This window comes from Somniosus microcephalus, chromosome 7, assembly GCF_052327205.1.
Source record: "Somniosus microcephalus isolate GS21.2 chromosome 7, FLI_Smic_1.0, whole genome shotgun sequence".
Classification (NCBI taxonomy): domain Eukaryota; kingdom Metazoa; phylum Chordata; class Chondrichthyes; order Squaliformes; family Somniosidae; genus Somniosus; species Somniosus microcephalus.
Window position 1 is genome coordinate 260,648,373 of NC_140993.1, and position 67,003 is coordinate 260,715,375.

Consider the following 67,003-nt stretch of genomic DNA (forward strand, 5'->3'; position numbering starts at 1 on the left):
AAGGTCATCGACCTGAAATGTTAACTCTGTTTCTCTCTTCACAGATGCTGCCTGACCTGCTGAGTATTTCCAGCATTTTCTGTTTTTATAACAAAAAATCTATCTATATCAGTTTTGACATGTTCAGTTGACCCCCCCCGCCTCAACAGCTTTTTAGGGGAGAGAGTTCGAGATTTTCACTCCCCTTTGTGTGAAGAAGTGCTTCCTGACATCACCCCTGAACGGCCTAGTTCTAATTTTAAGGTTACGCCCCCTTGTTCTGGACTCCCCCCACCCACACCAGAGGAAATTGTTTCACTTAACTAACAACTCCTTTAATCATCTTAAACACCACAATTAGATCACCCCTTAATCTTCTATCCTCAAGGGAATACAAAGCCAAGTCTATGCAACCAGTCTTCATAATTTAACCATTTTTAGCCCCGGTATCTTTCTGATGAAAACTAATTTTGACTGGGGGCCCTTTTTTTAAAAAAAAAGACTTATTCAAACAACTTCTGTCATGACAGTTGCCAAAGAAGCCCATTCTGACAGATCTGATATTTTAACCAGCAGTGTGAAATTAACCAGGTTTTAAAACAAGTCTGTCTATTGAATAAAACACAACGGCCCGGATTTTGCGGTAAGACTAATGGCGAGGCTATCGGCGCTCACCGGTATTAAAGTGTAAATCGGACAGCAACTTCCGGCGTCCGCACATGCGCAGTTAAAGGCGGAAATCAGGAAGTCGCTGTCCGAGCTGCCCTGCTCCTCCACTAGCTTTGCTCCACCAGTACCTCGCCCAGAGACTCGGCCTTCACACACATGGGAAGGGCGTGAAGTTGCGGTACGTACCCGCTAGTTACCCACTAAACACGCCAGAAAAGGCTCGGGCTTGTCCATTCAAGTGTAAGTGAATTTTTAACGACATACTAAGTCTTAATTGTAAACAAGTGTGGAGTCTCATTCCTGCAGATTTTAACTACTGTTGGAGATTTTTTTTTAATTAAAAAATTATCTTTTTTTTAAAAAAAATGTTTTTAATTTCTCTCTCTTAATCCCATCTTTCTTTTCCTCTCCTTATTTTGCTTTCTGCACATGATTTTACATTGAATTAAATATTCTAACTGACACTTCCTGGTTTAGACTCTGCGTGGCTTATTAACAATTTTTCAATCTGATTGGTTAAGCAGACACACAGTTGCTTGTCCTGTTCACACAGGTCTCAGCTCCCCTGTAGAGGGCGCCGCGCTGTTTCGGTTTTCTAATTATCACAAATCGCCGTGTAAAATCCCACAGGAAGCCTGTGAGCAAGTGTAAATGTAATGAACAGTGAGCGCCATTCGTTCGCCGCCCACTGCAAAAGTGTAGATGAGCAGAGAGCCCTTGGTGTTCATATGCACAAACCCTTAAAGGTGGCAGGGCAAGTTGATAAGGTGGTTTATTTTTTTTTTTTATTCGTTCATGGGATGTGGCCGTCGTTGGCAAGGCCAGCATTTATTGCCCATCCCTAATTGCCCCTTGAGAAGGTGGTGGTGAGCCGTCTTCTTGAACCGCTGCAGTCCGTGTGGTGAAGGTACTCCCACAGTGCTGTTAGGGAGTGCCAGGATTTTGACCCAGAAATAGAGGAATAGAATATAAAAGCAAAGAGATCGTGCTAGAACTTTATAAATCACTGGTTAGGCCTCAGCTGGAGTATTGTGGGCAATTCCGGACACCATACTTCAGGAAAGATGTAAAGGCCTTAGAAAGGGGACAGAGGAGGTTTACCAGGATGTTACCAGGGATGAGGGACTTCAGTTATGAGCAGAGGTTGGAAAGTTTAGGACTGTTCTCCCTGGAACAGAGAAGGTTAAGAGGTGACCTAATGGAGGTTTTCAAGGTGATGAGAGGTTCTGATAGAGTAGAGGTTGGAAAAACTAATCCCTCCGGCGAGTAGGTCAATAACCAGAGGTCACAGATTTAAAATCATTGGCAAAAGATCTAGAGGGGAGATGAGGAGAATTCTTTTCACTCAGAGAGTTGTCGGGATCGGGAACGCTCGACCTGAAAAGGTGGTGGAAGCGGATTCCATCAATAATTTTAAAAGGGAGTTGGACAGGTATTGGAGGAGGAGGAACTCACAGGGTTACGGACAAAAAGCGGGGATGTGGGACTGAGCACGACGGCTCTTTCAAAGAGCCAGCACAGGCACGACGGGCCAAATGGCCTCCTTCTGTGCTGTAAGTTTTCTATGATTCGATAATTCTATGAAAATCCAGGCCATTCTCTTAGCAAAATGATCCTGTTATAACATTACAAGTACAGTGACGAGGCAAGTCGCACTGTATCTAACCATGGAGTACAAGGGGCAAGCTTTTCCTCTGCTCTTATGCCACTCAAATTAAAGAGAGGCACGCTCATCGCGGGTACACGCAGAGTTTAATAGAAAACATAGAAACTTAGAAAAATAGGAGCAGGAGTCGGCCATTCAGCCCTTCGAGCCTGCTCCGCCATTCAATATGATCATGGTTGATCCTCTATCTCAATACCATATTCCCGCTCTCTCCCCATACCCCTTGATGCCTTTTGTGTCTAGAAATCTATCTATCTCCTTCTTAAATATATTCAGTGACTTGGCCCCCGCAGCCTTCTGTGGTAGAGAATTCCACAGGTTCACCACCCTCTGAGTGAAGAAATTTCTCTCATCTCAGTCCTAAATGTCCTACCCCATATCCTGAGACTGTGACCCCTCGTTCTAGACCCCCCAGCCAGGGGAAACATCCTCCCTGCATCCAGTCCGTCTAGCCCTGTCAGAATTTTATACGTTTCAATAAAATGATCACCCCCTTAGCATTTTTTCTTCAATCAGGTCTATTTTTTCAGCAGCTTTACAAAATTAAAGTTTCTGTAGCGGTACATTAAATAAAGGCATGTTGGTAATCACTCTGTTTGGAGAACTGATCTCAAAATGGCCGGCTTAGAAAAGTTAGAGAGAGACCAGATCCACATGATCTACATTTATTAAAGGAACGTCTTCACCCAGAGAGTGGTGAGAATGGGGAACTCACTCCCACAGGGAGTGGTTGAGGCGAATAGCATTTAAGGGGAAGCTAGATAAACACATGAGGGAGAACGGAATAGAAAGATATGTTGATAGGGTGAGATGAAGAGGGGTGGGAGGAGGTTCGTGTGGAACATGAACACCAGTATGCACCAGTTGGGCCGAATGGCCTGTTTCTGTGCTGCACGTTCGATGCAATTCTATGTAACTACTTACAGTAAGTACAAGAAAATGCTTCGTTTTGGGGCAGGTTCCAGGCACAAGGTGAGTAAAGTTTTGGTAATTTCATTGATGGCATACGGCTCCTTTAACAGAAATTTGTGTTGTAGACATGAATAGGAAAATATTTATTAAAGGCTCCAACTTCTGTTTATAAGTAGAATTTGCCCGTGGCGTTGTGGGTTCCAAGGTGAACTAGGCTGTATCTACATCTCATTGTTAAGTCTTAAAGGCCAGAGGGAATTGTGTCATCTGGAGAGGTGAGGAGCGAAGAATTATGGACTTACTCTACTTTTCTGGCACTCGTAACACTTTAGATAATAATGCTGCATAAGTGTGCATTAGATTCTAATCTCTGAAGTGACTGCACAATTTTCACAGGGACTACATATTGATTCTGCTATCTGTAGTGCCTTAAATATAATAATCACGGCAGTGAAGGGAGCATTAGGGTTAACATGAGCATCAGTGGTCTGAGTGAAGCGTGGGATGGAAATTACTGGATCGGAGCCACATGACTGCAAGGTCCAAATAAAATAAGAGAGAATCGTTATTCATTACTTGAAAATCCAAAGATTCATAACAATGTTCTTCGACCACATTTTTGCTGCATGAGTAGCAGCCATTTTGTTTCTTTAACTGGACAAACAATATCAGCTCACCGAGCACTGATCATCTCTAGCACCAGTAACAAGTAGCAGATCACAAACATCAGAATTGCTTCAAAAAAAAAATCAAATCTGTCATGTATTGATTAAACCTCAACCAGCATAAATTGTGAATTCACTTGACAAACTAACAAAACACGATGGCTCCTCTCTAGGTCTCCTGCCAGCTTCTCTCCTTATTAGCTATTATTTAAGTAGCTGCAACTCCCTGGGTTCTGGCCCACTGCACCTCCACCTCCTCCTCCTCCTCCTTTTCCTCCTCCACATCCTCTACCTACACCTCCACCTCCTCTTCCTCCATTGTCTTCCTCCTCCAACATCTCCTCCTTCTCCTCCTCCACCTCCTCTTCCACCTCATCCTTTTCCTTCTCTACCTCCTCTTTTTTCTCCTCCTTTTCCTCCTCCACGTCCTCCTTTTTCTCCTCCACCTCCTCCTTTTCCTCCTCCTCCTTTTCTCTGCCTCCTCCTTTTCCTGCTGCACTTTTCTCCTCCTCCACCTCCTCATTTTCCACCACCTCCTCCTCCTCCACCTCCTCCTCTTCCTCCTCCACCTCCTCCTCCTCCTCCTCCTCCACCTCCTCCTCCTCCTCCTCCTCTTCCTCCTCCTCTTCTTCCTCCTCCACTTCCTCCTCCTCTTCCTCCTCCTCCTCCTCTTCCTCCTCCTCCACCTCCTCCAACACCTCCTCCTCCTCCTCCTCCACCTCCTCATTTTCCACCACCTCCTCCTCCTCCACCTCCTCCTCTTCCTCCTCCACCTCCTCCTCCTCCTCCACCTCCACCTCCTCCTCCTCCTCTTCCTCCTCCACCTCCTCCTCTTCCTCCTCCTCCACCTCCACTTCCTCCTCCTCTTCCTCCTCCACCTCCTCCTCTTCCTCCTCCTCCACCTCCACTTCCTCCTCCTCTTCCTCCTCCTCCTCCTCCTCCTCCACCTCATCCTCCACCTCCTCCTCCTCCTCTTCCTGCTCCTTCTCCTCTTCCTCCTCCTCCAACCACAATGGCAGTAGAAGCCCCAAGCCCTTTGAAACCAATCAGGAATTTGCCGACTCACCAAATTACTTTCACAAACGATTGCTGTCAGTTACAGCAGCCAAAACTCCACCCAAAAGCTCAAAAGCTGCGCTCTTTCTGAGTCGTCGTGTTTGTCCTCAGCTATTTAATTGAGCCGTGTGGTTGGTCTGTGGGGTCAGCTACTGGCTGTGGCGAGAACGAGGTCTCTGATTGGTCATTGATCTTGCTGCGCTGTAGTCTGATTGATTTTCCAGCAAAGGTTAAGGTAAGCACAGTGCGGTATGAATGGAGGAGGCAAATACCCGATTAATGGGGTGTATCACGTATCACGCCATTCCAGCAATGGCAGCCTCCACCTACTGCAGCAGTCTGTTTTGGGTTTGGTTTTGGACTCATAACTCAGTATAGATATTCTTACCTAATTACAACGTCGAGCTATATCGAACATTTAGACCAATTGGTTTTAGACTGTTACACGAAGCATAGGGTGCTCCTTTATTACTATTTAGCTGCTTGTCTAAGAAATGGGTGACCTTGTCCATTGGAGTTGGCCAAGTTCAACTGATGTCGGGTTCCATCTGTACGCTGACGACACCCATCTCTACCTCACCACCTCCGCTTTTTTTGTTGTTACACTGCATGTCCCATATCCAATACTGGATGAACAGCAATTTCCTCCAATTAAACATTGGGAAGGCTCAAGCCATTGTCTTTGCCCCCGCCCCCCCCCACCACACACCCAGTTCCCTCACCACCGATTCCATCCCCCTCCCTAGCCACTGTCTCAGGCTGAATCAGGCTGTTCCCAGTCTTGATGTCCTATTTGACCCTGAGCTGAGCTTCTGACCCCATATCCTCTCCATCACCAAAACCGCCTACTTCCAACTCCGTAACATCACCTGTCTCCACCCCTGCCTCAGATTATCTGCTGCTGAAACCTTCATCCATGCTTTTGTTACCTCCACTCCCGACTATTCCAATGCTCTCTGGCCGGCCTCTCACCTTACACCCGCCGTAAACTTGAGCTCATCCAAAACTCTGCTGCCCATTTCCTAACCCGCACCAAGTTCCATTCACCCATCACACCTGTGCTTGCTGCCCTGCCAACCCACCAATGTCTCGATTTTAAAATTCTCATCCTCATATTCAAATCCCTCCATGGCCTCGCCCCCCTCCCTATCTCTGCAACCTCCTCCAGCCCTACAACCCTCCAAGATCTCTGCGTTCCTCCAATTCTGGCCTCTTGCCCATCCCTGATAGTCCTTCACTCCTCTATTGGTGGCCGTGCCTTCAGCTGCCGAGGCCCTAAGCTCTGGAATCCCCTCCCCTGAACCTATCCACCTCTCTACCCCTCCCTCCTCCTTTAAGACGCCTCTTAAAACCTACATCCCTGACCCTGTCTTCCATTCTACCAGCGCAATTTACACTTCATCTAGAGCCATCCTTTGTTTCTTAACCTGTCCCATTACCATCTCCTCTCGTCTTGAATTATCTCTTAATGTCTCTTAACCTCTTCCACCTTCTATCCTATCACAGACCTTCCCTTTTGTTCTTTCATCCCCTCCCCCCTTTCCCAGCCTTTTCACTTGCGTCAAAATCTGTTCCATTTCCTGCTTTTTTTTCCAGTTCTGACGAAGGGTCATCGACCTGAAACGCTGACCCTGTTTCTCTCTTCACAGATGCCGCCTGCCTGACCTGCTGAGTTTCTCCAGCATTTTCTGTTTTTACCCCTGACCTAATATCTCTTGATGTGGTTCGGTATCAAATGTTGTCTGATGACGCTCCTGTGAAGCGCCTTCAGATGTTGCACTTCCTTAAAGGCGCTATATAAATGCAGGTTGTTGCTGCATTGTTGGGTCTCAATAGGAGGCCAGGATGTGGGGAGCTCTGCTTGGTGTGTAACATATTTAACATTGGACCACAACTGAACTGCCAGCAGCACTGCACTTGGTCTTTGATGTTATGCCTGGCACAACTTAGCCTGCATGTGCGATCCATATCTCTATTGTTTACCTCTGTACTGTTCTCGCTGTTGCTGTGGAAACCAGATTACAATCAATCCTTCTTAAAGGTCATTCTCAGAAGGAAAGCAATTAAGATAAAAGCTTTATTAAAAAAAAACAAATTTCAGCAGTGACAACCAATGTTCCCGTCAGCGGTCTGGAGGCCGCTCACGGGCCTTTCTATGCAAACAACAACGCAGGCGCGGAAAATTGAATGGGCCGCACAGCCAGTTAAAGGGCCCGTGCACCAAAAAAAAATTACAGGGAACACTGTAGACAAGGCAATCCAGTGGATAGCTTTAAGTCTGCTATAGCGTGATTCAACAATGATATTTTTGAAGAATGCGATCTTACATTCAAATTAGGAGCAGGAGTATGGCCACTCTGCCCCTCGAGCCTGCTCCGCCATTCAATAAGATCATGGCTGATCTGATAACTCCACATTCCCACCTACCCCCGATAACCTTTCACCCCCTTGCTTATCAAGAATCTATCTACCTCTGCCTTAAAAATATTCAAAGACTCTGCTTCTACCGCCCTCTGAGGAAGAGAGTTCCAAAGACTCACGACCCCCTGTGAGAAAACATTTCTCCTCATCTCTGTCTTAAATGGGCGACCCCTTATTTTTAAACAGAGACCCCTAGTTCTAGATCCTCCCACAAGAGGAAACATCCTCTCCACATCCACCCTGTCCAGACCCCTCAGGATCTTATATGTTTCAATCAAGTCGCCTCTTACTCTTCTAAACTCCAGCGGATACAAGCCTAGCCTGTCCAACCTTTCCTCATAAGACAACCCGCCCATTCCAGGTATTAGTCTAGTAAACCTTCTCTGAACTGCTTCCATCTTTGCACGTATCTACTAATATATTAAAAATTGTACATCTGCACGCACTTCATGTGTCACGTTTCTTTTCTACAGGAAACTTTCGGTTAAAAGTCCGGAAAGCTCTATCTACCGGCAAAATTCAGGAGCCGTTTCCTATAAGTTTTTTTACTTCTCGTTGCTTTTTTTTTCCCAGCCAGGCTCTGCAAGGTCTGTAGCTAAGCAACAGCTTCAGCTAGAGACGCTTGCAGCTGCAGCCGACTGTTTTGAAGCTGTTGCTAAGCAACAGGGTTTGTTGATTCACACGGAGCTGAAAAGCTCTGTATGTTTTAACATTAGCGCTGGTTTATACGGCAGTTTTGATGGGACGGCACCAACTCGGTCCGTCAGTGCCGGATACCAGAAAGTTTCCTGTATTATAAAATCCAATGACCGTGTAAAATTGTCACGGTGAAATTACACCGTCCCCCCAGCAGTGGTGCTATAGCACCTCAGTTTTGTGTCTCCCAGCACTTCAGCCTGTACTTGGGTTGCCAACTCCGGTTGGACATAGTCCTGGAGGTTTCATCACATGACCTCCTGCCTCCGCTGCCGTCCCCGGACTCCTGACCTGCTCCCCTCCCCCTGCGGAGTGCCGGCTGCACTCCATGAGCCCAGTACTTCCCTTGAGTGCCGGGCTCGTTTGCCGGCACTCCCGATCCCCGGGGGCCCAGCTGGGCCCTGGGTTGCGCTGCGCAAGGCCCCTCCCCTTTAAGAAGGAGAGGAAGCCCTGCAATACCGTGGCGCGACGTGCTGCAGAGCGTGGCACTGCGGCACGTAGCGTTGCGATATTCCCTCACAGCGCCCCAAGAGGGAGGCAGGGCGCTTCCAGTAGCACCCTGCTTCCCTCTTGGGGCGCTACCACTCAATTTCCATCGCGGGGGTGCTAATTTTTCCGGGGTGCTAAAAGTATCGCCCCGGTGAAGTTAGCGCCCCAAAGGGGGCGCGACTCAATTTTTCGCCCTGTATGTGTTAACTTGTCATGCTGTAATTACACCCTCCTGCAAGTGTCTATTTAGGCACCTAATCTTCCTTTCAGTATACCAATGGCTTGTTCATTTTCAATGTGAGTTTCACATATGCGCATCACTGTAGCATTCCTCCACTTCACTGGTGGTCCTTCTCAATGGTGTTAGAAGATGTCGTTTTATTATCCATTGTCCCTTGTCACCAAGAGGCCAGCAAACGCCTTGCCCTTGATTCTGAAAGACTGCATGGACGTGTGGACTGACCATAGGGACACATAAGTCAATATGTACAATCTACAGGATGCACTGCAGCAGCTCACCAAGGCTACTTCAACAGTACCTTCCAGCCCCACAACCCCGACCACCAAGAAGGACAAGAACAGCAATGACATGGGAAAATCCATCACCTCCAAGTTCCCCTTCCAAGTCACACACCATCCTAACTCAGACATACACCAATGTTTCTTCATTGTCACAATATCCTGGAATGCTCCGCCTTAAGCCATTGTGAAAACACCATCACCTCAATGGCCGCAAGCAGTTCAAGGAGAAGGCCCACCACCACCTTCTCAGGGCAAGTAGGGCTGGGCAATAAATGTAGCCACTGCCATCGAACAAATGCAAAAAAACACCTCCAACCCTTTGCGCCCCCAAACTCTCTGGCCGCGATTTTTTCATTGGAGGCGGGTCGGGTGAGGGTCAGGTAGTTTCCGGCTTCCAATCCCGCTCCCAACTGCATCCGGCCCACAGACGTGATTTTACGTTGATTGACCTTGTTAAACCCACCTTGCGGGCTTGATGGCCAATTAAGAGGAAGCCAGTCATTTGATGACGCGCCATCTGCCAGTTTTCTTAAAGGGACCACGCACAATTTTTTTTTGACAGCTGATTTTTCAACAGCGTTGAGGTGCTGCAAACACTGACAAAGGTGAGCTCTTGCACCCAGGCTCTCCAGTGACTCTCTCCATAGGCTGGAATAGATGGCAGCTGCAGGTAAGGCGACAGAGCGATCTGTCACGGGTGAGAAAGGTTCTCCCAATGAGGTGGCACTGGACATGGATTTCAAAACTTGTTACCTAAAGAAATGTGTAAATGCATTAAAAATGATTTCCCCAATATTTCCTTACCTCTGACACTCACCAGTGCACCATTGGATCCTTCACATCACTTCTGCAGCTGTCATCAATCCAGAAACATTCCAGCAGACTCACAACACGCCACACTTACCTGGCGTGGTGACCGGACGTCGGGAAGCCCGGGCCAGAAGCGGCAAAATTTTAAAACTAGCCTGTCAACTACTATCAACTACCTGTTAACAGGCAGGTAATTGGCTTAAATCCTCTTCCCGCCACTAGGTGTCGGGTCCATGTGCAAATCGGGGACCTGACACTTGGAAAAGCTGTTTGGAGGCAGGTTGACGGCGGGATCGGAACCCGCCGTCAATCAAAACGATTTAAACCTTTGACCCGCCTCCAAACCCGCCCTCTCAGTGCCGATAAAATCGCGGCCTCTGTTTCTCTCACTTTAGCCACTTGTCCATCCCCCCTCACTTTGCCTCGCCACTAATGACCGTGCCTAAGCTACCTAAGGACCATTTTCTAGAATCTCCTCACTAAACCCCTCCTCCTCCTTTAAGACTCTGCTTAAAACCCAAACTTTCTGACCAAGCTGTTGGTCACCACTCCTAATCTCTACTTCTTTGGCTATGTTTTTGCTCACACCTCTGAAAAACGCCTTGGGATGTTTCTTCCACGTTAAAGGTGCTATCTAGACGCGAGTTGTTGTTGATAGGTAGCATGAATCTGCTTTGCGCCAATCTAGGAATGGCAGTGTAACGGTACACTAAAAGAATCCCAAAGTCAGAACAGCCAGCGGCTAGTTCATCAATCTACAGGTTAGAGGGCAGAGGGAACTGAGATCAGTGTACTTCCAGTCACCTGATTTTTTTGGGTGCGAGGAATCCCTGGAATCTTAAGAGAACATGTCAAACAAACGTCCATGTTATGTCCGCCAAACTGTCTTTTAAAATCTTGCGTTCTTCTTTTTATTTGTTCTTCAGATGTGGGTGACACTGGCTAGGCCGCATTTATTGTCGCCCCTGGTTGCTCCGCGAAGGTGACGATGAACTGTTGCTGCCTTTGTGGTGTTAGGGAGGGAAGTTCAGGATATTGACCCACTGACGATGAAGGAACAGCAGGACATGTCCAAATCAGGTTGGAGTGTGCCTTTGTGAGAACTTGGAGGTGATGCTGTTGCCCATTATTTTGCTGCTTTTTTTGTCCTTCTTTATGGTAGAGGTCACAGGGGCTGGGAGATGCTATTGAAGGTAAGCTTGGTGAACATAAGAACATCAGAAATAGGAGCAGGAGTAATCTATTCGGTCCTTTGAGCCTGCTCCGCCATTCAATAAGATCATGGCTGATCTTCTACCTCAACTCCACTTTCCCGCCCTATCCCCAAAATCCCTTGATTCCCTTAATATCCAAAAATCTATCGATCTCTGTCTTAAATATACTCAACAACTGAGCCTCCACAGCCCTCTGGGGCAGAGAATTCCAAAGCTTCACCACCCTTTGAGCGAAGAAATTTCTCATCTCAGTCCTAAATGGCCGACCCCTTATCCTGAGACTGTGACCCCTGGTTCTAGACTCCCCAGCCAGGGGAAACATCCTCCCAGCATCCATCCTGTCAAGCCCTGGTGAGTTGCTGCGGTGCCTCCCGTTGATAGTACATAATCGCACCAACAGCGCGCTGGTGGTGGAGGGAATGGCTATCAAATGCATTTTATACAATAATGCTGAGGTAGGTAACAAAATGTTTTTAAAATGTATTTATTTATTAGACCCTATCATAAATCATTTGGCTTCTGTTTTAAATAGCATCTAGGTAGCAGGTGCAGTAGGGAAAGTTCTAACGAAGTGAGTCACAGGATGGGACCGTGTGTTTGTCTTGTGATAGTCTGTAGTAATTTGACCTCAAGGAGACGGATCAATGAGGCCAAATCAACGGCAGGAATCACAGCAGGAAAGGGCCTGATTTCTGGAAGAACGAGGAGGGGGCAATTCCATGTATTTTCCTCTCTCTCTCTCTCTGTCGCTTTCTTTCTCTCTTTATTTTTAGACGGCAAGCGATAATGTTTCACACCATGTGCAGGCCGTGTGATTGGAGATTGTTTTTTTTTTCTCTTTCGGCTGACAGTTTGCACAAGTAGTTTTTCTGAACGTACAGATCACGCAAAGCAATGATGAAATAAGTGAGATCTACAACAGCAGGTGGCAGTGCCAGAAAAGCTCGGGTGTTTTTACAGCTACCCTTTGCAACGAATTGCCTCACCTAGAAACGAAATCCCCCCCCCCCCAAAATATTTCCGTGGTTTTCATACCAAGTTCCAATAACAAGCTGATTTGCTGGTCTAATTAGAAAACAACTGAATCAACATTCCTTCTACTGATTGCAGTTAAGAAACAAAAAGTAGAACAGTAATGTTGGTCTATTACAAGAGCTGATAATTGCTTGCCCTTTATAAATATATATATTTTTAATTCATCCTGGCATCCTAGGCCTCTGCGGCAGTGGTTGATGCATCCATGATAGAGGATAAGACTGGCCTCAGGACCTCTGTGGACCTTGATCTACAGATTTCCCTGGAGCTGCCATGTGTGGGTAGTGTACTCTTCCAACTGACTCCTCGACCCCAAGTGTCCCCGGTGCAAAAACATTTGATGCTCTTCAAAGTGTCCTTCTTGTACAGGTAGAACAACATCTTGCATTTATAGCGCATCGTTAACATAGTAAAAACATCCCAAAGCGCTTCACAAGAGTGTTATAAATCAAAATTTGACACCGAGCCACATAAGGAGATATTAGGGTAGGTGACCCAACGCTTGGTCAAAAGAGGAAGGTTTTGAGGAGCAACTTAAAGGAGGGGAGAGAGGCAGAGAGGCGGAGAGAATTAGGGAGGGAATTTCTGAGCTTAGGGCCCAGGTAGCTGAAGGCACGGCCGCTTATGGTGGAGCGATTAAAATCGAGGATGCTCAAGAGGCCAGAATTGGAGGAGTGCAGAGGTCTCTGAGGGCAGTAGGATAGTTATAGAGATAGGGAGAGCGGGGTGTGAGCCATGGAAGGATTTGAACACAAGGACCTCTGAGATCTGTTTCCTGAGGCTCCTCATCAAAGGGCAGACCGTCTGGACAAAAATATCTGCTTCCTCATCTCCCACTCCCAGATCCCCTTGCCCACTTGTGTTCTGTGTATCATCCTGTACACTCTGCCTCTGGCTTGCTGTCTGGTGCATCCCAAGTGGACATCTCTGGGTTAGTGCTTGGTAGGGAAAGGGCAAGTGCCAGCAAACTCTTGGCAAAGCCAGAAGCAGAGGGGCCAGGATGCTGTTATCCTTTTCCCTCTGTTCATGTTGGATTGGTACATATACATGAGGGAGAAAGGAATAGAAGATTATGCTGATAGGGTTAGATGAGGAGCGGTTGGGTGAAGCTTGTGTGAAGCATAAACACCAGCATGAACCAGTTGGGCAAAATAGCCTGTTTCTGTGCTGCAAGTTTGATGTACAATCTATGTAATGCAAGAGGACAAGAAGAGGGATCAGAATGAGTAGCTAAGGAGACATGTGACTTCATAGATTAGTACAGCATCAAAGGAGGCCATTCAGCCCATCAAGTCTGCAGCAGAAATAACCTTACCAGAACTGAATCTCAGATCTTCCCACAATACTTATTGTTTTTTGTGCAACTTTCGTGCATTAATTGTACCATGCGTTTCTAACTCTGGAGTGGGACTTGAACCCACAACCTTTTGATTCAGAAGCGAGAGTGCTGCCAACTGAGCCAGCACTGACACTTCAAATTGGTAGATGGAATGAAATCAGGGTTTCATCCTCAGGTCCTCAGGTTCACTGTTACATTATGTATGGTGCAGCATGAAAAGGAAGATGAGTTGAACATCATGACAAAGCTGCTCTTGGTACCTGCCACCCAATTACCCCATCTTCCACATGGAGAGAATACAGCATCTAGATCACCAGGGTAATACCAGAGATGAGAAACTGCAGCTACGAGGAGAGACTTGAAATAATGGCAACCCTGCCGCTAAAGGAAAGACTTGTGTTTGTATAGCGCCTTTCACATCCTCAGGACATCCAAAGCATTTTACAGCCAATTAAGTACTTTATGAAGTGTAGTCACTGTTGTAATGTAAGACACGCAGCAGCCAATCTGCGCACAGCAAGCTCCCACCAACAACAACGTGATAATGACCAGATAATCTGTTTTAGTGATGTTGATTGAGGGATAAATATTGGCCCAGGACACTGGGGATAACTCCCCTGCTCTTCTTCGAAATAGCACCATGGGATCTTTTACATCCACCTGAGAGAGCAGACAGGGCCTCTGTTTAACTCCTCATCCGACAGACAGCACTCCTTCAGTACTCCACTGGGAGTGTTGGCCTAGATTTTGTGCTCAAGTCTGTGGAGTGGGATTTAAACCCACAACCTTCTGACTCAGAGGCGAGAGAGTGATGCCCACTGAGCTATGGCTAACGCCGTCCAGTAGAGTGGAGAAGGCGGAGGAGATTAGGAGAGGTTTTAAAATGATAAAGGGTGAATAGTGGAAGACTATTTCCTCTGGTTGGGAAGTTGGTGACAAGGGGCCATCAGTTTAAAATAGTCCCCAAGAGAATGAGGAGTGAGGCTAGGAGAAATGTCTTTATGTCGATTGGGCTTGTATTCACTGGAGTTTAGAAGAATGAGAGGGGAGGTTTGAGTACAGGAACAAGGATGTCTTGCTGCAGTTGTACAGGGCCTTGGGGAGACCACATCTTGAGTACTGTGTGCAGTTTTGGTCGCCTTATCTGAGGAAGGATGTTCTTGCCATGGAAGGAGTTCAGCGAAGATTCACCAGGCTGATACCTGGGATGGCAGGAATGATGTATGAGGAGAGATTGGGTCGATTGGGCTTATACTCGCTGGAGTTTAGAAGAATGAGAGGGGATCTCATTGAATCTTATAAAATTCTAACAGGACTGGACAGACTAGATGCAGGAAGGATGTTCCCGATGGTCGGGGAGTCCAGAACCAGGGGTCACAGTCTAAGGATAAGGGGTAGGCCATTTAGGACTGAGATGAGGAGGAATTTCTTCACCCAGAGAGTGATGAACCTGTGGAATTCTCTACCACAGAAGGCAGTAGAGACCAATACATTAAATATATTCAAGAAGGAGTTGGATATATTTCTTAAGGCTAAGGGGATCAAGGGATATGGGGAGAAAGCAGGGACCGGGTACTGAATTTGGATGATCAGCCATGATCGCATTGAATGGCGGAGCAGGCTCGAGGGGCCGAATGGCCTACTCCTGCTCCTATCTTCTATGTTTCTATGTTTAAAGAATGCATGGAGAGACCACCGCATATTATAAGAGTAGATATACAGTTGAAACAACAACTTGCATTTATATAGTGCTTTTAATTTAGTAAAACATTCCAAAGGTGCATCACAGGAGCGTTATCAGACAAAATTTGACACCGAGCCACACAAGGATAGTGACCAAAAGCTCGGTCAAAGAGGTAAGTTTTAAGCAGCATCTTAAAGGAGGAGAGAGAGGTAGAGAGGCGCAGAGGTTCAGGGAGGGAATTTCAGAGCGTGGGGCCTCGGCAGCTGAAGGCACAGCCGCCAACGGAGGAGTGATGGAAATCAGAGGCCAGAATTGGAGGAACGCAGTGATCTCGGAGGGTTGTTGGGCTGGAGGAGGTTACGGAAATATAGGGAGGGGGCGAGGCCATGGAAGGGTTTGAAAACAAGGATGAGAATTTTTAAATCGAGGAAGGTAGAGGGATATGGAAGAGTGCAGTGTTGTGAGATTAGTTTTGGATTGTTCTAGTAAAGAGCTGGCATAGATACAATGGCACAAATGCCATCCTTCTGTGCTGTAAGCTTCTAAAATCAATCAATAAATAAACACTTTGAAAAAGATAAGACACAATGTTGCCAGCCCATCTCTATCCATGGTCTAGGAGTTCCTCGGAGCTGCTCTCACTTTAGCATCATAACTTTGGCGTCCGTACAATGGCGACCCTAGAGTTTCCGACCCACTTACAGCGAAGTTACGGCGGTGAAGAGCAACTCCAAGGAAATCCTGCACCTAAAGGATTGGAAAGCTCTCCAGTTTGAAATATTCAGCTCCTTTGGCTTGATCACCAGATCTGATCGATGCCGGCGGGCAAATAAATGGTGAAGGAGGTTCTAAAAGCTGAGGTGGAACAGTTAAAATCCTCACGTAAACTCAGCCTCATTTGTCACCATTGAGCACAAAAAATCTAGGCTGACGCTCCCAGTGCAGTGCTGAGGGAGTGCTGCACTGTCGGAGGTGCCGTCTTTCAGATGAGGCGTTAAACCGAGGCCCCATCTGCTCTCTCAGGTGGACGTAAAAGATCCCATGGCACTATTTTGAAGAAGAGCAGGGGAGTTCTCCCCAGTGGCCTGGCCCATATTTATCCTTCAATCAACATCAGTAAAATAGATTATCTGGTCATTATTACATTGCTGTTTGTGGGAGCTTGCTTTGCGCAAATTGGCTGCCGCGTTTCCTACAACAGTGACTACACTTTAAAAAGAACTTAATTGGCTGTAAAGCGCTTTGGGATGCCGTGAAGTTGTGAAAGGTGCTATATAAATGTATGTAAGAAATCACACAACACCAGGTTATAGTCCAACAGCTTTATTTGAAATCACAAGCTTTCGGAGCGCTGCTCCTTCGTCACCTGACGAAGGAGCAGCGCTCCGAAAGCTTGTGATTTCAAATAAAGCTGTTGGACTATAACCTGGTGTTGTGTGATTTCTTACATTTGTCCACCCCAGTCCAACACCGGCATCTCCACACCATGACTATATAAATGTAAGTCTTTCTTTCAAAAAAAGTTTTTTTTAATAATTACAACTCGCTGTTATGTCATACCCTCATACACTTCAGATAAATGTGTGTCTTGCACTCTTTCTCAGCCAAGCACAGAATTACAAGGCACCAAATCATTTCCATTAATTCATAAAATCATACAGCACAGAAGGTGGCCATTCGGCCCATCGTGCCTGTGCCGGCTCTTTGAAAGAGCTCTCCAATTAGTCCCACTCCCCCCCTGCTCTTTCCCCCATAGCCCTGCAAACTTCTCCTTTTTCAAGTATTTATCCAATTCCCTTTTGAAAGTTACTGTTCAAACTGCTTCCACCGCCCTTTCGGGCAGTGCATTCCAGATCATAACAACTCGCTGCGTAAAGAAAAATGTCTCCTCATCTCCCCCTCTGGTTCATCTTAACTGCTCTGGTTGGTTTTGGGGCTGCAAAGCTGCATTTGTTCAACTGCATGCGATTATTCGGCCACAAGCGGCGTTTGTTTGTTTATTCAATTGTTCAGTACACTCTTAAAACTTCTTGCGCAGATTATACTTTGCATCATTAAAAAAAAAACTCCTGTAAATTTAGATGCGGCTTCGACTGTTTGCGAGTCGAATGCACACGCTGATCTATGAATCGCAAGCACAAGAAGTCCTGGGTTTAAAAAAAAACAAGTAAAACTCAGCCACTCGCATAATGTCACAGCACATCGCAGCTGCGAGAGCTGAACGGTGCAAAATGTTGCTAACCCTCTCTCCCCTCCCCTTGTTGTGCAAGCGGCACCGGGGTCACGCTGTTCCAGCAGCCCGCAGAAAAACAATGTGCCACGTGAACAGGCTGCCTGACTTGGGATCGCACTGTGCAGCCCCGGGGAGAGAGGGGGCGGGGCCACGCGCTCCGGGCTCACTTCCGGCAACAAAGAGGCTTCGGACCGCGCAGGGGATAAATAGGAGCCTGCAGCAACATTGGAGCCCCAAAAAAACCAACCAGTGGAAGAGTGAACCAAACCACACACTGCACCAAACAACAAAAAACCTCCAGCCAAGACAACGAGAAGAATCCAAACAAGAGAACAAGGAGGATCGGGGGAAGAGCAAAATCTTCTCATTTTTAAAAAACTCAGACCTGCATAAAAGGATGCAATTTTAGCACAAGAGCAATCTCGCAACTTTTAAAATTAAACACTCCTCCTCCTCTCCACAGCAATCCGTACCGGGGAGAAAAGTTCTGTCAAAAAGCGACAGCCTTTTACAACAGGAAGACTAAGTTTCTCCTTTCTTGAAGATGCCGTTTTTGGGTCAGGACTGGAGATCGCCCGGGCAGAGCTGGATCAAAACTGACAACGGCTGGAAACGATCCAACGATGAGACAAATAACAATGTATCGCCGTTGAATAGGTCAGTTGCCGCTGTGTGCGCAGTTTAGAAAACTTCTAGCGATCAGCAAGAACTCCCTTAACTTGTTTGTGAATCCTTGTATGCGACTTACATGTAGTTCTGCATTAATGATGTGATCGGGGCTAGATTTATTCTTTTAATTGAATTTTTATGCTAAATTAATCCCACGGTTGGCGGAGAAGGAACAGGTTGGGAGTTGCTCTGAGAAAGAAAAAGATCTAAAATACTAAAAAAAACAGAGGAAGTAGTTTTGAGGAGAACGTGTAAGAGCCAGCGGAAGGAAATCGGGCGAAATAATATCATTAAGTTGCATCTTTAGTAAGGGACATGAAATTGAACACGTCAAAATTGCAAATTGAACAATAATTGCATCTCAAAGTAAACACCCAGAGTCTGCAATCTTGTGATGAAAAATAATAAACAATGTCTCTATTTTTGAAAGCTGGGTCTTGTAATCCCGGATTCAACAAAGTACACATTCTTATGTGAAATTGTGACTGTACATAGTGTCTCCTCAAGGGGACTGATAGAATGTCCCAACAGATGGGAATAAAGTCTTTATTCACACTGGAGAGATGACGTTTAAAATCCAGATTTCTGTTGTGCGTTTAGGAGATTGTGATTTGGATATGAAAGGACGCCCAGAGCGTCACTCATGTAAACGTTCAGCTGGGCAGCTGAGTGAAGCTAAACAGATCCCACTGACAGCATTACTTATCTGTACATATAGTAAATCTGGATACTTTTAAAGACCAAACGGTAATACATCTAACGGTGGAAAACTTTTAAAATTGCCTTTCCTGTTAAAACTCAGAGCCTTTTCCATTTATTTACGTGGAGTTTCTGGGTTTAAAATAAATAATTATACTGCATCTTAAATTCACTCTTGTTTAAGTTGGCTAGGAAGCATTCTTAACGTCTTGATAAATGGAAGTGTACTTTCTGTTTACCACACTCTATTGTATAGTAGCTTTATTATATTGTCCAGATCCAACCAAGCACCTCTTGGCTTACGTCACGCAAACTGTTGTCTTCCCTCAACTTGCCTTGTGGCCTAACAGTTCCTGCCATCTCTGGAAGACCACGTTGATGAGCTGTCGGAATAGTCGTGTTAGTCGCAGAGAATGTATCTTTTCCGCCATTCCAGGTTTATGGGAGAAAGTTGGATTAGTGGCGGAGCGAGGTTCTTGGTGAAGAGGAAAGGGGGGCTGTCAAACAGGAGCCGTTGGCCGTTCTTCGTGGGTGAGCCCAGATGGTGAGTGTCAGCAGGTTTCTCAGTGTGGGTGGCATTTCAGTCAAGCCCGATCCATGTCCAGACACGTTCTCATTCCAGCAGTAGTCACGGGGTAGTGATTGGACAGGGACCAAAGATTAGGCCTGGGATCTTCTTAATTTGCATAGCTCAACAACAACAACTTATATTTATGTAGCACCTTTAACATAGTAAAACATCCCAAGGTGCTTCGCAGGAGCAATTATCAGACAAAATTTGACACCGAGCCACATAAGGAGATACTAGGGCAGATGATTGGTCAAAGAGGTAAGTTTTAAGGAATGTCTTATAGGAGGAGAGGGAAGTACAGAGGTGGAGAGGACTACCCAGAGCCTAGGGCGGAGCGATGGAAATCGGGGATGGGCAAAAGACCAGAATTGGAGGAGCGCAGAGATCTCGGAGGAGTGTGGAACCACAGCTGGCGGTGCATTTACCCAGTAAGCCACACAAAGGAGCAAAAGCATGATGTCAAATTGTCTCAATACAGTTTATCTCCATGTGATGCCCTTTAAGGTTCATTTAGATGAGTTTATAAAACTCCCTAGCTCTGTAATCTCCTACAGCCCTCCGAGATCTCCGCGTTCCTACAATCCCAGCCTCTTGCCCATCCCCGATTTTCATCGCTCCACCATTGGCGGCCGTAACTTCAGCTGCCAAGGCCCTAACCTCTGGAATTCCCTCGCTAAACCTCTCCGCCTCTCTACCTCTCTCTCCTTTAAGACGCTCCTTAAAACCTTCCTCTTTGACCAAGCTTTTGGTCACCTGTTCCTAATATCTCCTTATGTGGCTCGGTGTCAAATTTTGTCTGATAATCGCTCCTGCGAAGCGCCATGGGACATTTTACTACGTTATTGGCGCTATATAAATGCAAGTTATTATTGTTGCTACATTTGAAACAGGACCACTTTTATGACTTTTCCAAACATTTCTGAATTATAAAATGTTATATTTGTTATGATAAAAATCTTCAGATACAGGCACTGTTTACAGAATGTGCGGGTGTCCATTCTTTTTCCTGCCTCAGTGATTAACAAGGACTACAGGAATGGGGGGGCTAAACAGGCTGGGGTTGTTTTCATTGGAGCAAAGAAGGCTGAGGGGGGACCTGATTGAGGTGTACAAAATGATGAGGGGCATAGATAGGGTAGATAAAGAGGAACTTTTCCCCTTAGTAGGGGGGTCAATAACAAGGGGGCATAGATTCAGGGTAAGGGGCAGGAGATTTAGAGGGGATTTGAGGAGGAACTTTTTCACCCAGAGGGTGGTTGGAATCTGGAACTCTCTGCCTGAAAGGGTGGTAGAGGCAGGAACCCTCACAACATTCAAGAAGCATTTGGATGAGCACTTGAAATGCCATTGCATACAAGGCTATGGACCAAAATGCTGGAAAATGGGATTAGACTGGACAGGGATTGATGGACGGCGCAGACACGATGGGCCGAAGGGCCTCTTTCTGTGCTGTAAAACTCTATGACCTGTGCACTCTGTGGATACTGCATCACAGAATCACAGAAACCCCACTGCAGATAGAGGCCATTTCGGCCCATCGAGCCTGCACCGACACATATCCCACCCGATCCCCGTAACCCCTACACCAACACATATCCCACCCTATCCCTGTAACCCCACGTATTTAATCCCCCTAACACTAAGGGTCAATTTATCATAGCCAATCAACCTAACCCGCACATCTTTGGAGTGTGGGAGGAAACCGGAGCACCCGGAGCATCGGGTCAAAACAAATGAAAATATTTTCTCAAGATGATTACTTATTTCCAAAATTGTTTGGGGCAAATATATCATAAACCTGCGAAGCTAACCTGTTTTATTTTGAGGCATTGCATACTGGGGAAAGGATACTGCAAATTTAAACATGCTTGGGGGGGGGGGGGGAAGTCCAGAACAAAGGGGAATAACCTTAAAATTAGAGCCAGGCCGTTCAGGGGTGATGTCAGGAAGCACTTCTGCACACAAAGGGAAGTGGAAATCTGGATCTCTCACCCCCAAAAAGCTGTTGAGGCCGGGGGTCAATTGAAAATTTCAAATCTGAGATTGATATTTTTGTTGGATAAGGGTATTAAGGGTTACAGAACCAAGGCGGGTAGATGGAGTTAAGATACAGATCAGCCATGATCTAATTGAATGGCGGAACAGGCTCGAGGGGCTGAATGGCCTCCTCTTGTTCCTGTGCTTGTCGGAAAGAGCCTTGGAGTTTTTCGGTGAGTTTATTCAGTGGGTAGCTGAGCTACTAAGACTAAGAAGATCCCAAGTTCAGTCCTGGGCCATCTGATCTCAGCAGTAGTAGAGGCACTGCAGTTGACCTCAGCATCCCTTGGCTAGGGAGGGGTGGGGAGGTGCAATCAGCCGGGGGTTCTTGCTCTCGATAGCTATCCAATGATACTTGCCAGAGGTGTGTTTGTGGATATCGGGTAAGGGCAGGATCAGGCTTGGGTTGCTGTGCCCCCAGTTGACTAGTCTGCTCGTGATCACTGATACAACTCACTAATTACTCACCGGCAAAAATCACACGACTGAAGATGTAGTGGCAGCAGGCACCAACATGCTGTGGCTGCGGTGTGTACCATCTACAGGAGGCGCTGCAACAACTCGCCAAGGCTTCTTCGACAGCACCTCCCAAACCCGCAACCTCCACCACCTAGAAAGACAAGGGCAGCAGGCGCATGGGAACACCACCACCTCCCAATTTCCCCTTCAAGTCACACACCATCCTGACCTGGACATATATCGGCCGTTCCTTCATCGTCGCTGGGTCAAAGTCCTGGAACTCACTCCCCAACAGCACTGTGGGAGTACCTTCACCACACGGACTGCAGCGGTCCAAGAAGGCGGCTCAAGGGCAACTAGGACAATGTTCCCTGTAAGCTGCGTGGCCACACAGCATTCCAAGGAACCTGCGCAGCCAGCTTGCCGGCTTTTCAATACAAAAACCACGCATGCGCGGTATTCTGAATGGCCCGCGCAGCCCCTTAAAGGGCCAAACAAAATTAGAGGGAACATTGAGCTAGGGCTGGGCAATGAATGCTGGCCTTGCCAGCGACACCCACATCCCAAGAATGAATTTAAAAAAGACAGCTGGCACCTGTGCAACCATACTCCAGCGAGGAGTCAACTTTCAGCAGAAAGGAAGGAAGAAAATTGGCAAACAAGTAACCTGGTATTATACTGTTACTAAATCTCATCTCCTCTTTCTGCCCCACCCGCCCCCCAACCTGTACTTAGCGTGAGCACTTCACCATCGGTACTTTGCCCTCTCCTTAATCCGTAACAAAGTGCAGTCTTCTAAAGACAGCAGGAATTGTTAGGTCATGAGGTAAGGTGACCTAACTAGGCTTGAATTCCCTCAAGTTTCCAAGATTAAGGGGTGATCTAATCGTGGTGATTAAAGGGAGTTGATAGAGTAGATAGAGAGAAACTATTTCCTCTGGTGGGGGGAGTCCAGAACAAGGGGGCATAACCGTAAAATTAGAGCCAGGCCGTTCGGGGGTGATGTCAGGAAGCACTTCTTCACACAAAGGGGTGTGGAAATCTGGAACTCTCTGCCCCCAAAAAGCTGCCAAGGCTGGGGGTCAATTGAAAACTTCAAAACTGAGATTGATAGATTTTTGTTAGGCGGGGGTATTAAGGGTTACGGAACCAAGGCAGGTAGATGGAGTTAAGATACAGATCAGCCATGATCCAACTGAATGGCGGAACAGGCTCGAGGGGCTGAATGGCCTCCTGTTCATAAGGTGAGGGAATTACAACAGTTTTTATGATGAGTGACATTTCAGATTGACTGATATGCCAGCGAATCACTCTGTGAAAGCGGTCATTTTCTTTCAGTTTGTTTCCCTCCCCCCTCTCCCTCCCTCCCTCAAGACTGCTGCACGACAGACTCCATTGCTTTTCATCGACCGTGGCTGGCTGCCAGGGAGCCAGCTTACGGGCTGTGCAGGGTAACATCTTTCAAATGTTTTTGCCAGCGGCCTCCAGTTAGTTTCTCTGGATAAGAATAGGATGGAAAGAGCTCGTTGGAGCCAGGAGGACCTGCTAATGTTGCGTGTGCAGTTCTATTGCATTCTCTGTTCTGCAGGATGGTGTTTGTTTTTCAAATCCTATTGAGCTCATTCTACAGACATGGGACCGTCTGACAAGCCACAGAGCAATGCTATAAATAACTTGCACGTAGCTCAGAACCAACTTCCCCTATTGAATGGTAACTTGCGGCTAAAGGTTGTTATGCCTGTTCAGAATCTTGCACTTTCCCCCTTCCTCCTCCCCGCGTTAAATATTAACCTTTTAAAGAAAAAAGTACTAAAGATTATTCAAACGACAGTGGCCGTGTAATTTTTCTTTCAGGTGGAGTGACAGATGTTTTGAAGAGACGAAACTGGTTCTGTTTTTACATAGAATTAATTAGAATTTACACCCTTTGGCCCAACTGGTCTCTGCTGGTGTTTATGCTCCACACGAGCCTCCTCCCACCTTACTTCATCTCACTCTATCAGCATAACTTCCTCTTACATTCTCCCTCATGTGTTTTGCATGATTACAGAGCCTCCTCCTCCCCCTGCAAACTTCCGTCATTTTTGCAGAACAACTTGTTCCAATCTAGAACGTGCGCCAGCGTGAAACCTCAACACCTCGTATTCGTTTGTTGACTTCTAACGTAACAACGCGCTTAACTGGTACAAGCCAAGGCTTGTCGGAACAAAAGTCACTTCATCAGCACACAAGAGGTTTTGGAAATGTGGGCGGTGAGACAACAGCAAAAGAAAATCCACCATATAGAAACTTAACACTGAAATGGGGGTGGTTAGAAAACAAGCAGATGCCAAAGTGCCAAAGAGATGACATTTAACGCCTTTTACAACTATTGAGCTGCAAACATTAGCAGTTAAACTAGTTCAACCAGAAAAGTGTTTACATTAGGTGGAACAAAGTCCATTATTGCTACTAGAGTGGAAGGAGGCCCCTGTGGAGTATAAACACTAGCATAGGGTTGGGTTAGGGTTGCCAACTCTGGTTGGATGTAATCCTGGAGGCTTCATCGCATGATCTCCTGACTCCAACTGCCCCGCCCCCACTCTCCCGCCATTGGTCGCCCGACACGTCCATTCTTGCAACGCCCCGCCTTCCCACGGCTTATTGGAATGCAATAAGACTCCTCACTAACTGATTGGATGATTCTTGAGTGTCCGTCAAACAGCCCTTTTTTTTCCCACCTCCAATATTTTTTTACAGCTAATAAATATAAATGTTCAAAGAAAATGGGGAAATTTTTTTTTTTTTAATTTTAATACCCCCCTGACATGAACCTTGTCATTCATGTGGAAATGACTTATGAAATGACACTGGGCGGCCTGCTGGTGGCGCTGTCCAGGGAGAGTATAAATACTCGGGCATGGGCCCAGCTTGCTCAGGACATTCTTTTACAGGAACTAGTGAAGGACACAACTAGATCCCCATGTTGAAAAACAGTTGATTAAAGCCTTGTTTAATACTCAGGCCAAGTGCCTAGTAGTTTTCTTACGTCACCCCCTATGATTTTTCTCCTGGGTTTGGTCACAGCAGTGTCCTGGAGGAGTTGGCAACCCCTAGGTTAAGCCAAATGGCCTATTTTTATGCTTTAAATTCGATGTCATTCGATGTAATTGTGCATCTTGGAACATAAGAAACTTGAGAAATTCTTGAGGTGACGAATAAGGAATCTCCCATTCCCTGCAAGCCATTGCGATCAAACTTCTTCTGCATTCATGCTCGGAACTGTAGCAACCAGGCTGTGTTTCTCTTGTTGTTGTGCACCATCTTTCCCCCACAGAACAATGAGAAAGGTTAGCAAAATACTGCGGATGCTGGAAATCCGAAATAACAACAGAAAATGCTGGAAAAACTCAGCAGGCCAGGCAACATCCGTGGAGAGAGAAACAGAGTTAACGTTTCGAGTCTAACTCTTTGTCAAGACTGGTCTTGACAAAGAGTTTGACTCGAAACGTTGACTCTATTTTCTCTCCACGGATGTTGCCTGGCCTGCTGAGTTTTTCCAGCATTTTCTGTTGTTATTAATGAGAAAGGTTGATGGGTTTCCGCTTCCCTGTAGCGGTCAAAAGCAAACCATTTCCTCCAGGTTAATGAGTCATATTTTGCATTGAGGTGTTCCTGTTTTATATTACAGTGTGTGTTTGATTTCTGTCTTTACGCAGTTTCTGCGATGAAGGGGAGTTCAATAAGGAGAACTTTTTGAACAGCGTTGGTTACGACATGATGACTAAGAAGAGGAAGAAGGATCTGCTGAACAACAACACAAAAATCCAATGTGAGTTTCAGTCTCTCTTTGAGTAGACTTTAAAGTGTTTAAAATTAGCGAACTCTTTAAGACATAACTATTTATCCTCCAAACTTGTCCTTTGAGCACGTGGTATAATTTTCTTACGGCGAAATATTCCTCCCATGCAGCATCCCACAATATACGTAGAATAATAATAATGCAGCATTTGGCCCATCGATTTATCTAATATATATAATGGCAATGGTGTAGTGAAGAAGTTGACTACAACACCCCTGCTCCATGAGAGAGGTGTTGAGCACATTAATAGATCTCGATCGGTTCATTTTAGGATTTTTTGTTAAACATTCCTGTTGAAAGAAGAAAGAACTCGCATTTATACAGCACCTCAAGATGTCCCAAAGCACTTTACAGCCAATGAAGTACTTTTTGAAGTGTAGTCACTGTTGTAATGTAGGAAACGCGGCAGCTAATTTGCCCACAGCAAGCTCCCACAAACAGCAACGTGATAATGACCAGATAACTATCCAGTGTTGTCCATTGAGACATCACCTCAAGTTACTGCGAACAGCAGCCGAGCCACTGTAGCTTCCCTCTGTTGTTTCAGTCCTTTTTGCTTAATTGCTCCTCCTGACCCCACAACATTCAGTGCCACAAGCCTTTTAATTCCCCATATTTGGCGTGACCTGCAGCGCTCTCTATCAGGACCGCTGGTTTGGCATTTCAGTGCCCAGTGGAACACCAAATCTGCAGCGGGGTCCTACAGATGGGGGAGGACCATCCGATTTACATATTCCAATAGGCCTCCATCTGATTCGGGCGGGAGGCTCTGAGGCAGAAGGTCGTGGGTTCAAGTCCCACTCCAGAGACTTGAGCACAGTCTGGGCTGATACTCCCAGTGCAGTGCTGAGGGAGTGCTGCACTGTCGGAGGTGCAGATGAGACGTTAAACCGAGGCCCCGTCTGCCCCCTCGGGCGGACGTAAAAGATCCCACGGCACTATTTCAGAGAAGAGCAGCGGAGTGTCCCCGGTGTCCTGGCCAATCATTATCCTTCAATGAACATCACCAAAACAGATTATCTGGTTATTGTCACACTGCTGTTTGTGGGACCTTGCTGTGTGCAAATTGGCTGCCGCGTTTCCTACATTACAACAGTGACGATACTTCAAAAGTACACAATTGGCTGTAAAGCGCTTTGGGACATCCTGAGGTCGTGAAAGGCGCTATATAAATGCAAGTTCTTTCTTTGATATTTTCACTGTGGAATTGTCATGTGAAATATGTACAGTTCAAGTTTTCTTTACCTCCCAGTAGATGGACACTAGGGATGGATATGGAGCTGTCCCGGACAAGCAGTTCTGATTCTGTTGACCTTATCTAAAAATGTCTTGCATCTCCCGAGAGATTAGCCTGATGGGATTACGTCGATGTTGTTGTGTCTTTGCCATTTTAAGATAAGATTGCTGCAGTCATGTTCGCTGGTGGGGGAAGGAGAAGTTAAACAGCTTGCTGTCAGGGGGATTAAGAGTTTGGTTTATCAGGCCTGCGACCGCCTGGTGGGTCATAGGCCTGGAATTTCCTCTAGCTGCTCCCGCTCCACCACCGTAACTTAACCGGAAATGCGGTGGAAACGTGGGTTACGTGTGCAAACGGGGTTTCCCCCGCACTTGCGGCCTAGTTACAGCCTAGGATATTCCGAGGACATTCCTGGCCGTGATGTTTTTAATATCCAGGCCGTGCATACAATTACGTAGAATTTACAGCACAGAAACAGGCCCTTCGGACCAACTGGTTGGTACCGGTGTTTATGCTCCACACGAGCATCCTCCCACCCCTCTTCATCGCACTCCATCAACATAAACTTCTATTCCTTTCCCCTCATGCATTTATCTAGCTTCCCCTTAAATGCATCTATGCTATTCGCCTCAACCACTCCTTGTTCCACATTCTCACCACTCTGGGCAAAGAAGTTTCTCCTTAATTCCCTACTGGATTTATTAGTGACTATCTTATATTTGTGGTCCCTAGTTTTGGTCTCCTCCACAAGTGGAAACATCTTCTCTATGTCTACCCTATCAAACCTTTTCATAATCTTAAAGACCTCGATCAGGTCACCCCTCAGCCTTCTCCTTTCTAGAGAAAAGAGCCCCAGCCTGTTCGGTCTTTCCTGCTCGGTATAACCCCCTCACTTCTGGTATTATCCTTGTAGATCTTTTAATGCACTGACAGTCTACAATCTGAAGGGGTTTTGGGTTGAGGTCTTTACAAGTACCAGTTTCACTGCATCTTTCTCTTAAATCCTAAATTCTCCAGATTTAGACAGTGAAAGAGATGAAGGTGCTTTTTTTAAGGGCAAGTTTTCTCTTAAAGTTTGTTTGGGTTTTTTTTCTGCCGGGTTTAGTCTGACTGTGGAATCTCAAGCTGATTCACTTACCAACCATGCACAGCCTTCTATTGCTAAAACATTTGATTCAGATATTTGTTTTTTAGGGCTGGAGTGAAAGGAATGGGAAGATGAATGTTGACAATCACAAACAATAAGTGTTAATCAAAATTAGACAGATTCAAATGAGTCAGTTGGGGCTAGTAGATGATGATAAATAGATATACTTTCATTTATATAGCGCCTTTCACAACCTCAGGACATCCCAAAGTGTTTTACAGCCAATGAAGTACTTTTGAAGTGTAGTCACTGCTGTAATGTAGGAAACGCAGCAGCCAATTTGCACACAGCAAGCTCCCACAAACAGCAATGTGATAATGACCAGATCATCTGTTTTTGTTCTGTTGATTGAAGGGATATATATTAGCCCTAGGACACTGGGGATATCTTCCCTGCTCTTCTTCGAAATAGTGCCGTGGGATCTTTTACATCCACCTGAGAGAGCAGACGGGGCCTCGGTTTAATATCTCATCCGAAAGACGGCACCTCCGACAGTGCAGCACTCCCTCGGTACTGCACTGGGAGTGTCAGCCTAGATTTTGTGCTCAAGTCTCTGGTGGGGGATTTGAACCCACGACCTTCTGACTCAGAGGCGAGGGTGATACCAACTTACCAACTGAGCCATGGCTGATACATATAAAGTAGCACTGCAGCAATTAACAGTTATTGGGAACAAATATTCATGTATTCCTTTAACAACAAGTGGAACTTTTGAGTTTTGCTCAGACTATTATTGCAGTTTAACAAATAATGGCTACTATTTTTATCTTTACACTCAGATTTTCACCAAGACACTTGGATCTCTGTTCACAAAGGAAGCACAAAGGAGGTAAGTAATGCTGGGTTATATCACAATAATAAACTGCAGCGTATTCAAAGATCCTGTATTAATCAGATCTCTACCAACAATATTAACAGTCTGTTCCTTCTCTCCCAGCGTCATGGTTATTGCACCTTGGGTGAAGCTTTCAACCGTTTAGACTTCTCCAGCGCAATACTCGATGCCAGAAGATTTAACTATGTAGTGCGGGTAGGTGGCCCTTACAGTTCTCTTAACAAAGTTTCAGCTGGTCGCTCTGCTTTGATCAGATTATTTCCACCTCGTTTATTATTCATTTGCAATTTTAAACCATCGCAAGGACCTCTCAGGATTACAATGAATCCTTGATTGTTCAGGCTCTAGGGCTAGTAATTCCATCTGATGCAGTAACATGGAAATTGTACTGATCTGAAATCGAATCTGCTTGTCAAGTGTAAAACAAGGCAGCGTCATAAATTGTATTTGTCCAGTGGCACACAATAGGTGCGTGCGTCACATTCCTTTATGAATCCTAATTAGAGTGATTCGGATTTCTTTAATGCGTTTGCTGATTCATAGCTAATTCAAACTGATATACTTATCAAGAAAGGCTGAACAGGCTGGGGCTCTTTACTCTAGGAGGGTGACCAGATAGAGGTCTTGAAAATTATGAAAGGATTTGACAGGGGAGACGTAGAGGAGATATTTCCACTTGTGGGGGAGACCAGCACTGGGGGCCATAAATATAAGATAGTCACCAATAAATCCAGCAGGGAATTCAGGAGAAACTTTATCCAGAGAGTGGTGAGAATATGGAATTCGCTACCACAGGGGGAGTGGTTGAGGCGAATAGCAGAGATGCATTTAATGGGAAACCGGATACAGGAAACTCTTTTTTATCCGACACCGACGGGACCGGCGTGGTGCCGGTTGATCCAAAAAGTCCGGATTACAGAGAGGTATACTTACCAAGGTACAAGAGCCCCGTACACGGCCACAGGTGCAGGAGCCCCGGTTACACGGCACTTGTGCAGGAGTCCCGGTTACACGGCCACAGATCCAGGAGTCCCTGTTGCACGGCCACAGGCGCAGGAACCCCGGTTACACGGCCACTAATATACAGTAAAACTTACCTGAACCTACTCCTGAATTTTGCCGGTTGAGAGAGATTTCTGGATATTTAGGTGCCGGTTAAAAGAGAGTTTCCTGTACATACACGAAGGAGAAAAGAATAGAAGGTTATGTTGATGGGGTTAGATGAAGAGGGGTGGGAGGAGGCTGGTGTGGAGCAGAAACACCGGCATGGAGCAGTGGGGCCGAATGGCCTGTTTCTGGGCTGTACATCCTATGTAATTCTATATAAAAGGTCCTCTTCACTGTTGACCAACAGCCAGTAATCCCATGGTAAACACTGAGTCATTTTGGGAAGGCAGGCTGCCTCATGCAAAGGAAGGTGCTTGTCTCTAAGGGTAAAATTTTATGTATCTCTTGGCATTTTGCAACACAAACCCTTGAAACTGATCTGTTTGCGCTGGTCACCATACAGTTGAAGTAGGGATCCATTACCCTGAGTCATAGCAGGGCACTTCTGCAGCAACAGCAGCAGCAGTCCTGGCTATCAATCACAAGTCAAGTCATCACGCTGAACAGGCAGGCCAGCAGCTGATACAGTATCCCAGTGTGTTGGCGGTGTGGGTTGATAGGTGCTGATGGAACTGGCACTGTTTTGAATTCCTGTCAATGTTCCGCTCCCACCCCACCCCACCCCACCCACCCATCTCCAGGCTGCATCTTGTGACTCATTAACTCCTGCTCGTCAGCAGATGCCAGTCCGGGTCAGACGGTGAATTGATAGTTCACTTATTTCCAGATCTGTTCTGATTGTGAAAGAGCAGTCAAGCTCTTTAGGGTGAAGGGGTTATATTTTGATTCTAAAGAACTTCCATTTCTACAGCGCCTTTTAACCGCAGGACGTCACAAAGCGCTTTACAGCCAATGAAGTACATTTTGAAGTCTAGTCACTGTTGTAATGTAGGAAACACAGCGGCCAATTGCGCACAGCAAGCTCCCACAAACAGCAATGTGATAATGGCCAGATAATCTGTTTTTTTAGTGATGTTGGTTGAAGGATAAATATTGGCCAGGACACCGGGGAGAACTCCCCTGCTCTGCTTCGAAATAGTGGCCGCGGGATCTCTTGCGTTCACCTGAGAGAGCAGGCGGGGCCTCGGTTTAAAGTCTCATCCGAAAGATGGCACCTCCGACAGCGCAGCACTCCCTCAGCACTGCACTGGGAGCGTCGGCCTGGATTTCTGTGCTCAGATCTGCTGTGTCATTCATAAATGTCTTGGAATTGCGATTCAAGATAAAGAAACAGAAGAGTGGACTCTGCCTGCCCTGGATATGAGCAGTCCTGAGACTAACAGTCCTTTGCCGCCACACCACCGGACAGATTTACCCCACTTCCCCCATACAGGCTGCTTAGTATTGAGCACTCTTCAAAGGAAAGGGTCAAAAGGCAGTCTCGACCATAAAACTTTTGTCATCAGTGATGCTCTGTACTTGAGCGACACGAGGAGCGATGTAAATGAGTGAACAGAACGACGGCTGGTCTTTCTTTCATTTCTGCTCCTCCTCCGTTCACGGAGGTCCAGAATATTAATTTGTGCAACAGACAATTTTGCGACACTTGCTCCACACCACTCGGGAACAGAGTGCTGACCTATTGGAGATAGTGGGGTAGAGAGTCGTCTTGGGAGGTGACACAAAGGGCGGCTGATCTGACACCACCTGTTGTGCTCGGCTGCCCGAGACCCTACCTGTCCGTGGCTGTTACTATGAAACTCCCGTTTTCTATAGTCTCTATCCTTCAAGTATTATTCCAAGTATTTTGAACCTTGGATTTGCTCAATTTTCCAGTCGTTCAGTACTAATTAAGAAGTGGTATGAATTAATTTTAGGGGAAAAGTTGATTAATGTTGTACAGTTCAGAAGCACCCATAATTCATAATATTAAACTTCACTTAACCGCTGCCACACACCCCCACCCGCCCCGCACCACTCCTTTACCTGTTTCCTAGCAACGTTGATATCCTTCCGCACACAAAGCTCTTGATGGGTGAGCTGTATGTAAACAGCTGCCATGGCCTAAGCTGTCACATTTGGAACAGCTGAGTAACCGGAGGAATGGCTTTTGTTGTGACACCGCTTCATTTTCTACTTGCAGTTGCTGGAGCTGATTGCAAAATCCCAGCTCACATCCCTCAGTGGGATCGCCCAGAAAAACTACATGAACATTCTGGAGAAAGTCGTGCAGAAAGGTGAGCAATGGTTGTGCACCGTTCTGGTCTCCGTATTATAAAAAGGATACAGAGGCACTGGGGAAGGTGCAAAAAAAAAAAGATTCACGAGAATGATACCAGAACTGAGAGGTTAGAACTATCAGGAACATTTGAACAGGCTGGGGCTCTTTTTTCTCTAGAAAAGAGAAGATTGCTGGGTGATCTGATTGAGGTCTTCAAGATTATGAAAGGGTTTGATAGGGTAGACTTAGAGGCGAGACCAGAACTAGTAGCCACAAATATAAGATAGTCACTAATAAATCCAATAGAGAATTCAGGAGAAATTTCTTTACCCAGAGAGTGGTTAGAATGTGGAACTCGCTGCCACAAGGAGTGACGTAAGAAAAGTCACTAAGCACTTGGTTGAGTATAAAACAAGGCTTTAATCAACTGTTTCACAACCATGAGATTCTAGTTACATCACTAGTTCCTGGTTACAAAAACATCCTGGGCAAGCTGGGCCCACGCCCGAGTATTTATACTCCTTGGACGGCGCCACCAGCTGGCCGCCTAGTGTTATTTCATGAGTCATTTCTTCATGAACGATAAGATTAATGACAAGGAGCAGCTGAGGCGAATAGTATAGATGCATTCAAGGGGAAGCTAGATGAACGCATGAGGGAGAAAGGAATAGAAGGATATGTTGATGGGGTTAGATTAAGAGGGGTTGGAGGAGGCTCGTGTGGAGTATAAACACCAGCGTGGACTTGTTGGGCCGAATGGCCTGTTTCTGTGCTGTAAATATTTTATAATACTTGGTAATACTTTGTACTAATAAAAGGCAAGGTTTACAGAGGAGGTAATCTCTATAGCACTAATCTTCTTAAATTACAGTAGATCTATTAAAATGGTAAGAAGGATAACAAGTTGACAAAGGAAGTAATTGGAAAAAGAACCAGAGGGGGAGAAGAGGAGAATTCTTTTACGCAGCGAATTGTTGTGATCTAGAATGCGCTGCCTGAAAGGGCAGTGGAAGCAGATTCAATAGTAACTTTTGACATGAATCTTGTCATTCATGTGGAAATGACCTATGAAATAATACTGGGCGGCCTGCTGGTGGCGCTGTCCAGGGAGAGTATAAATACTCGGGCATGGGCCCAGCTTGCTCAGGACATTCTTTAACAGGAACTAGTGAAGGACACAACTAGATCTCCATGTTGAAAAACAGTTGATTAAAGTTTTGTTTAATGCTTCGACCAAGTGCCTAGTAGTTTTCTTACGTCAGCTTTCAAAAGGGAATTGGATAAATACTTAAAAAAGAAAAAAAGAACGCAGGGCTATGGGGAAAGAGCGAGGGGAAGTGGGACTAATTGGACTGCTCTTTCAAAGAGCCGGCACAGGCACGATGGGCCCAATTGCCTCCTTCTGTGCTGTACGATTCCATGATACATGCCAGAATTAAAGCACATGAGTGATTTAAAGTCCACACTCTGTGTGGTGCTTTTCTTTGAAATATGTAACTTTATTGAACTTCTCCCTCACCAGTGCTGCTTGAATTGCCAACTTGAAATTGGGTCTCCAAAATACTATGCTATCCCATCATGCATTTTATGGCAACATTTAAAAAAAATAAAAAACAATGATTTTATAATATTATTTAAAGTACAACGTTTCTACAATTCCTTAAGTTTCAATCAGCTTTTGGCACATTTTATAGCATGTATCGCCTTTTAATTCATGATGAACTATACTTAATTATGAATTAAGCAGTAATACAGAGTGTTCATTTAATCCTAAAGTGTTATTCATCATTTATACCCTTATTAATGGCCAAAAATTTTGAGATAGTTAATTTGATTTTTACTGTAAATTTTATATCGGGAGTATCTGGCATAGATAACACTTTTTACAGAATATTTTTTAAGTGGTGAAAGGCTGGGAAATGTTGGTATTAGGAGGGACCTGGGTGTTCTTGTACACGAATCACAGAAAGTTAATATGCAGGTACAGCAAGCAATTGGGAAAGCAAATGGTATGTTGGCCTTTATTATAAAGGCATTGGAGTATAAGAGTAAAAAAGTTTTACTGCAAATATATAGAGCCTTGGTGAGACCACACCTGGAGTATTGTGTACAGTTTTGGTCTCCTTACCTAAGGAAGGATATACTTGCCTTGGAGGGAGTGCGCCAAAGGTTCACGAGATTGATTCCTGGGATGAGGGGATTGTCCTATGAGGAGAGATTGAGTAGACTAGGCCTATATTCTCTAGAGTTTAGAAGAATGAGAGGTGATCTCATTGAAATGTATAAAATTCTGTGAGGGCTTGACAGGGTAGATGCTGAGAGGTTGTTTCCCCTGGCTGAGGAGTCTAGAACTAGGGGGCATAGTCATCGGCCTTTTAGGACTGAAATGAGGAGAAAATTCTTCACTCAGAGGATTGTGAATCTTTGGAATTCTCTACCCCAGAGGGCTGTGGAGGCTCAGTCATTGAGTATATTCAAGGCTGAGATAGATTTTTGGACACGGAGGGAATCAAGGGATATGGGGACAGTGCGGGAAAGTGGAGTTGAGGTAAAAGTTCAGCCATGATCTTATTGAATGGCGGAGCAGGCTCGAGGGGCCAAATGGCCTACTCCTGCTACTATTTCTTATGTTCTTGTAACATCTAGGGGATCAGAATTCCTCTGGCCACTGCACATAGGAACTCTTACCCCGTGTGTTTAAACAAACCACCTTTAAAGAAAGTTAAGTATGCTTAAAGTCGCATTCCTTGTTTAACTGGGATATCACTTCCCAGTGATGGGAAGTAATAAGGAAATGTGTAACTGTTTGCATTCTTCTACTGTTAAGGCTCCATTAAGAAGGCCTTAGAAAATCAATGAGTAGTTCTGGTAAATCCTATTACTCAAATCCACTTGTCTGGAGATAGGGATAAAGAGCAGACTGTGCAGTTTGAGTCTGCATTGATAAGGGAGCCATCAGCATCTCCTCAGCATGGAGTAAATAAGTGCTTTGAGATTCTAACCGCTAAAGGTTGAACTGTGATGTTATTTTGGGGGAAGGACGGTTAGTTTTTAGAATCAACTTTTTTTTTTGGCAGTTCGTGTCAGATAGTTGCAGCATTTACGTGTCAACCATAACTCTTTAGGACTGAGAAAGGGGATTATGAATTCCCCCAATGATTCCCATAAAGAACCTAATACATGGGGACTGGGTGGAAATGATCCCGTTATTTATCACTGTCATAGAGACGCAGTAACCGTATTTGTGTACTTTGTTCGAGTTCACTTTTTTGGAAATTCTCCCAATTTTTGACGGAATGACAATCCGATTAACCAATTTCAAACGCCTCGATTTTAAAATTCTCATCCTTGTGTTCAGATCCCCTCGCTCCTCCCTATCTCTGTAACCCCTCCAGAGCTTAAAAAGCCATCTCACCCCCCACCACCCCCTCCTAAGTTACAGTAAAACTATTTTTGGTGCATCTGTTTTTTAAGGTTAAAAATATTCTGGTAACATAAATTATTATTTTTTTTTTGTTCAGTGCTTGAAGACCAGCAGAATATCAGACTAATTAAGGAGCTGCTGAACAGTCTATACACAACCCTCTGTGCGCTGGTCAAAGGCGTGGGGAAGTGCGTACTTGTGGGCAACATTAACATCTGGGTCTACAGAATGGAGGTCATTCTACACTGGCAGCAGCAACTGAACAATATTCATATCATCAGGGTAAGTGGTAGTCACAAGCAGCAACTCTCGGACACAGTCAAGAAAGCACGCCTATTCTGTGGTTCTATTTGGACCTCGATAGTATATCAGTCACTGCACAGAATCACAGAAACCCCACAGTGCAGATAGAGGCCATTTCGGCCCATCGAGCCTGCACCAACACATATCCCATCCGATCCCCGTAACCCCTACACCAACACATATCCCACCCTATCCCTGTAACCCCACGTATTTAATCCCCCTAACACTAAGGGTCAATTTATCATAGCCAATCAACCTAACCCGCACATCTTTGGACTGTGGGAGGAAACCGGAGCACCCGGAGAAAACCCACGCAAACACGGGGAGAATGTGCAAACTCCACACAGACAGTCGCCCGAGGCTGGATTCGAACCCGGGTCTCTGGCGCTGTGAGGCAACAGTGCTAACCACTATGCCACAGTGATAAAGAAAGGCTTGCATTTATAACAATGCCTTTAATGACCTCAGGAGTCCCAAAGCGCTTCACAGCTTTTTGACGTGTAGTCACTCTTGTAAGGTAGGAAACGCAGCAGCCAATTTGCGCACAGCAAGCTCCCACAAACAGCAATGTGGTAATGACCAGATCATCTGTTTTAGTGATGCTGGTTGAGGGGTGACTATTGGCCCCAGGACACCGGGGGGCGGGGGCGGGGGATCTCCCCTACTCTTCTTCAAAATAGTGGCCAAGGGATCTTTTACATCCACCTGAGAGGGCAGACGGGGCCTCGGTTTATCATCTCATCCAAAAGACGGCACTTCCCAGTGCTTGTTCAACAGAGTTAGAAGGAGGACTAGCACGGCAAGTAGAAATGACACAATGGTTCAGCGGCTAGAGGTGAGGTAGATTGTTTTTTGGCAGAATACAACCCACAGTTGAGCATCCTCAGTTGATGGCTGGAGCAGTCAATCAACTGTTTTGGGAAGTGCCTGGTAAAGCGCAGCACTCCCTCAGTACTGCACTGGAGTGGAGTATTAGCCTAGATTTTGTGCTCGGGTATCGTGGAGCGGGACTTGAATCCCACAACTTTCATGACTCGGAGGCGAGAGTGCTACCCACTTGATATACCTATCAATTCCTCCAATAAAAGGCGAAGAGTTACGAAGGTGACTAAAGGTTTTTATTGACTAAATAACAGAGCCCACTCTCGTGGGTGATCCGATCCAAGCAGGAGGAATACCAGCCAGTCGCTCACCTTTATACCTGGCCTGGTGGGTGGAGCCAAGGCGGAGTCGGCAGTGGTCATCCCAGGTATAGCAGTGTGGCAAGAGGCGACCTCGTACCGTGATACAATAGTGGTCAGTGATACAGTTATAACGAACAGTGGTGAACAGTGCTAACTACTAACAGTGATACGATAGTGAACGTGGTTTACCACATTCACCCCTTGTTTAGAATTAAGTCCGGCGGGGTGAAGTGTACTACCAATTCTGGTAGGTCAGTCTGTCCGGAGGCTTCGTAAGCCTCTCCGATCGCCGCAGCGGTGGTGTTGCCTTATCCGGTGCTGGTGCCTTATCCGGTGTTGATGCTGGTGTTTGCGTGGTCGGCGAGGGCTCGTGGGGTTCCGGCATGCCGTCTACCTGGACTGAGGTTGGGGGTGGTGGTGGCGGTGTTTCCGGATCGGCTGAGGGTGCGAGGTCTCGTAGGGAGACAGTGTCCTCCCGCCCGTCTGGGTACGCCACGTAGGCGTACTGGGGGTTGGCGTGCAGGAGGTTCACCCTCTCGACCAGGGGGTCCGTTTTATGGGTCCTCACGTGTTTCCGCAGCCAGACCGGCCCCGGGGCGGTCAGCCAGGTTGGTAGAGTGGTTCCCGTAGTCGACTTCCTGGGGAAAACGAACATTCGTTCATGGAGGGTGGTGTTAGTGGCCGTGCAAAGTAATGACCGGATGGAGTGCAGCGCTGTCGGGAGGACTTCTTGCCAGCGGGAGGTTGGGAGGCCCTTAGACTTTAAGGCTAAGAGGACGGCCTTCCATACCGTCGCGTTCTCTCTTTCCACCTGACCGTTACCTCTGGGGTTGTAGCTGGTGGTCCTGCTTGCTGCAATACCTCTCTCTAGGAGGAATTGCCGGAGTTCCTCGCTCATGAAGGAGGAGCCCCGGTCGCTGTGTATATAGTTCGGGAACCCGAACAAGGCGAAGAGGGCATTCAGGCACTTAATGACCGTGCTACTGGTCATGTCGGGGCAGGGGAAGGCAAAGGGGAAACGGGAGTACTCATCAACGATGTTGAGGAAGTACACATTACGGTCAGAGGACGGGAGGGGCCCCTTAAAGTCGATGCTCAGGCGCTCGAAGGGGCGGGTGGCCTTGATCAGGCTTGCTCGGTCCGGCCTATAGAAGTGCGGTTTGCACTCCGCACAGGTCTGGCAGTTCCTGGTCATGGTCCTGACCTCCTCGATGGAGTAGGTCAGGTTGCGGGCCTTAATGAAATGGTAGAGTCTGGTGACTCCGGGGTGGCAGAGCTGGTCGTGGAGGGTCTGAAGCCTATCGATATGCGCGCTGGCGCATGTCATTCGTGAAAGGGCATCAGGGGATTCGTTCAGCTTGCCTGGCCGGTACAAGATCTCATAATCGTAGGTGGAGAGCTCGATTCTCCATCTCAAAATCTTGTCATTCTTGATTTTGCCCTTCAGCTTGTTATTAAACATGAAAGCCACCGAACGCTGGTTGGTGAGGAGGGTAAATCGTTTGCCTGCCAGGTAGTGCCTCCAGCGCCGTACTGCCTCCACGATCGCCTGGGCCTCTTTCTCGACCGACGAATGTCGGATCTCGGGGCCCTGTAGGGTCCTTGAGAAGAAGGCCACTGGCCTCCCCTCCTGGTTTAGGGTGGCGGCTAAGGCGAAGTCGGATGCGTCGCTCTCCACCTGAAAGGGGATGGACTCGTCCACTGCGTGCATCGTGGCCTTGGCTATGTCTCCCTTAATGAGGGAGAAGGCCGCGCACGCCTCCTCCGTGAGGGGGAAGGAAGTGGCTTTCAGGAGGGGTCTGGCTTTGTCCGCGTAATTGGGTACCCATTGGGCATAGTAGGCGAAAAGCCCCAGGGTTCTCCTAAGTGCTTTAGGGCAGTGGGGGAGGGGTAGCTCCATGAGGGGGCGCATTCTTTCTGGGTCGGGGCCGATGATTCCGTTCTCCACTACGCAGCCGAGGATGGCAAGGCGCGTGGTGTTAAACACGCATTTCTCCTTATTGTAGGTGAGGTTCAGCCGTTGGGCCGTACGGAGGAATTTCTCCAGATTCGCGTCATGTTCCTGCCGGTCGCGGCCGCAGATAGTGACGTTATCTAGGTAGGGGAATGTAGCCTGCAGTTCGTTCTGGTCAACCATCTGGTCCATCTCCCTTTGGAAGACCGAGACCCCATTAGTGACACCGAAGGGGACCCTAAGGAAGTGGTATAGGCGCCCATTCGCCTCGAAGGCGGTATACTGGCGGTCCTCAGGGTGGATAGGGAGTTGGTGGTAGGCCGACTTCAGGTCGATGGTCGAGAATACTTTATACTGTGCAATCTGATTGACCATGTCAGATATGCGGGGGAGGGGGTATGCGTCCAGCTGGGTATATCTGTTTATGGTCTGGCTGTAGTCGATGACCAGGCGGTTTTTATCGCCGGTCTTTACGACTACGACCTGGGCACGCCAGGGGCTGCTGCTCCCCTCGATAATGCCCTCTTTCAGGAGGCGCCGCACCTCAGAGCTAATGAAGGCTCTGTCCCCGGCGCTATACCGCCTGCTCTTGGTAGCGACGGGTTTGCAGTCAGGGGTAAGGTTAGCAAACAGAGAGGGTGGCGGGACCTTGAGGGTGGAGAGGCTGCAGGTGTTACGCGGTGGGCGGTTTAACGTTTGCTGGTTGTTGACTGTGAGCGGGGGGAGGGGTCCACCGTATGCTAGGGTTACGCTTTGGAGGTGGGATTGGAAGTCCAGCCCTAGTAGGACGGCAGCGCAGAGATGGGGGAGGACGAGGAGTTTAAAGTTTTTATACTCCGTGCCCTTAACCGACAGGGTCACGACACAGTAGCCGCTGATGTCCGTGGCGTGGGACCTCGATGCCATCGAGATTCGGCTGCGCGTTGGTAGGACAGAGAGGGAGTAGTGGCTCACCGTGTCTGGGTGGATGAAGCTCTCCGTGCTTCCGCTGTCGAACAGGCAGGTCGTGGCGTGGCCGTTCACTTTGATGTCCATCATTGACTTGGACAGATGGTGCGGGCGGGCTTGGTCCAGGGTGACGGAAGCTAGTGTGTAGCTGAGCGAGTCGTTGTCATCTGCGGGCGAGGCGGTTGGGCGTGGTGAGTAAAATGGCGTCTCCCACGAGGTAGGGCCCCATGAGGCACTATTGGGGTCGGTTGCCTTAATCAAAGATGGCCGCCCCCATGACTCATGTGTGGGGATGCTGGCCTCAGTTGCCCTAAACAAAGATGGCCGCCCCCATGACTCATGTGTGGGGATGCTGGCCTCAGTTGCCCTAAACGAAGATGGCCGCCCCCATAGTTCGCATGCGGCACTGCTGGCCTCTGAGGATCCGCTCCTGCAGGCCTTGGAGAAGTGGCCTTTCTTCAGGCAGGTTTTACATATGGAGTTCTTGGCTGGGCAGCGCGACCTCGGGTGCTTCTCCTGGCCACAAAAAAAACAGCCGGCGGCCCGATCGCGGATGCCCGATGTCGGGGTCGGTGCCGGGGGTGGCGGGGCCGGTCGGGTCCGGGACGCCGACGCAGAGGTAGGTCCCGGGGGCGGCGCTGGGAAGGGTGCTGTGGTAGGGGTCGGGCCCGAGTCCCAGGGTCGCGAGCAGTACCTGGTGAATGCTTCCTGATCTTGGTGGGCCACTTCCAGGGAGATAGCGAGGGCTTCAGCTTTTTCCATGCTGAGGTCTTTAGCTTCCAGCAGTCTTTGCCGTGAGTACTCGGACCGTAGGCCTTTCAGGAATGCGTCGCGGATATTATCTTCAGTATTTTCGGCTGCCGACACCGATTTAAAGTCACAGTTCCTGGCGAGTGCATATAGCGCCTGTGAGAATTCGGCTACTGATTCTCCTGGCTGTTGCGGCCGTGATCTTAGGAGGTGCCTAGCGTACATGTAGTTTACCGGGGTCCGGTACTTCTGTTTCAGCAGGTTGATGGCGGTCTCGTAGGTAGTCATGTCCTCGATGAGAGTGTATACTCTCGGGCTCAGTTGTGCCTGCAGGACACTTAGTTTGGATGCCTGAGGGACGCTGGATTCTCTCAGGTATGATTCGAAGCAGACCAGCCAGTGTTTAAAGTCTGCGGCTGAGTTTGCTGCTCGTGGGTTCAGGTCCAGGTACGGCGGTCTGAGGGCTCGCAGCCAAGCTGGCTGGTGTGGCTGTGCTCCTGGGAGCTGCGCTGGTGGCTCCTCCGCCGGTTGTGACTCGTTGTCGGACATCATTAAATTTAGTCAATAAAATTGATATACCTATCAATTCCTCCAATAAAAGGCGAAGAGTTACGAAGGTGACTAAAGGTTTTTATTGACTAAATAACAGAGCCCACTCTCGTGGGTGATCCGATCCAAGCAGGAGGAATACCAGCCAGTCGCTCACCTTTATACCTGGCCTGGTGGGTGGAGCCAAGGCGGAGTCGGCAGTGGTCATCCCAGGTATAGCAGTGTGGCAAGAGGCGACCTCGTACCGTGATACAATAGTGGTCAGTGATACAGTTATAACGAACAGTGGTGAACAGTGCTAACTACTAACAGTGATACGATAGTGAACGTGGTTTACCACACCACTGAGCCACACCTGACAAGCGAAGTGTTCCAGAAATCATTACAAGGCAAGACTGGAAATGAAAAAACCAAAGAACCTACAGCTCACCTTAAGTTCCACAGTGAAATATCTTCACCTCTGCCCTCTACTCCCCCAAAATGCTCAGCAGAGGAATGCACCAGTTGGTGTGCGGTACAGAATTGGAAAGTCTCAAATAGGTTCCCAGGTCTGTGCTGACGTAACATAGCAGGGCCACTTCCCAAGCTAGGGAGGGGAGAAAAATAAGTCTAAATGTTATTCATTGACTCCCTCAAGCGAATGAGAATGTGCAGATATAATCGGGCACTGTATGATGCCCTCCACTGCCAACATTAATTTCTAAGTTTGTAAATGAAGATTGGCTGCTTGGGATCAGCCATGGAAATTTGCCCCAGAGCCTTACTGCTTTCAGGACCAGGGAGTGAATCCCTACATCCCGTTACACTGACGATCAACCTGATTCTCGGCTCTGCATTCTATTGCAATACATCAAGGTAAACAGCAATAATACTCCATTGCAGCAGTAGTTACAGCGAGGCAGGGCCTCCGACTTTACCAGGCACTTCACAAAACAAGTGATTGATTGCTCCAGCCATCAACTGAGGATGCTCAACTGTGGGTTGTATTCTGCCGCTGAACCATTGTGTCATTTCCACTTGCAGTGCTAGTCCTTCTTCTAACTCCGTTGAACAAGATTGGCAGATGAGTTTCCTTGTAATTTATCTTGTCTGGCCTCACTTTATAACAACAACAACTTGCATTTATATAACGTAGTAAAACGTCCCATCGCGATTCACAGGAGCGATTATTAAACAACATTTGACACCGAGCCACATGAGATATTAGGACAGATGACCAAAAGCTTGGTCAAAGAGGTAGGTTTGAAGGAGCGTCTTAAAGGAGAAGAGAGAGGCGGAGAGGTTTAGGGAAGGAATGCCAGAGCTTGGAGCCGAGCCAGCTGAAGGCACGGCCGCCAATGGTGGAGCGATTAATATTAGGGATGTGCAAGAGGCCAGAATTGGAGGAGCGCAGAGATCTCTGAGCGTTGTAGGGCTGGAAGAGGGTTACAGAGATAGGAAGGGGTGAGGCCATGGAGGGATTTGAAAACAAGGATGAGAATTTTAAAATCGAGGCGTTGCTGGACCGGGAGCCAACGTAGGTCAGCGAGCACAGTGATGATGGGTGAATGGGACTTGGTGCGAGTTAGGATACGGTCCTGTGCTTGAGATCCTTAAGTCACATGTTATGTTCGCTATCTCTTGTTTTGCAGCCTCTGCCTATGGGAATGACCCTCACAGACCTACCAATGTGCCTGCAGTTGAACATCATGGAGAGGCTGTCCGATGGAAGAGACATTGTCAATCTCGGGCAGGTGTCACCGACCCTGCAAGTGCTGAGTGAGGACCGCCTTCTCTGGAAGAGACTGTGTCATTACCACTTCACGGAGCGTCAGGTATGTAAAGCATGAGTAACAATCTGTTTCCAATTTAAGACGTTCACCCCATTGCAGCCTTCAGCATGTTTCAGAGAGACCCGCTCAGCCTTTTTGTCTTTGTGTTATTTCTAGATTCGCAAACGTCTCATCTTATCTGAGAAAGGTCACTTGGACTGGAAGAAGATGTACTTTAAGCTCGGGAGGTGCTACCCAAAGAAAGAACAATACGGGGACACACTGCAGTTCTGCAGAAACTGCCACATCCTCTTCTGGAAGGTACAGGAAACTTTCTGGTATCCGGCACTGACGGGACCGAGCTGGTGCCGTCCCATCAAAACTGCCGTAGAAACCAGCGCTAATGTTAAAACATACGGAGCTTTTGAGCTCCGTGTGAAGCAACAAACCCTGTTGCTTAGCAACAGCTTCAAAACAGTTGGCCGCAGCTTAAAAGCGTCTCTGTAGCTAAACAACAGCTTCAGCTAGACCTTGCAGAGCCTGACTGGAAAAAAAAAGCAACGAGAAGTAAAAAAACTTATAGGAAACGGCTCCTGAATTTTGCCGGTAGATAGATCTTTCCGGACATTTAACCTCTGGTTAAACGAAACTTTCCTGTACATTGATGGTTTCATCAACACACGGGGTCTGATCACAGCAACCCCTTCATTTCTCTTCCTTTTGGTAAAATGTCATTTCCTGTGACCCTCTCAAACTCCAAAATAACAGATCTAGGGACAATTAGCCCCCTGCAGTATGTCAATCTCAATTATGTTCAACTTCTATATATTGATATAAACCTATCGAGTGTTCTGACCTACCTGAGTTTAGCACCAGAAAATACAAGGTTACTTTGTTAACACAGCTAGCACAGTGTCAGCCGTGGCTCAGTGGGCAGCACTCTTGTCTCTGAATCAAGGTCACGGGTTCATAACCCCATTCCACAGACTTGAGCACAAGAATCTAGGCTGACACTCGCAGTGCAGTGCTGAGGGAGTGCGGCACTTTTGGAGGTGCTGTCTTTCAGATGAGACGTTAAACCGAGGCCCTGTCTGCCCTCTCAGGTGGATGTAAAATAACCCACGGCACTATTTCAAAGAAGAGCAAGGGGCGGGGGTATCCTGGCCAATATTTATCCCTCAATCAACATCACAAAAACAGATTATCTGCTCATTATCACATTGCTGTTTGTGGTACCTTGCTGTGCGCAAATTGGCTGCTGCGTTTCCCACATTACAACAATGACTACACTTCAAAAGTACTTCATTGGCTGTAAAGCGCTTTGGGACGTCCTGAGGTCGTGAAAGGTGCAATAGAAATGCAAGTTGTGTCCGTCTATGTTCTCATTCCTAGAATTGCCCGATTCATTCATTCATTTACAAATGTTATAAAGTGTTTCTCGTTGTATTTTTAGGACACGAATCACCCCTGCACAGCCAATGACCCAGAGGGCTCTTACACTTCCATTTCACCTCTCGACTTCATCAGCCTCTTCAAGTTCTGAGCACGGAGATTCCAAAGGACTCCCACTGCGGAAGAAATTCCCACTGTGACTCGAGAACTGAGCTACTAACTTTATATACTTTGCTTTTACACGTGTAAATAATGTACAATAATATTTATACTTACCTTTTTATAGTGAAGCTGAAATAGAAGTGGATTAAGGTTTATTCAATGGTTTGTAAATATCACTTCCGATGATGCTGGAAGCAGAAAGTCACTGAGGCAACACTTAAAGGAAAAGCTTTTTTTTTGCCTAAAGAAGGAATGTCGGGTCGGGGTGTCAAATAGGATGTAGCACATCACTGGAGCATCACAGGGATCCTGATATATTTGCTCCTAAGATGGGGATCGATATGTGTCATGGGGGGGCAATGCACAGAAAGAGCCCAGTTTGCAGCTTTTTGGTAATACAGGAAACTTTTTTATCCGGCACCGGCGTGGTGCCGGTTTATTAAAAAGTCCGGATTACAGAGAGGTATAGTTAAAAGGTACGAGAGCTCCGTACACAGCAACAAATCCAGGCTTCCCTGTTGCTTAGCAACAAGTGCTGGAACCCCGGTTACACAGCCACAGATCCAGGAACGGCCACTAATATGAAGTAAAACTTACCTGAACCTACTCCTGAATTTTGCCGATTAACAGAGATTTCTGGTTATTTAGGTGCCGGTAAATCGAGAGTTTCCTGTAGTATGTTTGGGAGCCTATCTGCTTCTGCATTGGCAGAAACATCTCCTGTACTGGTTCGTCAAGTTGTAACATTAATACATACACGTTGCATAGCACATGAGTGGATTTGAGTATTTCCAGCATTGTAACTGTACTCAGTTGCTGAAATACTGTGGAAGTGATCTACACTGCTTCAAACCACTTTATTCATCCATCTGGTCTCAACTGGTTGTCGGTAATGTTAGCTGAACCCGCCAGTTGTAACCTGGAATAACTTCCAATCCAGATGAGGAAGTTGGCTTTTGAGTTCATCGCCACTAGTTTTGAGATGGAACCAGTTTACGTTCAGACTAGTTTCTACTAAGTCTCCAGTTTCATTGAAGCGGTATCATCACTGAATCACTGCTTGGGACACTGCTCGTTTCTTTTTGCACCCCTGAAATACATATCGACAAAAATCCCCTTTTCCCGTATATCGTATTTAGCACGGGACATCCCTGGGTAATGTGAACATTTTGCAAGGAATCTGTTCTGGTTGAATATTGGCAGTAGGGCTCAGGAGAGGCAACTGCTTGGTATAGTACTTGAGTTGTGCTCAGTTCTGTCGTAAGAATTTCGTATTGCTGTTGGCATCGCAGCTATTATCCCTCGACTGTTTTTGTACTTTTTTACTATACGTTATAGACATGTTGGACTGTAGAGAGTAGTGCCTGATTGATGGCTATCTTCCTACGTTTTGCTGCGTTAAAGGCGCTTATATAAATGCAAGTTGTTGCTGACACTCTGCGAATTATATACAGAGATGTGTTTTTTGCAAGAGAATGCACAATAATTGAGAAATCTTGGGGGCAGAGGGGGCAATTTTCAATTACGATGTCGGGCCATTTTCCTGGTGGGGCCTCGGTTTAATACGCACGGCAAACTGTCAGCATTGAGCGGGAGCTGGAGGGCAGCTCGCTGATTGGGGAGGGGGAGGGGACAGAAAATCTGGCGGCTCCTCCACGGAGCAGGAAGTGTCAATGAAAGAGGAGAGGCAACCCCAGAGTTGGAGGGGGGTGGTGGGCTATGGCGAGTTCGATGGAGGGTCAAGAGTCATCCAGTCGGGATATGATGAGTCTGTTCACTTTCCGATTGGCCGTGGGAAGGCGGGGCGCCGTGAGGATGGACGTGTTGGGCGACCAATGGCGGGAGTGTGGGGGCGGGGCTGTTGGAGGCAGGAGGTCATGTGGTGAAACCCTCCAACAATACGTCCAACCAGCGTTGGCAACCCTACCACCACCCCCTTCACGGCACAGAATGGGGCAGTAGATGAGCATAGCTCCTGCCCCCCACCACCACCCACCCATCCCCAATGAGTTTAAATGATAGACTGGCTTGAGAAGTAAGCTTTCTGTCTGTTTCTGTACAGAAATTTTCCAGCCTGCATATTGAAGCAACATGGACATTAGGGGTTGGAAGAATTTAAGAGTGTACATGAAAAATTGATGTTCAAAGGAATGTGGTCATTCAGTTTACACGTTCTCAGTTTGTTATGCTAGCTTTAATAAGAGCAGTAATGGTACCACAGTACAGTTTACTATAGGAATATTTTGTACCATTTAGTTTTCTATGATTGCTAAGCGTAGACGACCACTGGTATTGTGTAACTGTGCTCTATTTACATAATTTACCGCATTGAAAAAAACATAGGGGGCTTATAGGGGCAACAGCTTTGTTTATATAACCTGGTGGCAGTGATCTTAAGAGGAAGACACAATCAGAGGTTCAGGCTGAATAGTGGATACTTCTACTGTGACGGACAAAGTATTAACTTTTATGTTCTGTTTCGAAGTTAATCCAAGTGCAGCAATACATGCATACACCAACCATTTACAACACATACTTTTCTATCCACTGTGAGGGCTCACAGCTGTTTGGCATGCAACACTGTTCAAAGCTATAGATTGGACAAGTTATCCGCTTGTTTTAAGAACTGAAAATTATCATTGCAAAAGCAAATTCTGAAAGTGAGTTCACCTTTTCCCAGTCTTGGTATGTGGCTTATTTGATGCACACTGGCAGCAGTTAGAGAGGGTCTATTGGTTGGCTTTGCTGACCAGCTTTAATCTCTTTAAAGTCCATGGGGTGGATCTTAAGAGTGTCGGCCGTGGCTCAGTGGGTAGCACCCGCGTCTCTGAGTTAGAAGGTTGTGGGTTCAGAGTCCCACCCCAGAGACTTCTGCACAAAAATCTAGGCTGACACTCCAGTGCAGTACTGAGGGCGTGCTGCACTGTCGGAGGTGCTGTCTTTCGGATGAGAAGTTAAACTGAGGCCCCATCTACTTTCTCAGGTGGATGTAAAAGATCCCATGGCACTATTTTGAAGAAGAGCTGGGGAGTTATACCCGGTGTTCTGTCCAATATTTATCCCTCAATCAAAATCACTAGAAAACAGATTATCTGGTCATTATCATATTGCTGTTTGTGGGATCTTGCTGTGTGCAAATTGGGTGCCGCGTTTCCTACATTACAACAGTGACTACATGTCAAAAAATACTTCATTGGCTGTAAAGTGCCTTGGGACGTCGTGAAAGGAGCTATATAAATGCTTTCTTTTTTAACTTTGCGCGTCGGCAGCTCATTTCACATCTCGCCCCATTTTTATTTCTATCGACGTCAATGGGGAAAGGCTGCCGACTGGCTATCACCCGTTTTACAGTACCGCACAAAGTGACAATTACCCCCAAGTTTGTGTGCACCTGTTTAAAGCACCATTTTGAGAGTTTGCATCCTGACCTCTCTAATGAGAGTGTTTATCATATTGCAATAATTTCGAATGCAACGCTGTTCTTGAGTGGTTGGTCCTTGTGATTCAGTGGACCCTCTCGAAGGTTGTCTGGACAGTAGGAGGTCAATGGATTGAATTACAGGTGAACCTGAGTGGAACTCGGCAGCGGACTGGTAAAAAGTGTTGGAAGAAGCAGGGGTGTTCCAGCTGAACCGACAAGTCTGGAAACCCTCATCCGGTGAAAAATTTATGTTTCTGTAATTTTTCCTGGAAAAACCATTTGCTTTTTGTTTCGCACTCTGCAAATACTAGATTTCTTTTGGCCATTGCAACTCATGGCAAGGAACTGTTTATAACGGTGGTGATTTATGAATAAAAAGTCAGACAGTACAATCCATGGATTTAAAGCCAATGTTATTATCTGATTTCAATGATTGTTTCTGTAAAGGAAACCTGTTCCTGACTCTTAAAGATAGCAGTTTGCTGTTTCCACCAAGATAGTGCCTAATCACTACAGTTCTGCTTTACATTTTGGACCTGGTGTATCCATCTCCAGATACTAACCTTCCTGTCGTTTCCTTTGAATCTCAGGAATTGTACGCCTAAAATTCTGGTGCAGTTGAAGTGTTACTCGTCTTCTGCATGTTAAAAGGAAATGTCATTAGCGTTGGCCTTTTGCCTTGTCTCCACGGAGACACACTGTCAGCTTCTGAACATCTGTAATATAATAGCACTATACTCTGATGTAAAATACTTCTGTGTAAATTTTTAACTGATATCTTTTTAATAAATGATATCTTTCAAATTTAGTGTGTTTTTAAATGAATCATTTTTCGTTTACATATTTACCCCTTCTGTCAGCTTCCAGATGTTGGCCTGGAAATTCTGTGGTGGTTCTCCCGATCTCCTTGTCAGCTGTGGCTCAGTGGCTAGCACCCTCGCCTCTGAGTCAGATAGTCCCCAGTCCAGAGACTTAAGCACAAATCTAGGCTGACACTCCCAGCGCAGTGCTGAGGGAGTGCTGCACTGTCGCTAGGTGCCGTCTCTCAGATGAGACGTTAAACCGAGGCCCCGTCTTCCCCCTCTAGTGGACGTGAAAGATCCCGCGGCACTCTTTCGAAGAACAGCAGGGGAGTTCTCCCCGGTGTCCTGGGGCCAATATTTATCCCCTCAATCAACATCACTGAAACAGATTGTGTGGTCATTGTCACGTGGCTGTTCGTGGGATCTTGCGGTGCGCAAATCGGCTGCCACGTTTCCTACATTACAACGGCAACTACACTGCAAAAGTACTCATTGGCTGCAAAGCGCTTTGGAAAGTCCTCAGGTCGTAAAAGGTGCGATGGAAATACAAGTCTTGCTTTTCCTCCTTAACTTCAGCGGGGCACTGGCAGAATCTCAGAAGAATCAGCATAAGTGCTGAGGCTACATGATCCTTCTGTATAGCACAAGGAGCCAAGTAGCTCCGGCAAACATGAAGCGGTTCGATAGGACAGAAGTGGAGAAAATGTTTCCACTTGGGGGGGGGGGGGGGGGCGGGCGGGAGACCAAAAACTAGGGGCCTTAATTGTAAGATAGTCACTAATAAATCCAATAAGGGAATCAAGAGAAACTTCCTAACCCAGAGAGCGGTGAGAATGTGGAACTCGCTACCACAGGGAGTGGTTGAGGTGAATAGCTTAGATGCATTTAAGGGGAAGCTAGATAAACACATGGGGGAGAAAGGAATAGGATACGCTGATGGGGTGAGATGAAGAGGGGAGGGAGGAGGCAGGTGTGGAGCATAAACACCGGCATAGACCAGTTGGGCCGAATGGCCTGTTTCTGTGCTGTAAATACTTTATAATACTTGGCAATTCAGGAGAAACTTTATCCAGGGAGTGGTGAGAATGTGGAACTCGCTACCACATGGAGTGGTTGCGGTGAATAGCATAGGTGCAGTTAAGGGGAGGCTAGACAAGTACATAAGTTAGAAAGGAATAGAAGGGTATGCTGATGGGGTGAGATGAAGAGGGGTGGGAGGAGGCTGGTGTGGAGCAGAAACACCGGCATGGAAATGTTGGGCCCAATGGCCTGTTTCTGTGCTCTAAATTCTATGCAATCACCCTAAAGTTTGCAGACATTGCAACCTGACGAGCTCCCCACTTTCCGCGCAGTTTCAATATAATTTGCCCATGGCTGTTTAAAGTTATCAGCTTTTTTGTGATAGTGCATAACTTTAGGGATAACAGTGATGTGTTTTGCAAACCTTTGGCCGCAGTGTGAAATACTGCAAACCATGTGATGGGACATTTTGTCACCCTGAGTTCAGATTTGACAGAGGGAACATTCGTGTTTATAACTGTAATCTAAACGATCTTCAGCAGTACTTTGAAAATAAATTTAAATGCCGTGTTTAATTCTGGCGATGGGTAAACCAGAAGGGGAAAACTTAATTTGCAAAAACCGTGCGATAAGCTCACTTATTTGACAGCTGCAGAAGTCCTTGCCTAAAACAAACAACTAACAACCTCTTTTTGATTTAACAGAAAAAATAAACTGGTTGCCAAAAGGGTATGCAATGTGTTGAAAGAATGGCAGGATCTCACTGGCATACCAGACCGTCTGCCAAGGTGTTGTCATGAATTGTGGCAGAGGGAAATAGTTCTTCTATTAATTTCTCACCAGCAAACATTAAAACAGGCATCAGAAACTGAAATGAAAACTCTGATAAACTCATCCGAAACTCTGCGCAGCCCGTATCCTAACTTGCACCGAGTCCCATTCACCCATCACCGCCCTGCCCCCTCCCCCCTCCCCCCCCCTCCCCCTGTGCTCACTGGCTCCCGGTCCAGCAAAGCCTCAATTTTAACATTCTCATCCTTGTGTTAAGCTCCCTCCATGGCCTCACCACCTCCCTATCTCTATAACCTCCTCCAGCCCTACAACCCTCTGAGACCTCTGCGCTCCTCCAATTCTGGCCACTTGCGCACCCCCTGATTTCCATTGCCCCACCACTGGGGGAGGGGGGGGCCGTGCTTTCAGCTGCGTAGGCCCGAAGCTCTGGAATTCCCCTCCCTAAACCTCTCTGCCTCTCCTCCTTTAAGACGCTCCTTAAAACCAACCTCTTTGACCCAGCTTTTGGTCACCTGCCCTAATATCTCCTTGTGTGGCTCGGTGTCAAATTCTGTTTGATAATCGCTCCTGTGAAGCGCTGTGGGACGTTTTTGCTATGGTAAAGGCGCTATATAAATGCAAGTTGTTGCTGTTTTAAACAAAAATATTAAGAAAGCGTTAGAAAAGGTCAAACAGCATTCTGAGAAAGCAGCAGCCTTAAACACATCAGCTCAGTTGTATTTTTTTTATAAAAAGCAATAGTGAGTGAAAAGAGCCCGAGCTGTACAAAAAGGAGAAACAGTGAAAGACATCAAACAGAAATACAGAACCTGCCACAATATAATGTGTGTGTGAGAACGATTAAATAACGTACACCTACAAACCTTGGAGGCCTTGGAGAGAGTGCAGAGAAAATTTACCAGAATTATACCAAGGATAAGAAACTTCAGTTACGTGGATAGACTAGAGAAGCTGGGATTGTTCTCCTTAAAGCAGAGAAGGTTAAGCAGATATTTAATAGAGATGTTCAAAATGATGAAAGGTTTTGACGGAGTAGATCGGGAGAAACTGTTTCCACTGGCAAGAGGGTCGGTAACCAGAGAACACAGATTTAAGGCAATTGGCAAAAGAACCAGAGGGGAGATGAAGAGAATTTTTTTTACGCAGTGAGTTGTTATGATCTGGAATGCACTGCCTGAAAGGGAAATAGAAGCAAATTCAATAGTAACTTTCAAATGGCAATTGGATAAATACTTGAAAAGGAAAAATTTGCAGGGCTACGGGGAAAGAGCAGGATAGTGGGACTAATTGGATCGCTCTTTCAAAGAGCTGGCAAGATGGGCCGAATGGCCTCCGTCTGTATGATTCTATGACAAACAAAAAACAAAGCAAAATCAGACAGCAGATACAATTAGGGATGGGCAATAAATGTTGGCCTTGCCAGCAACGCCCACATCCCGTGACTGACCAAATAAATTTTAAAAATCCTTCTCAGAGAGGACTAGCTTGAAACACCTGGCAGAAGATAGCTGACTGGGCAAAAGCTCCCTCATCCCTGGTATCATTCCACTAAATCTTCTAGAATATGTAGGGGGTTTTTCCTTGCTCTCTTGCCCGTTCTGGCCCCCTGCCAGGCTTCGTGCAAGAATTACCCTTGAGTGGTTCGACCCACCCCCCCTACGGTTCTAGACCTTGGACTTAGATGCAGAGAACAGTAGTGCAGAGAAGAGGACTCAATAGACCAGGCTGAATAGCACGAAATGGATGCTTTTATTTTTGAACAGTTTGAAGCATTACAAAATACATGTCATAGGCACAGATTAAAGTAACTACAATCATGCACAAATTTATGAACTTGACTCTATGGAAATGGGGAACACACGGCACATCGTAAAAGGGGAAACACATTACGATTTCCCTTAACTCCCTCCCCTATACCTAAACCAAGTTTCGACCTGGGGAACTTGGGATCATGCTCACCACTCTCGAAATCGCGAAAAGGGGTTCGCAGACTTTTGACACCGCTTCCCGTCGTCACGTGGATTGGAAGCTTCTGGCGCAGTCGATATTCTCTCCTCCCTCGAGGCGGTGGGGTAGACCCAGCCTCGATGAGCGCTCGTCAAGGTTGAGATCCACTAAGTCGATTTGGGTTCATGGAGCAGACCCAGATGCAGGCTATGCACATGGGAGAATCTTGTGGCCTAGATCGCCAGTCCTCCAGAGGGTTTCTTCTCCGTCGGCCTGGGTCGTCGATGATCTCCCGACCCCAGTACCCGGGCCACCCTCGTCGCCTTCTCGTCGTGGCCGAGCCTTGTTTGGCTGAACACCGGCCACGTTGTCCTTTTTCCGAAACCGTCCGTCTTTAAAAAGACAAAAACGTTTTCATCGATCTGCCGAAGTGGAAGAGGCGCCGATCCTGGCCCCGTCCGAAGAAGTTGAAGTCGTCCAAGAAGAAGAAGCAGCCGCCGTCCAGTCAAGTGAAGTTGTTCAAGTAACCCGAAGTCCGAAGTTTTTTAGATGGACTTTCAATCCATAGTTATACTCTTTTGGGACAGTCTTATCTCCCGCCAAATCATAGTCCTGCCTTTGTATTAATTTTGGCGGGCAGAAATCTCTGCAGGGGCGCTTTGTCTTGTAACGGAGCCGGTGATAACTTAAACTGGCCTTCCTGGCCGATAATGTCTGTTAATGTCCTTTGCATTGTCACCGCGGCTCGGTTCGCATATTGATCGGTCCGGACATTTTCCTTGATGGCTGCTAAACGGTTTTTCCTTTGTACGATAAATGGGTATAAGTGTTTTTACATTGTCCGCCCATATCTTGATGGGCCCCATCCTGTACTTATAATCCATTGAATATGTATGCTGTTGCTCTGAGTTTCGGTTCCCAGATACTGGCTTTCGTGGGCTCACTGTCTTCAATCCACAAGCCTGTCTGGCTTGCAGTAACAGAAATAAAATGGTTCATAAACTGATCACGGGGCCTGGCGGCCATTTTGTATGCCCTTTTTATCAAAGGTTTTTCTGTGCAAGCTTACTTTGGTCAATAAACAGTCTTATTTTATCCAGTTTTCTTGCGTGATTTTTGCTGAAAATTGCGAATCTTACAAATAGAGGCATACAGCACAGAAGGAGGCCATGGAATTGAAAAGAATGGTAACTGTAGTGTATGTACCTTTAAGGGGAGAACTACTTTTTACAGCTCCTGTATACTGTAGTACCGGCAGTGACCACACCTGTATATAAACCCTGAGTAGGGATCTGTACAGTTAGTTTTTAGAGTAACCCTCATCCAGTAAACACCTGTTGATTGTTCCAAGCAGTCTCTTGTCTAGTTATTGAAGGACACACAACATCAAGATACACGGATCTAACATTGGCGACGAGAAGATTCAAACCTACCTGCAACTCTGCATCACTTCCCAGGGATTCGCTCCTGGGGAACAGTGAAAGAAGAAGGCTGAGTCCAGAAGCACGGGCATCGACCATCCAGCGGAGACTTGAGCATCGCAGGGGAGGCTGTTGAGAGCTGGGCTTGGTTCTCCAGTCACGGTGGTCCAGCGAAACGGGCTGGCAACAGGTACGGCGCAGACCCTCCCCGGACAGCGGCGGCTAGAGCCGACCGACGGCACAGAAAAAGGCCGAGCAGCGTCGACGAGAGAAGAGAGAGGGTAGAGCGCACAGGGCGCAGCCGGTGTTCAGGACCGAGCGGCGTCGACGGGAGAAGAGAGAGGGTAGAGCGCACAGGGCGCAGCCGGTGTTCAGGACCGAGCGACGTCAACGAGAGAGAGCAGAGCACAGCCGGTGTTCAAGGGCCGAGCAGCATCAACGAGAGAGGTGCGCAGGAAAACGCGCAGAGCGCAGCCGGTGTTCAAGGGCCGAGCAGCGTCAGCGGGGAAGAATGGAGAGCGCGGGAGACGCCATTTTGAGCCGCAGTGGAGAAGAAGGGAGAGCGCGGGAGATGCCATTTTGAGCCAGTCTAGCCACACCCAAAAATGCCGAAGAGCGACAGTATCACAGCATTCGACAATGAAGTCGAAGATTGGACGACATATGTCGAACGCATAGAAGTGTACTGCAAGGTGAATGAAGTGCCAGATGGCAGGAAAGCGCTGGTATTGTTGAATTAAATGGGTGCAAAAATGTATGGCTTACTGCAAAACCTAGTAACCCCAGAGAAGCCAGTGGAAAAGGATTTTGAAAACATAGTGTCAATCCTACAGGACCACTTAAACCCCACACCGCTGCTGATAGCAGAAAGATTTAAGTTTCACAAAAGGAACCAGCATAAAGATGAAAGTAATGCTGAGTATTTAACGGAACTGCGCAAGCTATCGAAACACTGCCAGTTTGGAACGGGACTAGCAGATACTTTAAGGGACAAGTTTGTGTGTGGGGCTTCAAAGTGAAGGAACCCAGAAACGGCTTCTATCAGAAAAGGATCTTACGCTGGGCAAGGCTTTCAGCATGGCAGTATCACACGAAGCAGCAGCACGGGGCGCGGCAGAGATACAACGGAGACCGCAAGAATATGGCACAAATGAAATGTCATACGGAACAGTGAAGTGCTATCGCTGCGGCAGAACAACACACGACCATAAGGATTGCTGGTTCAAGGACCAAGTGTGCAGACAGTGTGGAAAAGTAGGACACATAGCAAGAGTCTGCAGGTCGGAAAAGAAAACCAGCAGCAAGAAATCTCCACAGGAGAAGTACAAGAAGGTACATAAGGTGACGGAGAGTAGTTCAGACGAACAGAAAAGTGATACAGACTCCGGAAGCAAGGAGCTGGGTTGTCTGAAACTACATAATGTGATCAAAATGGAGGATCACCAAACTATCTGGGTCACGCTCAAGATAGCCGGAGTCCAAGTGAAAATGGAATTGGACACAGGATCAGCCCTAACAGTCCATAAACCGAAGGGACTACAAGCGGCTATTCTCACATATACCCTTGAGAGATAGAGATCGTCTTGAAGACGTACACGGGGCAAAAAGTCTACCCCAAAGGAAAAATAAGGGTGAACGTTATATATAACGGCAAGGAAACACCAAACATGGACCTATATGTATTGCCAGAGGGAGGACCACCACTACTAGGACGTGAATGGATCCGGAAGATACAGCTAGATTGGCATTCCATACAAGCACTGACTGTAGATGCCAAAAAGGATGACGACGTCACACCTGGACGACTGTCAAAAATGCTAACTGACGCACAAGAAGTGTTCCAGGAGGAACTCGGAACACTAAAAGGCATAACAGCGACGATCAAAATAGAGGAAAATGCAAGCCCAAAGTTTTTAAGGCCAGACCGGTACCTTATGCGATCCGCCCAGCTGTCGAAGCAGAGCTGGAAGGTTTGGAACGTTCAGGAGTACTGTCCAAAGTGGACTGGAGTGAGTGGGCTACACCCATCGTTCCTGTAAGGAAGAGGTCGTTGAGTAATATGCCTGGGGAACCAAAGAAGGCTCGCATCTGTGTGGACTTTAAGGTGACAGTGAACCCAGTCCTTCACACTGTACAATATCCGCTTCCGCGGATTGAAGATATTTTCGCCTCGCTATCTGGAGGGAAACGCTTCACTAAGATTGATCTGGCCCAGGCGTACCTGCAAATGGAGGTAGAAGAAGCCTCGAAACAGTACCTCACGATCAACACTCAAAGGTCTCTACCAATACAACCGGCTGGTGTTCGGGGTAGCATCAGCTCCGGCTATTTGGCAAAGGGCAATGGATCAAGTCCTGCAAGGGATTCCAGGGACCCAGTGTTATTTGGATGACATCCTGGTCACGGGCGAAAATGACAGTGATTACCTCGCCAACCTGGAGCAGGTGCTCACTAGATTGAAGGAATATGGGCTCCGAGCTAATCGCCACAAATGCGAGTTTTTCCAGAAGCAGATCTCGTATTGTGGCCACATTATTGATGAAGAGGGGTTACATAAGTCCCCTGAGAAGATTGAGGCAGTAGTCAAGGCTCCAGCACCGGAAAATGTGTCACAACTGAGGTCGTTCCTCGGGTTGGTGAACTACTACCATAAGTTCTTGCTGAATTTGTCCACCGTACTACACCCGCTGAACACCCTACTGCAAACGGGGGTACCATGGAAGTGGAATGACGAATGTAAACGAGCTTTCCAGAAGAGCAAAGAATTGATCACATCAAAAGAGGTGTTGGCTCATTTCAACCCAGCACTACCAATTCGGTTGGCGTGTGATGCATCACCCTATGGCATTGGAGCGGTGCTGTCGCACAAATTCTCGGACGGCTCAGAGAGGCCAATAGCCTTTGCGTCACGATCACTAACCTCAGCCGAGCGTAACTACACCCAGATTGACAGGGAGGCCCTCAGCCTAGTGTGGGGAGTGAAAAAGTTCAACCACTATCTGCACGGGCAGAAATTCACCTTGCTGACTGACCACCAACCACTTGTCTCCATCTTTAATCCAAAGAAGGGCGTTCCGGTGATGACTGCGCAACGGCTACAAAGATGGTCCCTTTTTCTAGGGGCGAACCAATATGAAATCGAGTATAAGGGCACGAAACAGCATGGAAACGCTGATGGGCTATCACGCCTGCCACTGCCTACTGCGGAGGAAGCACCAGCAGTGGACCCTGTCAAAATATTTCATTCGACTATAATTGAACGCTTGCCAGTAACTAACGCTGATATAGAGAAGGAGACCCGAAATGACCCGACACTGTCTCGGGTATATGACTTGACGGTGAAGGGATGGCCAACACATGGCGACTCACTGTTGCCAGCATTCTCATCCAGAAGAGAACAGCTGTCAGTAAGCCAGGGTACCTTGATGTGTGGATCCCGAGTGGTAATTCCACCCAAGTTAAGGGAGAGAGTGCTCAATGAGCTTCACGAAGGCCATCTGGGAGGGGTGAAAATGAAAAGCCTTGCTAGGGCTTATGTGTGGTGGCCGGGGATCGATCAGCAAATCGAGGACCTGACAAAGAGCTGCTCAGGATGCCAGAAGGTCCAAAATGCACCACCACATACCCCTCTACACCCATGGGAGTGGCCCTCATCTCCATGGCAACGGGTGCATATTGATTTTGCTGGTCCATTCATGGACTCAATGTTTTTAATAGCCGTGGATGCGCACTCGAAATGGCCTGAGGTGATCAAAATATCCTCCACCACCACCACGGAGAAAACTATTGCAGTCCTACGGACCATATTTGCCAGGAACAGCTTGCCAGAGCAGATTTGCTCTGATAACGGACCACAGTTTGTGTCCGAGGAGTTTCGAAGATTTATGAAAAGGAATGGGGTAAAGCATTACACAGCCGCCCCGTATCATCCAGCCACAAATGGATTGGCTGAGAGGTTCGAACAAACCTTTAAAAAAACAGTAATGGCCATGTGCGATGACGACATTCCACTGCAGCATAAGGTGGACAATTTCCTGTTAGCCTACAGAAATGCGACACATGCAGTCACCAACCAGACCCCGGCCATGATGTTCTTTAACTGAAGGTTGAGATCTCGTATGGATTTGCTCAGACCAAATGTACGAAGAGATGTTGAGAATAAGCAATTCCAGCACATCAAGGAGAAGCCGACAAGGAGCTTCAATGTAGGGCAACCAGTCTTGGCCCGCGACTACCGAACAGAGAAATGGCAACCAGGAACGATATGCACACGGCAGGGGCCACTAATGTACACAGTGGATGTTGGGGAGAACATTGTGAGACGCCATGTTGACCAGATCCTAGAGTCACAGGAACGAGTCAACCCCATGTCTCGCCCATACGTACCTGGTGATGAACCCGACATACAGATAGCATCTACCCCAGAAACAGTAGCATCGGAAGCTGATGAACCAACCGACGACAGGGGGCCAGAATCGCCTCCGCACCAAGAGCAAGACACTCAGGAAAGGCGCTATCCAGAAAGGATCAGGAAGCCGCCCCAAAGACTGAATTTATAAATAGACTATTTTCAGTTAATGTTGCATGTTAAAAGTGTTAATTGTAATTAGTTGATATTTAATTGTTAAATGAGTGTTATGGTACTGTTAATCTAAAAGGGGAGGAATTGTAGTGTATGTACCTTTAAGGGGAGAACTACTTTTTACAGCTCCTGTATACTGTAGTACCGGCAGTGACCACACCTGTATATAAACCCCGAGTAGGGATCTGTACAGTTAGTTTTTAGAGTAACCCTCATCCAGTAAACACCTGTTGATTGTTCCCTGCAGTCTCTTGTCTAGTTATTGAAGGACACACAACATCAAGATACACGGATCTAAAAGTAACTTATTGCTCAAATAAGTCCTGTGTAAATCTCTAGAGCTAGGAGAACAAAAATGAACAAACTTTGAAATGAAAACAACGCTCAATTAATTCATCTTTTCTTTTTTGAAAGAATTGAGAACAATCTGTGAGCCAACTGTGGTGCAAGACAGTTTTTAAAGGTAGAAACATAAAGCATGCTATTCTCTAGTGCCGTGCGCGTGAGTCTGAGATCACCCGGTATGAACAAGTATCACCAGTGATAGTGAATGCATAAACTGAGAGTGAGTGCCAGAAAAGGAACATCTGCATTATGTCTTCAGGAAGTGAAACAATTCAAGGCTTAACACAAGACACATTGTTGAAAGGAGCTGTTAACGAGATGTGACCAAAAGGCAGTTGAAATTTCGAGACCGCTAGCACAAAGTCTTTGCTCAGCTATGTCACTGCATTCCAGCTGTTCTTCTCTCATTGTAAAACTGCAGCAGCAGATACCTGTAATTAAGTCTAGAATGATGGCGGGTTGAGACTGAGACAATGTCATAAGCCAGAACAACAAAATTCCAAGTAGTTTATGGGCAGCATCAAAATCACCCAAATTAAATTCATAGAATCGTACAGCATAGAAAGAGGCCATTCAGTCCATTGAGCCCATGCCAGCTCTTTGAAAGAGATTATACAATTCGTCTCACTTCCCCTGCTCTTTCCCCACAGCCCTGCAATTTTTTTTCCTTTTCAAGTATATATCCAATTCCCTTTTGAAAGTTACTATTGAATCTGCTTCCACCGTCCTTTCAGGCAGTGCATTCCAGATCAGAACAACTCGCTGCGTAAAAAAAAAAAATTCTCCTCATCTCCCCTCCAATTCTGGCCTCTTGTGCATCTCCCACTTCCTTCGCCCCACCATTGGCAGCCATTCCTTCAGCTGTCTGGGCCTCAAGCTCTGGAACTCCCCCACTAAACCTAAACCTCTCCACCTCTCTCCTCCTTTAAGATGCTCCTTAAAAACTCTTTGACCATAGAAACATAGAAGATAGGAGCAGGAGTAGGCCATTCGGCCCCTCGAGCCTGCTCCGCCATTTAATGAGATCATGGCTGATCATCCAAATTCAGTACCCTGTCCCTGCTTTCTCCCCATATCCCTTGATCCCTTTAGCCTTAAGAAATATATCTAACTCCTTCTTGAATATATTTAATGAATTGGCCTCAACTGCCTTCTGTGGTGGAGAATTCCACAGGTTCACCACTCTCTGAGTGAAGAAATTCCTCCTCATCTCTGTCCTAAATGGCTTACCCTTTATCCCTAGACCGTGATCCCTGGTTCTGGACTCCCCTGCCATCGGGAACATCCTTCCTGCATCTAGTCTGTCCAGTCCTGTTAGAATTTTATAAGTTTCAATGAGATCCCCTCTCATTCTTCTAAACTCCAGCGAATATAAGCCCAATCGACCCAATCTCTCCTCATACGTCATTCCTGCTATCCCAGGTATCAGTCTGGTGAATCTTCACTGCACTCCCTCCATGGCAAGAACATCCTTCCTCAGATAAGGCGACCAAAACTGCACACAATACTCAAGGTGTGGCCTCACCAAGGCCCTGTACAACTGCAGCAAGACATCCTTGCTCCTGTACTCGAATCCTCTCGCTATGAAGGCCAACATACCATTTGCCTTCTTAACCGTCTGCTGCACCTGCATGCTTAACTTCAGCGACTGGTGCACAAGGACACCCAGGTCTCATTGCACTTCCCCTTTTCCCAATCTATTGCCGTTCAGATAATAATCTGCCTTCATGTTTTTGCCACCAAAGTGGATAACCTCACATTTATCCACATTATACTGCATCTGCCATGCATCTGCCCAATCACAGAACCAAAATATGAATTTAATTGGTCTTCCATTTCTTTGTTCCCCATTATGAATTCCCCTGATTCTGACTGCAAGGGACCTACGCTTGACTTCACCAATCTTTTTCTCTTCACATATCTATAGAAGCTTTTACAGTCAGTTTTTATGTTCCCTGCAAGCTTACTCTCATACTCTATTTCCCCCCTCTTAATTAATCCCTTTGTCCTCCTTTGCTGAATCCTAAACTGCTCCCAAGCCTCAGGTTTGCTACTTTTTCTGGCCAAATTATATGTCCTCTCCTTGGATCTTATGCTATCCCTAATTTCCCTTGTTAGCCACGGTTGAGCCACCTTTTTTGTTTTATTTTTATGCCAGACAGGGATGAACAAATTCTGTACTTCATCCATGCGATCTTTAAATGTTTGCCATTGCCTATCCACTGTCAACCCTTTAAGTAACATTCCCCAATCCACCCTAGCCACCTCGCGCCTCATACCATCGTAGTTTCCTTTATTTAAATTCAGGACCTTAGTCTCTGAGTCAACTACTTCACTTTCCATCTTAATGAAGAATTCTGTCATATTATGATCGCTCCACCCCAAGGGGCCTCGCACAACAAGATTGCTAATTAATCCTTTCTCATTACATGATACCCAGGCTAAGATGGCCTGATCTCTAGTTGGTTCCTCAACATATTGGTCTAGGAAACCATCCTGTATACACTCTAGGAATTCCTCCTCCACAGTGTTGTTACTAATCTGGTTAGCACAATCTATATGTAGGTTAAAGTCACCCATGATAACTGCAGTGCCCTTATTGCACGTGTCTCTAATTTCCTGTTTAATGCCATCCCCAACCTCAGCATTACTGTTTGGGGGTCTATATACAACTCCCACTAACATTTTCTGCCCCTTGGTATTTCTCAGCTCTACCCATACAGATTCCACATCATCAGAGCTAATATTCTTCCTTACTATTGTGTTAATCTCCTTTTTAACCAGCAATGCTACCCCACCTCCTTTTCCTTTTTGCCTGTCCTTCCTGAATATTGAATACCCCTGGATGTTGAATTCCCAGCCTTGGTCATCCTGGGGCCATGTCTCTGTAATCCCAATTATATCATATCCGTTTGGTCATCTGCCCTAATATCTCTTTATGTGGTTCGCTGTCAAATTTTGTGATTAACCTTCCTGTGAAACGCCCTGGGACGTTTTACCACGTTAAAGGCACCATATAAATTGCATGTTGTTGTTGTTGTTATGTGAGCCTGGGCTTAGAGAACTGATCAGGCTTTTCAAATGTGGGAGCATCACAGGTAAGCCCGATCCTTCACTCATGCAATATCTACAGACATTGCACTTCCCAGCGGGGTTCACTGGGTGACAATCAGGAGTTGGGGAACCCTGGATGACCTTCCCTTTCTTAGCGCAAAGGTGCTGAGACTTCAACTGCTGCTGTGGCTGAGATCAGCAATATCCAGCAATTGAATCCCGGACCTTTCAGTCTGTATGACTCCGTTCTGCACTGGGCAGTATACGTAGAATTAGCAGCACAGAAACAGGCCATTCGGCCCAACTGGTCCATGCTGGTGTTTATGTTCCACACGAGCCTCCTCCAACCCCTCATCACCAAACCCTATCAACATATCCTTCTATTCCTTTCTCCCTCATGTGCTCATCTAGCTTCCCCTTAAATCCATCTATGCTATTAGCTTCAACTTCTCCATGTAGTAGCGAATTCCACATTCTTATCACACTCTGGGTAAATACATTTAAGGTGGAGATAGACAGATTTTTGCAAGATAAAGGAGTGAAGGGTTATGGGGAGCGGGCAGGGAAGTGGCTTTGAGCCCAAGATCAGCCATGATCTTAGCGAATGGCGGAGCAGGCTCGAGGGGCCAAGTGGCCTATTCCTGCTCCTATTTCTTATGTAAAGAAGTTTCTCCTGAATCCCTTATTGGATTTATTAGTGACTATCTTATATTTATTGGACTCCCTCATAAGTGGAAATATTTTCTCTACGTCTACCCTATCAAACCCCTTCATAATTCTAAAGACCTCTATCAGTTTTCACTTCTCAGTTCTGGTATCATCCTTGTGAATCCTTTTTGCACTTTCTCCTGTGTCTCTCTATCCTTTATGTAATATGGAGACCAGAAGTGTGCACAGCTCTCCAAGTGTGGTCTAACCAAGGTTCTATATAAGTTTAACATAACCTCGCTGCTTTTCAATTCTTTTCCTCTAGAAATTAACCCCAGTGCTTTGTTTGCATTTTTATGGCCTTGTTAACCTGCGTTGCTACTTTTAGTGATTTGTGAATCTGTACCCACAGATCTCTTTGCTCCTCTACCCCATTTAGACTCTTCTTATCCAAGGAGTAGGTGGCCTCCTTATTTCTCCTATCAAAATGCACCACCTCACATTTACCGATATTGAAATTCATTTGCTATTTACACCCCCAAATATGCAAATAAGCCACACTGGAGACCCCAAAATGGTTTTTAAAACTATGTGGGAAATTATTTGGAAAAGACCAGCTATAAGCAGGTGGGTACAGTGGTGTAGTGGTTATGTTACTGCACTAGTGACCCTAGTTACTAGGCCTGGACTAATACAGGAAACTTTTTTTTAATCCGGCACAGACGGGACCGACGTGGTGCCGGTTCATCAAAAATTCCGGATAACCGAACGCTATAGTAAAAGATACGGAGAGCTGACAGCTCTGTATAAAGCAACAAACCCTGTTGCTTAGCAACAAGTGTAGAACAATGGCCTCAAGTTTCAAGCGTCTCTGTAGCTTAGCAACAGCTGCAGCCACACCCTTGCACAGCAACAGATGGAAGAAGGCAAAATACAATATGAAGTAAAACCTACTCCTGAATTTTGCCGGTTTACCGAGATTTCCGGTTATTTAGGTGCCGGTAAATCGAAAGTTTCCTGTAATCCTAGTTGAGAACATGAGTTCAAATCCCACCATGGCAGTTTGAGAATTTGAATTCAGTTTTTTTTTAAATCTGGGAAAAGCTGGTACCAGTAAAAATGACCATGAAGCTGTCGGATTGTCGTTAAAAACCCAGCTGATTCACTAATGTCCTTCAGGGAAGGAAACCTGCCATCCTTACCCAGTCTGGCCTATATGTGACTCCAGTCCCATCTATCTATATATATAAAGCGGCTCTTCTGTCTGTCCCGATGTCTGTCTGTCTGTCCCGATGTCTGTCCGTTCTCTATACGTTTGAAAGTTACAGAGCGTACCGATGCGCGCGTCGCCTCAAAAGAAAGCTTGCGATTCCGGACCGGTCATAGGCGTATTTACGTTTCGGCCGGACAAAAACCGCGCCCGCGGTATCCGAAAAACGTTCAGCCTTCCGCTCATTAGCATCTCATTAGCGACCGTGTGACGTCGAGGTCGACCAATCGGACGGCGGGTTCCTTCCTACAGTTGAGTGTCGAGTGACTCGACGATTGACCAATCCTACGCTTCGGTGACCTGACCGGTCGACCAATCGGTGCGTGTGTGGGCGGGCCTTATCCTTCTGAACCGAGGTGAGTGGCCACCATCTTGATTTTTCACTATTTTTTCCCCACACTTTCAGTGTGTTAGGGAAGTAAGGTAAATATTTTAATGATGTGTTAGGGAATTAAATAACAATTTAATAGGGGGGGGAGAGCCTCGGGAAATCGCGGGGGGGGGGGAAGAGCCTCGGGAAATCGCGGGGGGGGGGGGGAGAGCCTCGGGAAATCGCGGGGGGGGGGGGAGAGCCTCGGGAAATCGTGGGGGGGAGAGCCTCGGGAAATCGCGGGGGGGGGGGGGGGAGAGCTGATGAGTTTAAAAAAAAAGAGGCCGCCAGTTGCGCGGCTGCCTTGACGACGGCACGCATTCGCACGGCCCCCGTTACCCCGGCAACGGGGCATGCCGGCGGTCTTGCCTGCTCCCCGCGGGCCGCCTCGCGCCACCCGCACATGCGCCGCCCGCACTGACCGCGCATGCGCCGCCTGCCCGCAGCGGCCGTCCATCAGCCGCGCGATACGCGGGGGACCTCAGCTCCGGACCTCAGGCGCTAGGCAGGGGGAGGGGCCGGAGAGAGGGACAGAGGGGAGTGGGGGAGCGGGGGAGGGGAGGGGTGGGGTGGGCGAGGGGAGGGAGGGAGACAGGGGAGGGGAGGGAGGGGAGAGGAGGGGAGGGAGGGATAGGACAGGGAGAGGACATGACAGGGAGAGGGGGGGACACACAGGGGCAGAGAGACCAAGCACCCCAAAATTGCCCTCGCAACGCGGGGCTCCCCAGCTAGTACCCAATGTATGAGAAGAGATTGAGTAAACTAGGCCTGTATTCTCTTGAATTCAGAAGAATGAGAGGGGATCTCATTGAAGCATACAAAATTATTACAGGGCTTGATAGGGTGGATGCTGGGAGAATGTTTCCCTTGGCTGGGGGAGTCTAGAACCAGGGGCCACAGCCTCAAGGATAAAGGGTCGGCCATTCAGGACTGAGATGAGAAGAAATTTCTTCACACAGAGGGTGGTGAATCTTTGGAATTCTCTACCCCAGAGGGCTGTGGAAGCTCAGTCATTGGGTATATTCAAAACAGAAGTCGGTAGATTTCTGACTAGTAAGGGCATCAAGGGATATGGCGATAGGGCCGGTGAATGGAGTTGAGGCAGAAGATCAGCCATGATCTCATTGAATGGCGGAGCAGGCTCGAGGGGTCGAATGGCCGACTCCTGCTCCTATTTCTTATGTTCTTATGTAATGTAGTTGACTCTCCACTGCCCTCAGAAGTGGCCTAGCAAGACACTCAGTGGCATTTCAAGAAAAAGGCCCACCACCAGGGGCAGCTAGGAATGGGCAATAAATGTCAGCCTTGCCAGCGACGCCCACATCCCAAGAATGAATAAACAAAAAGGTGCATGGGAACACCATTCTGACTTGGAAACATATCGCCAATCCTTCAGCGTCGCTGGGTCAAAATCCTGGAACTCCCTCCCTAACAGCACTGTGGGAGCACCTTCACCACACGGACTGCAGCGGTTCAAGAAGGCGGCTCACCACCACCTTCTCCAGGGCAATTAGGGATGGGCAATAAATGCTGGCCTTGCCAACGAGGTCCACATCCCAAGAATGAATAAACAAACGAAAAGGCAATATTTCCCGTGAATACTCTCGGATGACTCCCAATTTACAACCTTACTCCGGGGGAGTTCTGAACTCTGAGACGCGCTGTGAAACAGAAGACAGGAGCAAGCTGGCTTTTGTCGCATTGCTTGCAGTTTTTACAAACTGTTTGCTTGAACGGGTAGTGGCTGGCTTAGCAACAAGTGAAATCTCCAGAAGATGGAACAGCTTCACGTTAGCAGACAGCTGCACTGTCCAGAATTCCTTACTGCTATTCGACAATCAGAGAGTGGCTGTAAATGCAGTTCACTTCACTTTCACCTGACACACATGACTTTTAGTCACAATAGGAGCGATGCGGGGGGAAGGGGAGAGGCAGGGAGTTTTCCAGGTTTGCAGTGCCCTCAGCAGGATGTGCGAGCAATTTCCCTGCCTGTGCGCTTCATTAGGGGAACTTCTGTTGTCATGCAGTAGGGTGGCCTGTATCGTTTGAATGCACTAGCCTTTCTGCCCTTACTTAATTCCAGGCACAGATATTTACTAACAATTCAGAAGCCCTCAAGAAACTTTCTTTAACATTTGGTATCAGATTACACGTGACAAAAATCATTCCGCACAGATTTATTGGCTGCTTCAACAGAAGTCCCACTCACCAGTCTCAGTCATTAAACATTTCTCTGCCAGTATGGGTTATCACCACTGCTGCGTCTCTTTTACGTCCACTTTATATCAACACCGTGCCGCCGTGGCTCAGTGGGCAGCACTCTCTCACCTCTGAGTCAGAAGGTTGTGGGTTCGAGTCTCACTCCAAGGACTTGAGCACATAAAGCTAGGCTGACGCTCCCAGTGCAGTGCTGAGGGAGTGCTGCACTGCCGGAGTTGCAGTCTTTCGGTATGAGACGTTAAACCGAGGTCCCCGTCTGCTCTCTCAGGTGAACGTAAAAGATCCCACGGCCACTATTCGAAGAAGAGCAGAGGAGTTCTCCCCGGTGTCGCAGCCAACATTTACCCTCAACCAACATCAGTAAAACAAAATATCTGGTCATTATCACATTGCTGCTCGTGGGAGCTGGCTGTGCGCAAATTGGCTGCTGTGTTTCCTACATTGCAACAGTGACTACACTTCAACAGGACTTCATTGGCTGTAAAGCACTTTGGGACATCCTGAGGTCATGAAAGGTGCTATAGAAATACAAGTTTTTTC

At 46.9% G+C, this 67,003-nt stretch overlaps 1 protein-coding gene across 2 annotated transcripts; it reads left to right on the top strand.

Annotated features, from left to right (window-relative positions):
- The first annotated feature begins 17,453 nt into the window (after positions 1-17,453).
- On the top strand, positions 17,454-48,799 carry fbxo32 (F-box protein 32). 2 transcript variants are annotated; one of them, XM_085993667.1, is made up of 9 exons: positions 17,454-18,047; positions 25,524-25,636; positions 28,830-28,879; positions 28,988-29,080; positions 32,076-32,169; positions 35,675-35,859; positions 42,897-43,079; positions 43,194-43,337; positions 44,470-48,799. In XM_085993667.1, exons 1-9 carry the CDS (start codon positions 17,935-17,937, stop codon positions 44,557-44,559), a joined length of 1,065 nt encoding a protein of 354 aa, XP_085849793.1. In that variant the 5' UTR covers positions 17,454-17,934; the 3' UTR covers positions 44,560-48,799. The 2 variants fall into 2 exon arrangements, with proteins under 2 accessions (XP_085849793.1, XP_085849792.1); XM_085993666.1 differs by lacking the exon at positions 17,454-18,047 and adding an exon at positions 18,070-19,302.
- The last annotated feature ends 18,204 nt before the right edge of the window (positions 48,800-67,003 follow it).

Bases quoted from the DNA above. Each gene is read 5' to 3' on its own strand.
- fbxo32 (XM_085993666.1), top strand. From the start codon at position 19,172: ATGTATCTTTTCCGCCATTCCAGGTTTATGGGAGAAAGTTGGATTAGT. The intron at 19,303-25,523 runs GTGAGTGTCAGC...GTCTTTACGCAG, and splicing joins TTCGTGGGTGAGCCCAGATG to TTTCTGCGATGAAGGGGAGT. The intron at 35,860-42,896 runs GTAAGTGGTAGT...CTTGTTTTGCAG, and splicing joins ACAATATTCATATCATCAGG to CCTCTGCCTATGGGAATGAC.